A 72,089-nucleotide genomic window follows, 5' to 3' on the forward strand; every position below is an offset into this window, starting at 1 on the left:
ACTTAATTAATAGAAAACACATCAAGGACTCATATAACAACATACGAAAACCCTACATAGAAAAGCATATACTAAATCAAAACAAAAAGGTTATAATCCCGAAATTACATCATTTGATGCATTCAAAGGGTACTTAACTCAGATACTTGTCCTAATTATCAATTAGGACAATTGGCTAAAGGGTTTAGGAATTGGACTTAAGAGTTTATCTCCCCTTTCTTACCATTGAGACAGTGCGATAAGGTACGCTCATCCTGACAATTCAGGGAAGTCGATACCCGGTACCTGTAACCTGCATAAAATCCACGCATGTACAAATACAATATTCTAAGCTAAACAGAAAATGGCAGGAAGTGGTGCATCATGTAGATCTCAACTAGCAGGTGACTATGACTCCCTTCCTTAACCATATCAGAAACACCATACATAAATAAAACAACACGCACACCATACACATGTAGTATGGGGTAAGCATCCATAAGAAGCACATGGAATAATAAACCATCTAACTAATCATCATTGATATTCGAAACCATTGAATAATCATCATACATGCATGAAATATAGAGTACCAAGTAATCTCATCATATAATAAACTGAGTGTAAACATCATCTGATAATCTCTAAAATAATAATACTAATCATCAAACATAAATTGGCCTAAAAGAGTTTGGCAATGATATTAGAAATGTAGCTCAAAAATGTAGACTAGGGCAGGCACTACATCCACCCCCCTAGATTTAGGCTTACTCTTGGAAGCCTATAAACAAATAGGGGTATAAATCCCATAATCTAGATGCATCCTCCCATGTAGCTGAAGAGTCATCAGTAGGGTCCCATTGGACCCTTACCTGCTCTATGGTTTGACCCCTGAGGGTCAACTCCCGCTACTCCAGAATACGAATTGGCTCCAAAGCCAGCTGCCCGTCCTCTACCTGCAATGTATTCCAATCAAGAATATGTACAACATCAAGGATATATTGTCTAAGTATTGAAACATGGAAAACATCGTGAATGCGAGCAAGGCTAGGCGGTAAAGCCAGACGATAGGCAACTAGACCAATCCTCTCAAGAATATCGAATGGTCCCACAAAGTGAAGTGCTAGCTTTGAGCCCTTTCCATAACGGATTGGACTCTTTCGCGGATGCACTCTCAAGAAAACCTTCTCTCCTACAAAAAATTGCTTATCTGTCCTATGTGCATCAGCATACTTCTTCTACCTATCCTATGCCATTGTCAAGTGCTCTCAAATACGCACCACCTATTGCTCCATGTCACGAAGCATCTCTGGACCCAACAAGATGCGATCCTCAAGGCTATCCCAACTCAAAGGTGTACGACAAGGCCACCCATATAAGGCTTGGAAAGGTGCCATGCTAATAGAACTGTGATACCCGTTGTTGTAGGCAAACACTAGGTAGAGATAGTCCTCCCAATGAGTCTGCCTATCCATCACGTACATCCTCAACATATCTTCGAGAACCTGATTCACTCTCTCTATTTGCCCATCTGTCTCAGGGTGATATGCTGAACTAAAATTCAACTGCGCTCCAAGATCATGCTGTAGTGATGTCCAAAATGCGGAAGTGAAAACATGATCCCTATCCGAAATGATCTTTCGGGGAATACCATGTAGTCTCACAATGTCACGCATGAAGACATTAGCTACTGAAGATGCAGTGTAGGAAGACCTGATTGGTGCAAAATGTGCCACCTTGGTCAACTGGTCAACGGTGACCATGATAGCATCATGACGATGAAGAGTCATAGGTAATACTACTATGAAATCCATAGAGATGATGTCCCACTTCCATGAAGGTATAAGATTCAGTTGCAAAAGTCATGCCGAATGCTGGTGTTCTGCCTTGACTCTCTGACACTCAAGACATCTAGCCACAAAATCAGCAATGTTGCGCTTCATCCCGGACCAATAGAATAAACGTCGCAAATCTGCATGCATCTTCTTGACACCTGGATGTGCCGAGTAAGGTGCACGATGGGCCTCTGATAGGATCAATATGTGAAACTCATCCAGTAGCGGCACATAGATCCTTCCTAAATGTCTCAAAAGGCCATTTGACTCTAGGACATAGCCTGAAAACTTACCCTCCAATGGTCTCCCTGAATTGATCTCACTGCACATCTCCAGATACCATGAATCAGTGGGGAGTGCCTGAAGTATCTGACACCTCAAATCGACACTAAGAGTCATAGATGATATCACATGTTTCCTGCGACTCAAAGCATCATCTACAACATTCTCCTTCCCCTGGATATACTTTACCTCAAAGTCATACTCGCACAAAAACTCCATTCAACGCCTTTGCCTAGCATTCAGATTAGGCTACGTGAATATGTACTGAAGACTACGATGATCGCTATGTAGTTCAAATCTGTGTCCCAACGAGAAATGTCTCCATCTCACTAAGGCATGAACTACTGCGGCTAACTCAAGGTCATGTGTAGGATAATTCAACTCATGATCCTTGAGTTTGCGTGATTCATATGCAATCACTCGACCATTCTGCATTAGAACTGCTCCAATACCCTCAAGGGAAGCATCCATACACACCATGAAATCATCTTCTAGATCAGGTACTGCTAAGATCGGTGCACTAGTCAGAAGCTCCTTGAGTTTTTGAAATGCTTCTACACATTTTTCTGTCCAAAGAAACTTCTTTCTTTTCCTCTGAAGGGAGATAATAGGGTGTGCTATTCTGGAGAAGTTTTGAACAAATCTGCGATAATACCCAGCTAGACCCATGAAACTACGAATCTTTGACACAGTAGTGGGTGTAGGAAAATCTACTATTGCCTGAATCTTCGCTGGGTCTACAGAGATACCTTCACCTGAAATAACGTATCCCAAATACTATATCTCTGATTGAAAGAAATCACACTTTGCCGCATTGGCATAAAGTTGATTATCTCTCAAGCACTGCAAAACTAAACTCAAATGTTCCTCATGTTCCTTTTGGGACCTAGAATATATCAGAATATCATCGAGGAACACAAGAACAAATCTATCAAGATAGGAACGGAACACCCCATTCATTAAGCATATGAAAACTGATGGAGCGTTCATCAGTCCAAAGGGTACCACTGTGAACTCATAATGCCCATAGCGAGTTCGAAACGCAGTCTTAAATATCTGCCTCCTTGATGCAAAGTTGATGGTATCCTGACTTAAGATCAATCTTAGAGAACGTTGTAGCCCCCTTGGTCTGATCAAATAAATCATCAATCCTTGGTAAAGGATACCTGTTCTTTATTGTCATCTTATTCAACATTCTGTAATCAATGTAAAGGCACAAAGAACCATCCTTCTTCTTCACGAAGAGAACTGGAGCTCCCCATGGTGATACACTAGGTTGAATAATACCCTTGGCCAAAAGTTCCTCTAACTGCAAATGCAACTCACTTAACTCCTGAGTGGTCATACGGTAAGGAGCTCTAGAGATAGGTTCCGCTCCTGGAGTGAGCTCAATGCTAAAATCAATGTCTCTCTTCAGAGGCATGCCTGGAATCTCACTCGGAAAGACATAAGCATACTCCTGTAAAATAGGGTGATCTAGGGTCTTCCTCGTAGAGTCTTCTTCATCTAGCTCATTTACCGTAATGACAAATACCTGACATCCCTTACGAAAGCTTTGCTTTAGTTGCATAGCAGAGATCATCTGTAGGGATATAGGCCTCGGTATCCCCACAATCTTAACATCCTTCCCTTGGTCATCCTGACACATAATGGTCTTCTTTCTACAATCTATACTAGCCCTATGAGAGCCAAGCCAATCCATACCTAAGACCACATCGTAGGATCCAAGAGGAATAACTCGAAAATCAACTGAAGTCTCAAACCCTCCTATGCTAAGTCCACACTTATGAACTACAAAATCTATGGAAACTTTAGCACCTGAGGCTAGTTCCACTTGCCAACCATGATCTTGCTTAACTGACTCCAGCTTACACTTATCAACTAGAGATGGAGAAATGAAAGAATCTGTAGCACCTGAATCAAATAATACAGAGAGAGGTGTACCTCGGATAGCTCCTATAGTCTCAACTACTATCCCCTAATGGTCTACCAGATGGTGATCCACCACTGCAAATACTCTATGAGATCCACCTACATTTCCGACTGTAGGCTCAAATGCTGCTGGCCTAGGTCCTGAATACTGAGACGCTCGCTGTGGGCAGTATGCTGCAATATGACCAATCTGTCCACATGAATAACATCCTGTGCCTCTACCAGATCCTCTCCCTATATGTGGTGCATTCAACCACTGGTGGCTACCCCTGCTAGAAAAAGACTGGCTGCTCTATGCAGGCCGAGATTGCTGATTCTATTTATTACGTTGAGCATTGCGATTGATCCTAGAGTTGGATCCACTGCCACCACTCTGTGCTTGAGGGTAAAATTCCTTATGCTGCTGAGGCTGCTGTTGAGAATGCTGATTCCTCCTAGGGAATGGAGTCTTCCTGATTCCGCCGGAGTTGTGGTTGCCCTTACATCCTACTATAGTAGGTGCTCCCACAAATCCCTCTTGCCCAAAGTTGACACTCTTCTCTACCAGGATAGCTCGATGTACCGAATCCTTGAGGGTCTTACACTCAAATACCTTAACACCCCAAATATCTTAATGAAAACATTACAAATATTTTTTCAAATATAATTAACATTATAATAAATTGCTTAGTATTATAACATTTAATATTATCTATACCTAGAACTTTTTACATATCCTTTATTTTCTCATTTTTTAATCATATAAAAATAAAGACCATGTGTAACATCATTTTATTACTCATAAGAAAAAATTATTTATTTCTTTATTTCTTTAAATTATGTAAGCAAAATTTGTATGGAAAAACTTATTTCATGTTTTTAGGTGGTTGTTTTAAATTTAACTATTAAAAAATGTTGTTTCCTTCTTTCTTTTTTCTTTTTACTAAAATTGTAGCCACTTTTGTTTTCAACAATTGTCATTAAAAAAATCATTTATTTTTACTTTTATTTACAAAGAAAGTTTCCAAAATTATGTAGAGAGAAAAAATATAAAATAGAATTTTAAAATGAACAAATGGAAAGGAAAGTTTTTAGAATTTTACAATGAGAAAGGAAAGGAAAGTTTTTTAAAAAGTAGAATGAGAAAAAGGAAAGTAAAGTTTTTAGAATTTTGAAATGAGAAAAAGGAAGGAAATGTTTTTTAATTTGGAAGTTTCTATTATTTTAATTTGGAAGTTTCTATTATGCAAACAAAGAACTGTATATAAACTATGAAAGATTCATAGCAATGGCTAATAAGGTTATTTGTGTGCTCATGATTTTTATTATTGCAACAACATTTTTGCAATATTTTACCAGATTCAATTCTTAGCATACATAGTAACAAATAGAGGAAAATAGAGGAGCAAGCAAGAATGACAAATGTTGGTTCAAAAGTCATGATTTTCTGTGGTAAAGATGATTAGGCTCCCTGACTTATTCTCAAAAATAATGAAGATTATAGAAGCCATTAAGGTTTAGACACAGTCCATGACATGTTTAAAGAAGATGGGCCTATTTGGTTTACTCTAAAGATTATATTTCATGTTTTTAGGTGGTTGTTTTAAATTTAACTATTAAAAAATGTTGTTTCCTACTTTCTTTTTTCTTTTTACTAAAATTTTAGGCACTTTTGATTTCAACAATTGTCATTAAAAAACTCTTTTATTTTTACTTTTATTTACAAAGAAAGTTTCCAAAATTATGTAGAGAGGGAAAAAATAAAATAGAATTTTGAAATGAGCAAAAGGAAAGGAAAGTTTTTAGAATTTTAGAATGAGAAAGGAAAGGAAAGTCTGAAAAAAATTAGAATAAGAAAAAGGAAAGTAAAGTTTTTAGAATTTTGAAATGAGAAAAAGTACGGAAATGTTTTTTAATGTGGAAGTTTCTATTATGTAAACAAAGAACTATATATAATAAATTATGAAAGATTCATAGCAATGGCTAATAAGGTTATTTGTGTGCTCATGATTTTTATTATTGCAACAACATTTTTGTAATTACTAATTTCTGTACACCCCTGTATCAATCTTGCATACTTTGTTATTTTTTTTATTCTTAATGTTACGAGTAATGAGAATGTTATCAAATTACTTAATTAGTATTTTTAACTGGTGAATAAGAACAATTGCCTAATAAGCTAACTAACTTTTCTTGTTCTGATTTCAAAAAGTTAAAAATCTAGATGGAAATAACATTTTTCTCAAAACTCGTTGATAACTATTATACCATTTATCACAAATATGAGAAAAGCTGCTAAGTCTCAAATTATCCAATCAGAAATATGGTGTAAAGGAAAAAACATTCAAGATAAATATTTTTTTAAAATATGCATACATGGTCCAAGAAGAGATTATGTACTTGGGGATCTCTAAGCCTTGAGAAAAGCACTTAACATTAAGAGATCAAATCAAGGGACCATGACCAACTCATGCAGCAACATAGAGGAAAAATAGAAGAATTAGTTAAGATACAACAATGAGCGGAAGATTTTTTTTTTTAGAGTATATTGCAACAATCCACAACAGCTTCAAACACATATCGATTCAAACATATATGGATATATTGCAAGAATCAGCAACAACTTGAAACACATATCGATTCAAACATATACGGATATATTGCAAGAATCAGCAACAACTTGAAACACATATCGATTCAAACATATATGAATATGCCACAGAAAGAAAGACCAGTATTTACAAATGAAATATGGTTGAAGAAATTTAAATCACAACCTTACTTGACTCACGGCTTGTACAGTCAATAATTACTTTATCCTGGCTTAAATGTTGCCTTCGGATCTCCTCATGCACTATAAATGAGCAAGGTAAGAGACTTTTGTAGAATAGAAGAGAGACAGATATAATATATAAGGAATTAGAATTGTCCTTCCAGCTTCCTGCCATTACATGAGTTATATTCGAATTCTTTAATTCGATCATCTTGAAAGAAAAAAAAAGAAACGTTTGAAATGGCATATTTGCATGGCTAATACTTCAAAACACAAAAAAATATTTAAATGAATGAAATGCCCCCTGCATAGCCCACCTCAGCGGCAGTTATTGTCACTGCTTACTCTTGCTATCAGTAGCATAATTATTTAAATGAATTTATTAAATTATTTTTAATTAAATTATTGTGTAATGGCTTTCCTTTCTTTTTTATTGACAAGGAATCTGGGCATATTCCTATGCTGGGCATTTGTGTTGCCATTGTATAGAACACCTCTCGGCATAATTATTTCAAAATTTCATGTCAATTTGACAAACAATGATGTGCAAAGTTTTATTGTCACTTAAGGCCATAGTTTGGCCACACATGATCTTTCACATACCCTAAAACTATTAAATATTAAACTAAATACATGATTACAAATGAAAAAACTTGATTTTTAAATTAAACATTCTAATTATAGTTTAATCAGAGTGTTTCTTTTTATCAGAGAGATGAATAATTGACTATAGAAAACATATCATTTGACTGTAAGAAAATGAAATTTGAATTTATTTAACATAAATGTTTTAAAAGAAAAATATCACTTATGTTTTAAAATTTACCATCTTTTGCCTATATCCTTTTACTAAACCATTCTAGTAGATGGTATGAAAAGAATCTTTGACAATGTAAAGGGCACATATGTTTGTGCACCCAGAAAAAGTATAATACAATATTTATCAAGTAAAAGAGGGCACCACATTGAAATGGAAGTTTAAGTGTAGCCTACATACAAAAGCACACACTAATTTAAATATCAGTTTGTATTGTTTTAGCTTTGCCTATGTTTTAGTACATTATAAGTAACCTTAATTCATTTATTATTGTAAATTTAACTTTAGTATTTGTATACATTTGTTTGTGTGTGTGTGTGTGTGTGTGTGTGTGTGTGTGTGTGTGAGAGAGAGAGAGAGAGAGAGAGAGAGAGAGAGAGAGAGAGAGAGAGAGAGAGAGAGAGAGAGAGAGAGATTTATGCTTAATTATTTTAGCATATCAAATATTATGATTATATATATAATAATAAGTATAATTATATATTTCTTTAAATTTATATTTAATAAGTTGTCAATAATTTTATGCTATTATTATATAGATATTAACAAGATAGGACAAATACTTTTCCATCTACACACATACATATTATTTAAGCATCTTATACAAAATAATGTTTTAGTTAGCATAATAGGATTTTTCACCAGGGTGACCAGCTACCAGAATCATCTCACTTAGTTTAGAAAGTTGTGGGATCATCAACATTGGAAATTGGTTGCTCATTCATGGACAATCAACTATGCATTGGATGTTTCCATAACCTTAAACCTAACATATGAGACTAATGAAGGCGATCTAAGGTCTCAATGAGGTATTAAATCTTTTTGTTCTATCACAATGTTGCAGGTCAAAAATGGAGAAGGAAGTTAAAGCTTTGGATGATGGATCCATATTTTATATATTGAAAGAAGGATCCATTTATGCTAGCTCACCTTATCCTTACCAAGGCTACTTCACAATATATATTAGTCAAGATGGATTTCCTAAAATCTTCATAGAAATTCTTGACTAGTTGGTGTTTAGCTTGTTTTGTTAGAGTGCCAATTAGAGGACATCCACTCCTTTTCTTGTCATGTCTCTCTTAGTTGTTACTTATTATACTAGTAATAGGATTGCAAGTGTTGTTTTATCACTTTTACAATATGCACTTCCACTTTCTCCTCACATCCTTTCACACAATATTTTTTCTATTTAGGGTCCATTCATCCTATAGAATTGCAAACAACAACAATGAAAAAAAAAAAAAAGAAAGCAATTTATATAAAACTAGAAAAATATGAACATTGAATACAGGGTACTATATTATGAAGGTAGTAAAAATATTATTAATTTAGAACTTCTAAATTACTATTTCAAAAATTCATAAGGTAATGACTATAAGGAAAAATAGTTGTAAAAATTTTAACTACTAATAACATGTTTCAATCATTAACAACTACTCAACATGCATTTGAATGCATGAAGAAATAAAAGAAGACTATGCTAAACAAGTGGATAACTAGAGATTAATTTGACAAAAGAAAAAGATAACAAGTGACTATAGGATAGTTTGGTTTATTGAATGGAAATAATACAAAAAATGTTACATGAAATTCAAACTTATTATTGCTTAATTAATTGAGTATTATGACATATTATGGTGTACTTTAGCATGCAATAGTTGTTGGCTTCTGACACAACAAGCTTTTAACTATCAAAAAATTGAAACAAAATGCATCTAAGAACTACCTAAATCCTATTATCAACACATCATATTATAACATGGATCAACTTATTGATTGATCAAACTATAAACAAGATAACAAGATAATGAGCAGGTGGTGAGTAAATCAGAATCTTAAGCACTTTTTCTTTTCAACAGGGATTTTTTTAGTGGCGATTAGTCGCCAAATGGCGAATATGTCCCGATCGGGCTATAGAAACTGGCGAAAAAAAACACCATATACTAGTTGACCAGTTCGCCTAGATTTTATAAAATACTCATATAGTGGTCGAAATGTTCGCCACTATTATTATGTAATTTCAGTTTGGTAGTCGGGTTCTTCGCCCATATTTCTCTTTAATGTTTACTCTTGTTTGCCAAAAAATTAATTGAGTGTCTCTTTTGACGATCATCATTCGCCAAATTCCCATTTTCCTATGTTAAATTTTTATTTTTCCTAGGACCTAATTCGCCATGCATCACACACAATGGGGTCCCAAATTCTCACCCTATTCACCCACTCAATTACTTGAAATTATGTGGGCTTCGCCAAATATTAGTTCTTATCATATGTAACGGTTGACCCATTTGCCAAAATGAAAATGATTTATTTGTAGTTGTCTATTTAAGACATGAGTTTCATTATTGAAACATGCTAAAAGAAGGAGCCTTCTTCATAGTATTGCGATCAGTAGAGAACCAGAATGACTACAACTACGAGTCCATAGTATTTTATTGCAGCATTAATTTGATGGAGATGTCACAATCAAATTTAAATAGGAAGAGGAGTAGGATTAATGAAGGTGGAGATGTCCAAGAGAGGCCAACGAAATGCAAAAATATATCTTCATACTTTGGCGGGGGTAGATGCAACAGTGTTGGTTAAAGTAAGGAAGGTACATCATTAGAGGAGCCTGTACAATCTCAACCTACACAGGAGTCCATTCAACAAATTGGGGAACCTAATATCTCTAATGAAGATGACCTTGAAGAAGAATATCCCATAAATAACCAGTACTAGGACAAATCAATCGACTTCGGTGATGATGATGGTGCAATTAATAGTAACAGTGACACTAAAGGGAGAGGAAAATTGAAAGAAAAAACTGATCGTCAGTGGGAGATGGCCAAGAGATTTAAATTTGATTGGGTAGAAAAGTATCTATTCATTGAGCCCGTGGACAATCCAATTGTAGGTGAGGCACCAGTAGAATGCAAATGTGCAATTTTTAGTTGGAAGTATAAAAAGGAAAAGCGGTTGTAGTATAAACTAGACACCATAGAGAAACATGTTGATAAGATTTACAAAACCTCAACTATAGATGGTAAGGAAATAAAAGTGGTAAGATATAAAACAAAGGAGAAATGTCAACATAAAAGGAATGCTGAAGAATATTATATGTTTTAGAAATTTTAGATGAAGCCTGGTGAAGTTCAAGGTTCTATTAATGCTATTTTTGCAAAAGCAAGTGAAGTAGAAGAACGTGGAAAAGTTGTTCAATTAAGTAATGTTTTCTATATTTTGAGTAGAGGGGATCCAATGATAGATTGTCCAGAAATGAGTGGTTTTTTACACTTTTTTAAAGTTCCTAACTATCTTGTTTGTCATTGCTCGATAACCAGTGGATAGGAATAGACAAGTTGTATTGCGTGGGTTGAAATAGAGGATGTACAAAGAAAAATAAAAGAGTCAAGCTTTATTGCATTGTCCTTAGATGAAGTGATGGCAATAGATAATACGTCATGGGTATGCATGCATTTTTATACTGTACAGAATAATGTCTGCCAACCACATCTACTATCTATTGCTAAATTGAGAGACAATGTGATACCAAAAATTTTATTTCAGTTAGTAAAGAGCAATTTAATTGAATATGGAGCTATGGATGAATTGACAAGAGCGAAGAATTTGGTCTATGTTGGAGCGGATGGAGCTTCAGTAATGCAAGGTCAAAGGAATGGTCTTCGCACAAAGATGCAGACTTCTTGTTCACCATATGTTGTTGCCATTCACTGTATGGCCCATAAGATGAATCTTGCTTTTAGAGTTGTGAAGAAGTTTCCTTCAGTAAACAAGGTTGAAGATTTAGTAAGAGAGTTGTATGCATATTTTTATCGAAGTGCCAAGCATTTTAGGGAATTTCAACACTTTGTTGATGGAATTACCGATGGAAACAAGCTTCTAAAAGATGTTGATACCAGATGGATCTCTTTGGATGGACCAATGCATCGAGTATTTTTCGAATATCAATCTTTGATTGGACTGATGTATGAAAATCGAGACAATGTAGAAAATCAGAGATGTGGCAACCTGCTTCAAAGGTTAAGCAATATAGAGACACTTTTGATTTTGGCATCTCTTCTTCCCATGCTAGAAGAAATGAGGTTAATTATGAAAAAAGCCTAGCGAAGAGCCATGTATATTGCAGAATATGCTCAGTTGCATAAAATGTCATGTCGAGACCTCGATAGTCTCTATCGTACTGACCTAAATTTATCTGATGATAGATTTAATCATTGGCAAAAACTAACATATTTGGACGATCCTAATAATTATTTAAAGATCATTGAAAATGGAGATTTATGTGTTTGTGTAAGGGGATTTCAGATACCAACGTACTACAGTGCCCCAAAGAAGCGAGCTACAAGAGTTACAAGGGAAGAGTTTACCAAGATCATCGAGTCTATAGCATCTACTACAAGGGACATAGCCTATAGAGTTTCCTCTGAAATAATTTCATGATTCCCATATAATCAACTACTTGAGGCCATGGCAATTATGTTTCCTCAATATTGGTCCTTCAACAATAAGGAAGATTATCATAGAAGGCTGTTGATTTTGATAAAGGAATTTTGCAAATCTATAGAATTCAATGGAGTGACTATCAATAGAATATTAGATGAGGGTCTTCTTAGACAACAATCAGGCACCTTTGCAAGGACCATGAAGCATCAATATAAATTAATGTGTAACCCACATGAAGAGGGCTCGGCAACAAAGCTTTGGAAAGAACTAAAATAGAGCACATTGTTGCATGAAGATATTTCAGAGTACTTCAAGCTTGCTAATCTATGTCAAACCATGATATTGGGTTCAGTGGAGGATGAGAGAGTTTTTAGTGCTTTGGGCTTCCTAAAATCAAAGCTAAGAAACAAACTAGACAAGAATTTGGAATCATGCTTGAGGGTATACACATCTAGGTATAATGTCAATACTTTTCCTTTTCAAAAAGCAATTGAAATCTGGAAGAAAAGATGCAAAAGAAGAAGGGTGGGACTAGGCAACACCATTAACCAATCTCCTATAGTGACTCCAAGTGGGACAAGTACAGTTGGTAGTGGCATTGGCCATGGGATTAGTAGTTCGAGTCATAGAAGTGGAGGTCAGAGTGAACTTGAAGTTGAAGAAGACACAAACAAAAATGAAGAGAACAATGAAGCAACTAGACTACCAGAATTGGATGATGATGATGACATAGAGATGAATGGGAAAATTTAGGAAATTTTTGCTAAATTAGCAGTGGCAACCAATAGGTATTTTTTGAACTTATTAACTACTATATGATATCCTATCATTCAATGTTCATTTTAGAAAAGAAAGAAATTAGAATGTATTATGTTTCATTATTAAAATTTGAGAACAAAGAGTATTATTACTATAGAGTGTAGTTTATATCATGTCATCAATGATCATTCATATTTTAATTTGAAATTCCTAAATGAATTTTTGTTTTCTATTTTATTCATTTATTCAACATACATTGAATTGGAAAACATAAAAATTAGATAGAATCATAGATTCAATTCCACAATTAATAATTATTAATGGTTTTCATTTGCAATATTTAGCTAATATGGTACAATTCTTGTAAGCCAATGACCCTAAATTCCCTTTTATAGAAAAAAAGGGAGCAACAACAGCTTCAAGTCAATTTGCCTAATGTGAAGTCTCAAAATCTAAATCAGTAAGACATCTACAAGTCTAAAACATCTCTACAACTTTAGTTGTACATTTTTGCATTTGACAGGCCAATTTAGTAAATTAGCAATTTTAGCATAGGCAATAGCATCTGCAAGACTACAACATTGATCCTATTCACAAAACAAAGTTCAAACTTGTTACTTTAAACTCAATTCTAGAGTCTAGACTGTAGTATGTAGGATAATATGAAAGATATTCATATATAGTAAAGATATAGAGATGATTAAAACTAAAAGTACTTTCACATACAAACTATAAGTTTCTGTAGTATGCTCCATTCCTCTTTAGTTGGAAGGACAAAATTTTTGATGTTATGGTAAATGACCTGCATTCTCATCAGTATTCCATACTTGGAAGAACGAGTTTCAAGTAATGTTTGTTCCACTAGTGGATGCAAATTTGTGAATGTTTTGATGCACTTTGCAATGACTTCATGAGTTTGGTCCTAAGGAAGGTTGCCTAAATCAAAGGTTATTTTGTCCTCCAACTTTTGTTTGTAAACTTCTCTTCCAACAAAACCCATTGTTGAGAAATCAGGTCCAGGACTAGGTAAACCAAGAGATATCAATTTTGCTATTTCATTGTTCATCTTGACGAGCTTTGGCCCAAATAAAGCAAGAACTTCTTCTACTTCTGTTAGTTTTTGACATTTATGAAATACAGAGGTCACCTTTATTATTGAACCAATGCGGTCCTAAATTCCCTTGCTTGCCAAATGCTTGTCAGCAGTGCTGTTGATTTCTTCCATAATCCGCTTTGCAGTTTTTTGTCTCTGACCAAAACTTTTGTTCTCCTCAAGTTGCTCTTTCAGCTTCCCAAAAGCATCTGTAAGAGCTTCGTAGAGTTCGAACTAATCACACAACCTATCAGCAGAAGTCTTTATTTGCCCCCAGAAGTAATTTTTTATTTGCTTTACTGTATTATTTACATGGTCATTCAAGCCATTTTCATATTTTTTAATAGTATCATTTTCCTTCTTTAGGTCTTCTTTCATTTCTGAGTACTAGTGTTCACTATGTTTTCATATTTTCTCTGCTTTATTTTCCCGCCCTTTTGGTTTCTCTTCCCACTCTTTTTTTTTACCCTCTCATTTTCCAATTCTTTATTTAACTTATTGTTTACATTTGCAGCATTCTCCAAGTTTCTGTATAACTTTGTTGAAGATTCTTTTTCATCCTGGAGTTTTTTTCTCATTTTTTCCAAACTTTCCGTTAGAGTTTTCAGTTCTGCATCCATTTGTTCTTGCTGTTCAGTTGCTTCTTTAGAGCTAGAGGATGAATTTTTTATCATTTTCTCTAATTCTTTGCATCTTCTTACTGCTGCTTTCTCACTTGCCTTTACATTTGCCAGGTCTGCCTTTAACTTATCTATTGTGCCCTGAAGCTTTCCTTTCTCTCTCTTCAACTTCATCACTGAACTATAGACCACTTGGTTGGTCATTTTGGACACATTTATCTTGTCCACATTTTTAATTTTGGATAAATCCATTTGGAGGGTCCTAACTTGAAATTTAGATGGATCTAACTTACTCTCTAGTGGATTGTTATCTCTAGCTAGGGGCATAACAACCATGAAATCCATCATATCTTTATCTGGGTCATATGTGGGAAATATCCTGTTCATTGCAGGTTTTTCATCACGAGCTGGAGCAATTGCTTCCATCCTCATTGTCTTACTATTTTGTCTATTCTTGTTTTTTGATTTTTCATAGTTAGTTACAAATTCATTGTAATGAAAATCAGAATTTTGTGAGACAATTGAATGTTTGAATGGTGAAATAGTAGTAGCACTTGCTTTGATGTACGAGCTTCCACCAATACCATGAGGATAACCAGAACCTAGACCCATTAGTGCAGTTTGTGGAGTGTTTTGAGGGTTTTGTCCTAAAGGATGGGCAATTGTTGGACTCACAGTCACCATTGGCGTTGTTGTACTAGTAGTACTACTAATACTTGTCATAACCTTCAGCTTCTTTACACTTTCTTGATCTTCAAGACCAAATTTTTTTGCATCTATATACAATTTCCTTTTCGGACCACTAGTTGTAGTTGTACCCATGATATCTACAACTGTGGGAGTGACAGTTGATTTGGATTGAATCTGAGTGCTTGGAGGTGGAACTGTAAATGAAGCAAGAACAAATTTAATTAACTGAGATGAATCCAATGTGGATAGAATTGAGTGAGTTGATGATTGATCTCCATGCCCAAGGCCTAATTTTTGACCATGTTTCGATGCTATAGCTGGTGCTTGAGGTGGTAACCAAACCCCTTCTCCACTAGGACCCAGACCACCAGAACCTTGGTAGCCAATTTTTTCTACAATTTCTGCCCCTTTGCTATATAGAAGTTTGGTGGATGCATCAACTCCTCTCTGAATTTTTGTACTGGATGAGGGATTCAAAAAATCTTGGTCATCATAATCATCATCAGTATCACTATGATGTGCTTCAGTTGGATGCTCCTTATTCCACGATTCATCAAATATTCTATCCTCTTCAGCCTCATCATGATCTAAAGAGGTTTTTGGCTCACCGAGATTCTTCCTCATTTCCCAAAATTGAGAAATTTTTCTTTGACTCCATCTAGCATCTATACAATCATTCATTAGCTCTTTTGGAATAGGTTTTGTAGATGGTTTATCAGCTTTCTTGTAGAAATTGGACGATGTCATGCCCTGCACTTTTCCTTTCTGTTTGTGTAATGCCATTATTTGTGATGACAATTCCTGTATTGACATATTATTTTCAGCAGCATAAATCTCCATCTATTTTTTGACCTCCTCCAAGGAGTCCATGTTTTTAAACTTTTCAATCAAAGGCATAATTTCATGTTGATATTTGGTTGTGGAAGTCCCAATGCTTTTAAGCCTTGCTCCAATTATGTTCAGTGGATCATACTGCTAGTGACTATCAACATCAAATCAAAAAATTGAAAAAAAGGCTTCTACCACTTTGAATCCTCTTCTCTCAAATGCGAACCCTCCAAAGGAGAATGTCAGTGAGGGAAATATCATTTTCTTTTGCTGACCATGAAAGAGTACATCTATGCTCTCCATTTTTCGTACATATTCCAATGCAGATACCCTCTCTATTACATGTATTGGAAGTTTGCATGGTTATACCCATGAACCGTAAAACCTTAACATAGTGTACTCTTCCATTAAGTACCAGTTAGCCAATTGTAGTTCACTTTCGAGTTGAATGTAATTTCTACAAGTAACAGGAAATCTAGGCATTGGAGTGCCTGTAATTTTATGGTACATTGGTGCCAAAAAGAAGTTTACAAAATTGTTGTAGTTCCTTCTATTATCAATCATCCTTATCTGAGGTGTCCACTCATATATTGGATTTTGGCCTTTAGTCTGACTGCAAAGCTTGTTTGCCTAAAATAATGCACGATACTTTGCTAGGAGAAGATACCACAAGTAGGTTGTGAATCTTACTAGTTCTTTTTTTAAATGAATATGATAAAGCATTTCAAGAATGCTGGGATCCACTTGTTTGTTACTATCCAATCCCAAAAAAAATGCTAGCAAGGAAATATTGTCCTGTGCCCATGGCACAAAAAATTCAAAAACATAAGGAGGCATGTGATTTGGACTCAGCCTACAACTACTTTTTATTCCTCTGATATAAGAATCTCTCTGTTCTACATCTAATTTTTCATAATCATCTACCAGCTTTCCCAGGTCAATATGTACATTTGATTATTGTTGTTGAAACCCTAGGTTCAACAGACTAGAAAATTCACTCTCAGTTATGGACAAAATTTCCTCCTGAGTACTTTTATTCACAATTGCTTTTCTATTTTCATCATAATTTTTGGCACGGAGCATAACAATTTCTGAGCAAGGGAATACTTGAGGTAATGCCATGTGTGCCGACCCAGCTAGCCACAGTGCAATTTTATTTGTAGTTGCATTTACGCTAGGGTTAAATGAACAAAATTTTAAAGCCTTATTTGGATCGTTCCACTTGTTTTCAAGTGCAAATCTTATCTCCATTATACCCTTATTTCCATGAATAACAAGATCATGTATATCATGGAATAAATCACTGAAACCTGATGTTTTAAGCATATTGTGGAATTCTATTATTTTGCCCACGTTATTCTTGGTATTTGTTTTGCCCATCATGGTAAATATTTAAACACAAATACAAGCCTATAGGGGTGATTCAAAATTAAAACCTTACAGACTAAATTTTTTTATATAATATAAATAGTAAAGTTTTAAAATTTAAAATGTGGGACGTAAATTTTCAGGATTTTAGTAGTTACACTTACTCATTCACGTTCATGTTTCCCTTAGTTTTGATTTTTACAGAGAGCTGAAAGCCCAGAGATTGTAGTTTGTTGCTTTCCTTGGACCACAATCCTCGACCTAGAAATTAAGAATCTGTAACTTTGTTGTGTTGTAACTTTGTAAATTGTAATTTGTAACCCCTTTCTTATTTCTAAATCTACAGACAACGTATAACTGCAAAATTAAAGAAACTTAATGCGCCAAAATTGTACAATTTGTACTCTATAGTCTATAGTCATCACACTTGTCACACAGTACACTATCAGTATAAATGTGAGTGGAATCATGGGCCACTAATGTTACCTAGCTCGTCATAATGTATTAATGTCATTCATAACATCGTTGTTAACTGCAAGTGGAATGTGATTATGTCAATGTGTTAACTGAGTAGTGACATGTGTCATGTTTTCAGGATGCATTTGAAATGACAAGGTTTCTTTTTTCCTTTCATCCTGAAACTCAACTTCGATCATTGATCTATAAACATCCAACGACACCAGTGAATGGTGTGGTGGCCCCGTGGGTCATGGGTTCCACTCCCATTAACTAAGGTAGTCAGGTATCAGGATGACTCACATCACGAGTCAGATGTGTCAGTGTTGCGTCATCACCAAATTGAAACTACAGTGTTATTTGTTGGTCAACCGAGGAGTTTAGTGACACGTGTCATGTTTTCAGGACGTGTTTGAAATGACATGGTTTCATTTTCCTTTCATCTTGAAACTCAACTTCGGTTGTTGATCTATAAACATCCAACGGCACCGGTGAATGGTGTGGTGGCCCCGTGGGTCATGGGTCCCACTCCCATTAAATTACGAGTATAGTTAGTATATTATTGTACTTGTCGGTAGGCTAGTACTATTGCATTCAATTTGCACAATAAGTGAATTAGTTTAGAATCAACCAACCAATGAAAATGAACTATTTTTATTTTTATCAAATATTTCTAAAGTTTTTATATAAATTTATTATTCTCATATGTTATCTATACTATTTATCTGAATGATAATTGGTTCTTTTTATTTAGTGTTATAAGACCCCTTATCTCGGAGGCTACCTCCATGTTCATTTATTTTCGACTAGATTCTCGCATACTTATTGACATAAATTTTCTTTTACATAGATTTCAATATCACAATTTGTAAATTGAATAAGAAATAATTATATTATTAAAAAATTAATAATTCAAGAAAAAAGAGTTTATTGGGTTAATCCTAAGCTAGGCGATTCTGATAACATTTTGAGATGCAATAATCTATAAATGATACAATTTTAAATCTAGAGAAGGATTGGTTAGAACCTTCTTCACTAACTTCATTTTAAAAAATTAAAATTAAATAATTTAGTAAACTATTTTAAATGTATATTTGTATAATTATATATATTCTAATAAAATATTTAAATTATTTTGTACCTAATTATAATTTATTTTAATTGAAGTTAAAATTAGTAAATTCTTGTCTTTATTTTAACCAATATTAGAATTTTTATATACCCTTCATAAATGTAATGCAAATTTAGAATTTTTTTCAATTTACTATAAAGACATAATATTTTAGTAAAAGTGTTAAATTTATTATTTAAATTATAATTTTTAATTAGTATAAAAACTATAAATTAACTCCATACTAATTCTATTTTTCTAATTTTTATATAATAACTTTAAAAAAATAATTTAATCCTAATTTCTAATTAGTCTAATAACTATTAGCAAGTACATGCCATGACGTGGCACTTGGTAAATTATATAACTGCAATGATGTATATTAATTAAAATAGTAAAAGAGTATATAAATAAACATTATAGTATCATGCTAAATTAAAATTAGATGACATCCTAAAGAACATTTATCATACCAAAGATATTTATCAACTAATTATACATGAGATATAGATAAAATTGTATAATTTTTTTTAAAAAGAGTTAAATTGATTAATTTCAATTATTAAATTGTTTGATATATCTTGTTCAAGTGATAAATTTATCCAATTGCAGAAGCTAGACAATATTCTTAAGGTTAAATATAATGCATTAAAAAAAAACATAAATTAATTTTAAAATAACATTTATGCTTTAAAAAAACCAAACACACTTATAATAAATAAAGTTGATAATATACCAAGCTAAATAATTTGAACTTTATTAAAATTGATACAAAATTAATATTATGTATTTTAAAGAATAAATTAAAAATATCAATATAGTAAAAATTATATATGTTAAATAAATGTATAATCTAATAAAATTATATATATAAATAAAAAATAAAACAAAATTTACTAAAAGCATTGGTTTAGATATGCAAAAATAAAAATAATTAAATTCTAATTTAAACTAATCCACTTGTCACAAGAAAATATAACGTTGCAATTAATGCTTGCATTAATAGAGGTGTTGAAAGAAATAGTTTTATTTTTTATGAAGAAAATTGAATTTTTCATTGCCTTTTTCATCATGAACCAATAAAGTTTTTTAAAAAATTGTATTTTTCAATTTCAAAAAATGCAAATTAAGAAACCTTTTGCAAACATTGGTATATCAATGAAATTTTTAGATTATAGAACTAATATGGAACTAGGTGATTGCATTAGTTTCCTGCCAAAGGCAGGAACTAATAATATTTTATATTAACATAGGCTTTTATAAATAATTCAATAGAAAATTTAAAAATGCAAAATATTGCAATGTTACATAAGTAAGCATAAGAAGTTAAAACAATGAAATACAATTTTATATGGAACTGAAAGTCAAGAAATTTCATTAATATTTCTTGAAATTTACAAATTTAAAAAATCGAGGAAAAACCCTAGACTCTAGAACTACTATACTATTCATTGTAGAAAGCACCAGAATTGACCATGGTTGAGAATTCTTGTATCCAGTTGTTGCCATCTTCAACTTCATCTAGGAAAAACCATTTTCGAAGAAAATTCAACCCAATTCTTGCGCATTTCCTATGGTGCTGCAACTGCCCAGTAGTCAAGCCTAGTAAAAATGGTTGCAGGACCACATTCGGGCTAGGTTCCAGAAGCTTGTGGACATCACCCACCCAAGGGATCCCCACTCCTGAAACTGCATGAGTGACAATTTCAATGTCATCGCCCAAATATACTACTTTAAAAATCTTCCTCAAGAGCAGCAAAATTTTGGCCCTTACTTCTCCGAGGTCAAGCAGGGAGGCTAGAAATTGTGACATAATGTCACTATTGACATGATACCGATTCTCATTCTTCAAAAACTCATGCCCCAGAACCATTTTGACAGCAGCAATAACAAACTTCACACCAGCGCATGGAACAACCTCATTGCAAATTGACAAGAGGTTTTCCTTAGGAACGCGACCTAGAAAGGCCTTCTACACCTCTTCCAAAATGCATCTCAGGTGAATAGGGTTGTCCATCTTTACTACAAAGTTCAAACTAACACCAAAAAATTAACAAACAATTAACAAACTAGACCTATTGACTACCAAAAATGAGATGAGCAATGATGAAAGAACTAGCTCAATCGCCTATAAATAAGCTTGGCGGGCAGGGTGCGAGGGATTATTTGTTTTTTTCCATCCAACTGCCAATTCAATTACACTAAATTAGCAAATATTCTCAAATCTTGAACATAATTGCAAGTACGTGCCGAAAAGGCCAATTGTAATTAAACACTAATACTGTTCATTGTCCTGTAATGCGTGTGAAGCCACTTAACTAATGGAAAAGGCCAATTGTAATTAAGACTAATAGTAATAGTACTATCGCTAGTGGACTGTGGCATGTCTTGTAATGCATGCGAAGCCGCTTCACCAATGGAAAAGGCCAATTGTAAATTGTAATTAATAATGACAAGACATCAATATACTATGTCCTGCAACTTAAGTGATACATGCTGGATAGAAACATGTCACCATTTCGGACACTTGAACAAGGTCGAGGCTTCATTCCAGATGTTTGGTAGCGTACTAGCGAGAGAATGTCGCTATCACAAACGTGGCATTTAATTCTTTTCGGGTGCACTGTACTCCGCATACAACTTACCTTGATACGTGTCAACATTCCGGTGATTACCTCGACAATTCTTCTTCCTTCAAGAAATGTTGGCCAAAATTAAACCTCAGCCATTGATCTTGGATCATCAGACGGTTTGAGTTCTCAAATAAGACATTTAACATAATTACAGTGGTTGTGGCCAATAATTTATGTAAGTTGGTATGTTAGGTTAGGCTACTTAATTCCCATCTTTTGAAAATAGCCATACCAACTATAACTTTCTGAAAACCATTCACCATAACAAATAAATTAATTCAATTATTTGGAAAATAATTTTGCCACCTTTTTATAAAAAAGGTATCAGTTATTAAAATATTCGCCACCCAATATCCATATTTCAAAAAATAATTCACCATCAATATTAATAATTTTATTAAAAACAAAAATTATAATCGCCATTATTTTATAAAAATTGTCTAAACTTTTTAAAAAATTGCCACCAAATATCCATCCATTGACGCATAATTCGCCAACACTATTAATTTTTTTTCCACCCAAATGACATGTGATTCGCCACAATTTTATAAATTTTGGGAGGGGGGGTTCCTTAATCCCTGGTTTGAAGCAAGAGGAACTGTATCCTACAACTTAAGGATGGTAAGTGTATCAAGTAGAAGGGTTTGTTAGATAGTATCAAAGTTGCTTACAAAGCTCTAACATGTTCAATATTTGTAGAGATTATTTAGGGTGGAAAAGACTACTTTCAATTATTTTAAATTAATATTAGTGCCATAACAACTAGAAATATGAGGCTTTACAATAGAATAAGTATTTATAGAGATATTAGTATTAGAACTAAAAACTATAGACTAATCTTCGTCCCATTTAGCAGTATGAGAAATTCTAGAAGCAAACTACATAAAATAATTTGGATGAGGAAAAAATAAAGAACAATAATAAACTTTGTTTTTAGAGGATCCACACTAACAAAGTTATTTGGTTTTAAAAAGTTAAGTAATTTTTGTAGAACAAAATTTAATATAAATTGGTTAGAACAATTGATAATTTGAAAGTGTGGTATGCAAAATAAGATTACGATCATACACTAGATAACATAAATAAAATAAGCACCTTTAAATACTTGGCTTAATAGATACTCCACAATAAAATCTTCAATAAAAACATATCAACTTTAACTATCATTTTCAAAATCTGACCAAATAAATATTAACATAACCCCATTTACACATTACCAAGAAATTTACACATTAAAAAATCCCACTACAAAATCACATATTTGTTAACTTTGTCCAAAGAAACTAGCCAAACATCAAAACAAGATGATTCTTAACACATAATAATCGACTTTGAAAAAATAGACTTCTCAAATTTTAACCAAACACTTTTACTTTACATATGGACCAATTTATACACCACGTATTGACCGACTTACACTCCACGTATTGACAATATTTGACGAAACCTTGAACCCCAATTGACAAACCTTGAAAACAAAGAGGTAGATTTTTCAAAGCATATTGACAACCATTGGAAACAAACTCGGTAAGTGATGAATGAAAGTATTATCTTTTCTCTCTTTACAACATAACAAGCATCCTCGTACCGAGAACTTACGACACAAAAAGAGGACAAATTCATTAATTCAAGTTAGGTAACGCTAGCTCTTGGAGTGCTCCATACAAAGAGAAAATTCCCATTATATATTTAGTAAATACTGATTCAAGTGTTCTTCGTGTGAAAAATCAACTATTGTAGTCACTGATTATTAATCTCCTATCGTAAACGATTATTAAACTAATGAAAACAAATTTCCGACTAATATTGAAAAATAACACAACTGCAACTTCACTTAAAATACGGAAAGAAATGCACAACACAATGAACACAATATTTTCGGACAAATTGTCCCTGGAAAAACTAGTTCTACAGATGAGGAATTATATTAAACTTCAGCAAATCAAGAGATACAAAATTCCTTGCCTCTCACTAGCAGAACTCCGACAACCTCCTAATTTCTCCCGCTGATATTCCCTACTGCTATCCCCACGCTAACACTGCACCCTTGCTAACACTGCAAGACTATTTGCTAACACTGCAAACTGCTTCACAAAAGCTTCTTCTGTGCCCTTGCTAACACTGCAAGACTGTTTGCTAACACTGCAAACTGCTTCCCAAAAGCTTCTTACCCGCAAAGCTTCCTACTGTGCCCTTGCTAACACTGCAAGACTGTTTGCTAACACTGCAAATTGCTTCACCAAAGCTTCTCACTGTGCCCTTGCTAACACTACAAGACTGTTTGCTAATACTACAAACTGCTTCACCAAAGCTTCATACTGTGCCCTTGCTAACACTGGAAGACTGTTTGCTAACACTGCAAACTGCTTCACCAAAGCTTCTTCCCGTGCCCTTGCTAACACTGCAAGACTATTTGCTAACACTACAAATTGCTTCACCAAAGCTTCTCTTCTACCTCTCCAAATGTCCCCTAGACCCCTTTTTATACTACTCTCGTTGGTAAACCAACGATCAAGATTAAATCAAACCAACGGCTGAGATTAAGACAACTCAACAGCCAATAATAGAATTGGTTGCAAGGTGTCCAAAAGGGAATCTCTAAAATTAGTAAATAATAACCATTTACTAATTTTTGGCAAGTGGACAAACAGCTGTCCAAACCACCCATAAATACAACCGCTATTCATAGATAAGGACGAACAGCTATCCAAGCTACCCATAAATAGTGCTGCTATTTTTGGGTCAGAAATAACAGTTGTCCAACTAACAATAATTAACACTCCCTCTTAGCGAGGAAGCTGTTTTGCATGACACCCATCTTATCTCTGAAGAAGATAAATTTGGCCTTTCCCAAAGCCTTCGTCAGAATGTCTACTACCTACTCATCTGTAGGTATGTATTGTAGTTGAACAACTTTCTTCAATCTGTACACATGGGTCTCTTTGCTGTGTGCTACAAAGCCTTCTGGTTGTTCTATGTATACCTCCTCCTTCAACTCACCATTGAGGAATGCTGTCTTGACATCCATTTGATGGATCTGCCATCCCATCTGTGCTGCAAGTGAGATTACAGCTCATATAGAAGTATACCTGGCAACTGGAGCAAATGTCTCCTCATAGTTTATTCCCTCCTTCTGAGAGAACCCCTTTGCCACAAACCTAGCCTTGTATTTCTCGATGCTACCATCTGCACCATGCTTTATCTTATAGATTTAGCGTGATCCAACTACAGCCCTATCTGTTGGTCTAGGTACTACCTCCCGCACATCATTCTGCATTATTGAAGAATATTCCTCAACCATAGCATCTCGCCATACCTGATGTTCTGCAGCTTCCTGATAGCTAGAAGGCTCACTATCTACCAACTGACTAACTAATGCCACATAGTCATTGAACTTGGCTGGTTGTCTTTGCTGTCTAGTACTCTTCCTAGGAGCTCCCACAAACTCCTGAGTATCCCTTTGTGTATCTGGAACCACATGGTTCCTGCTGCCAACTATGGAGGATTAAATGTCAACCTCTAAGTCTTCCAGATGCATTTCCTATTGCACCTGTTGCTCCATACTCTGTGAATCTTCACTAACTGAGTCTACACTCGTACCGGTAACTGTACTTGAGCTTTGATGCCCTTGAATTGGTCTTGGAGCTTCTGTTGGCTGCTCACTCTGATCATCTGCTGGCAAATCTCTAGATCTCTTGAATGCCTTGTCCTCCATGAACTTGACATCCCATATGGCAATAACTCTTTTAGTTCCTGGAATGAAAATCATGTATGCCTTTGAGGTCTCACTGTACCCAACAAGGTACCCCCTCTCTGCAGTCTGATCTAACTTTTTTCATGTATCTCCAAGAATATGACAATTTGCCAAACTCCTAAATATCCTGAAGTGACTAACATCTAGCTTCTTCCCTGTGAAAGCCTCCTCTAGTGTCATCTTCCCTAGCACCTTGTGTGGAACTCTATTCTGAATGTAGACTGTTGTATTACATGCCTCTGCCCATAAGCAACGGGGCATGTCCTGGTCATGTAGCATAGCTCTTGCTGCCTCCGATATAGAACGGTTCTTCCTCTCAGCAACTCCATTCTGCTGTGGATTGTAAGGAACAATCCATTCTCTCTTGATTCCTTCTCTGGTGCAGAACTCTTGGAAGACATTTCCTTTGTACTCGCCTCCATTGTCTGACCGAAGAACCTTTATCTTCTTTCCTGTCAAGTTCTCCACAAGAGCCTTGAACTCTTGGAATCGATTGAAAACCTCATCTTTATTCTTCAAGAAGTATATCCAGGTCTTTCTAGAGAAGTCATCAATAAAAGTAACATAGTACTCATATCCTCTAAGATATTTTGTTGACATCGATCCACAAACATCTGAATGTACTAGATCAAGAACACCCTTAGATCTGGTGTCACTCCTTGGAAAAGATGCTTTCACAAACTTCCCCAACACACATCCCTTACATACATCCTCATGCTCTGTGCTCACCTCTGGAACACCTGTCACAGTCTCATGAAGCAATCTAAGTGCTCCATGATGAATATGGCCCAACCTCCTATGCCATAGCTCTCCAAGATCTCTAGGATTATTGTTGCTCATAAGTGCCTTAGGAGTATCAAACTGCAATCTATAAAGGTGACCACTCCTAACTCCAATAGTTATGGGTGATTTCCAATCCTTGTGCTTAATCAACACATGTGTTCCTCTAAAGAGTACATTATACCCCCTATCCTGAAGAATAGATACAGAAATAAAATTCATACCTAAGCCTGGCAAATATAACACATCATGAAGAGGAATTATCTTTCCATTCTCCCTCTGAAACTCAACAGTTCCTTTCCCAATAGGGTTGAGTTTGGACAAGTTTCCCATGGAAATCTGGATGTTGGTGTCCTCCTCCTTGTAACTGGAGAAGTACTCTCTAACTCCTATCATATGAAATGACACCCCACTATCTATATACCAAATACACTATGAGGTTGAGCTAATCATACAAGCTATGAGTGCAAACTCATCTTCCATTCTGCTGGAGAGTTCTTCTGCACTTGCTGAAGCTACCACCTGCCTCTTACCCTTTTTCCTCTCTGGGAAATCACTGACATAGTGGCCAAACTCGTGACATCCAAAGCACTTGACCTTAGAAAGGTCCTTCTTCTTCTTTTCACTTTGTGAATTTGATCCTTTGCTAGATCCCTTCTTTGCTTTCCCTTTACCCGCTAGGGCAACATTCTCTTGTTCCACCTCATTTTTCTAACTCTTGTTGGCCCCATTGACAAGACTTAGTCTAAACTCCTCCTGAGTTAAATCAGTCCATAGTCGATCCCAACTCGGTAAAGTATCTCGTCCACTGACAACTTGAACAAAGACACTCCATTGTTTAGTAAACCCATTTAGGGCTATTCTCACTAGCTCATCATCACTAGGGCTATCTCCAATAGCTGCTAACTCATCCTTGACAAGTTTGAGCCTGGTGAGGTAACTTGTGACGTCTTCTTCCTGATTCATCTAGGTATTCTTTAGCTTCTCTCTAAGAATCAACTTCCTGTTAGTGGTAGCATTCTGGTACAGATTTAGAATGGTGTCCCACATCTTCTTTGTTGTATCTAGCTCTGAGATATGTGGAACAATATGATAATTGACACCATCAAGGATAATCCTCCTCGCTTTGGCATCATCCTTCCTATATGCTGCAAGCTGTGTTGCATCCATTGGTACAGGTACACCACTGGTAGCATAATCCTTGATACCATTCTCTTCCAACAATAAAGAAATTTTGGCCTTCCAGACACCAAAATTTGAGGCACCATCCAATCTATCCTGATCTCTCAAACCAGCTGAAGCCATCTCAAGGGTTTAAATCAATAATGAATCTAAAGATATCAAAATTTCTTTCCTAGGGAAAAACTCTTCTACCCTTAACAATGCTCTGATACCATGTGAAAAATCAACTATTGTAGTCACTGATTATTAATCTCCTATCGTAAACGATTATTAAACTGCTGAAAACAAATTTCCACCTAATATCAAAAAATAACACAACTGCAACTTCACTTAAAATACGGAAAGAAATGCACAACACAATGAACATAATATTTTCTGACAAATTGTCCCTGGAAAAACCCGTAAGGGAAAACCAGTTCTACAGATGAGGAATTATATTAAACTTCAGCAAATCAAGAGATACAAAATTCCTTGCCTCTCACTGGCAGAACTCTAACAACCTTCTAATTTCTCCTGCTCATATTCCCCACTGCTATCCCCACACTAACACTGCGCCCTTGCTAACACTGCAAGACTGTTTGCTAACACTGCAAACTGCTTCATAAAAGCTTCTTCTGTACCCTTGCTAACACTGCAAGACTGTTTGCTAACACTCCAAACTTCTTTCCAAAAGCTTCTTACCCGCAAAGCTTCCTACTGTGCCCTTGATAACACTGCAAGACTGTTTGCTAACACTGCAAACTGCTTCACCAAAGCTTCTCACTGTGCCCTTGCTAACACTGCAAGACTGTTTGCTAACACTGCAAACTGCTTCACCAAAGCTTCATACTGTGTCCTTGCTAACACTGCAAGACTATTTGCTAACACTGCAAACTACTTCACCAAAGCTTCTTCTCGTGCCCTTGCTAACACTGCAAGACTGTTTGCTAACACTGCAAACTGCTTCACCAAAGCTTCTCTTCTACCTCTCCAAATGCCCCCCTAGACCCCTTTTTATACTACTCTCGTTGGTAAACCAACGACCGAGATTAAATCAAACCAACGGCTGAGATTAAGACAACTCAACAGCCAATAATAGAATTGGATGCAAGGTGTCCAAAAGGGAATCTCTAAAATTAGTAAATAATAACCATTTACTAATTTTTGGCAAGTGGACAAACAGCTATCCAAGCCACCCATAAATACAACCGCTATTCATAGATAAGGACGAACACTTGTCCAAGCTACCCATAAATAGTGTTGCTATTTCTGGGTCAGAAATAACAGCTGTCCAACTAACAATAATTAACACTTCAAACTCACTTCCAAATAAAGAATGTTGCAGACATCTGATTCTCCTAGCAAAACCTTCGTAGCTTCATTCTGCTTTTACTGAAAGTTCATGTAAGCCAACGTGGATAAGTCACGACGCGTCTCGAACTTCTATAAAATCGAACAGGTCTTATAAGATTCTAAAGAGAGGAAAATTTGTAAGTTGTGTAAAGTCGTATAATAATAGACTTCAAGTTTCATAGTACAGTAGAGATTAGCTGTTTGAAAGAAGTTCAACAAATGGCTTTGAATAACATCATCGGTAGTTCTGTAATGGCAGATGATTCCGCATATGGTGTTTCCGAAAAATGGCAGTTTTACGTGGGACTGGACAAATGTGTTGGAGATTTGAGGAGACTGTTGTTCAATCGCGAAGTGTCAGTTGTTGGGTTGCAATGCATGGGAGGCGGAGGAAAAACTACTCTGGCTTTGGCTCTCGGCAATGATCCACAAATCACAGGTAATTGTCTAAGGTATTACGGTGCTTTGATTTATATTTCATGTTTACACCTATTGGTGCGTGGTAGGGTACTTAGCCTTAAAGAAAGAATTGTATTTTCATGCATGGCAGTATATTTCCGTGACAGTGTGATTTTCATCACCGTCTTGCAGTCCCCAAACCTTATGGGGATTTTGGAGACTATGTGGGAGAAGATTGCCAGAAAGAAGAGCCCAAGATTACAAAATATCAAAGATGCACACATGAAAGTCCAGTAATTGATTTTGACTCGATCGGAACCAACTCTGGTTATTTTGTACGATGTGTGGAGCAAAGATAGTATGGAAAGTTTACTATTTGAAGGAGCATGATAGAAAACTGTTGTAGCAACCAGAGATAATTCCACTATCCCTAAAATGCCAAGTACCCAACTCTATCAGTTTCCATTGTTGAGCCGAGAGGATGCGCTGTCACTTTTCTGTTTCTGTGCATTTGGACAACCATCAATTCCTAGCACTGCTGTAAATGCAGACTTAGTGGAGGAGTTATAGTAACTTCTTTCTTTTAATTATTCTAGAGTGTCTTAAACAATTCAGATAGCTTTCTTTTCTCCGAAAATGCACTCCTTATAATTATTGTACAATATTATCGTTATTCTATCAGAATAGGTAGTGGATACAACCTTTTTCTATCTATAGTGTTAGAAGCATCAATTGAAACAGGAAAAGCATTTGAGGATTCTGAAATATCTAGAATCATAGGACACTTTCAGTTGTGGAATTCAGAATGGAAATTTAGTGGAAGAGTTGATTTTAGTGACATCTATCAAATGTTAAAGATCGAATCAGTTAATTCTGCATAATAAGTTAACTAGCTTATATATATATATATATATATATATATATATATATATATATATATATATATATATATATATATATATATATATATATATATATATATATATATATTACGCCAAGAGTAATCGTTCTCAAGGCGCTTATTTTCATTTAATCCCAAGGTTATTTTAATCATAGTTGGGATTTATGAAAATGAAAATAGGCACCTCGAGAACGATTACTCTCAACATAATATATATAGGTATATATAAGCTAGTGGTAGTCGCGGCGCAACCAGAAAAGTATTTTTTAATTTTTCTATTTTTGATAAGGTTAGTATTGATTTATTTATTTATTTTTAAATATAGTTGTATAAACTTACTATAAAATTGTAGTAGTATAAAATTATTCAACATTTTTTTTTAAATTCTTATCAGTTTAATTGAGTTTTATTTTAAGGATATTGTTAGGTAAATTGTTATATTGAAGAGTAGAGTTAGGGTTAGGGTTAGGGTTAGAAATAGGGTTAGGGTTAGGGTTATCATTAGGGTTAGGGTTACAATTAGAGGTAGAGTTAGGATTAGGATTAGAGTTACAATTAGAGTTAGGGTTAGGGTTAGGGCTAGGGCAAGGGCTATTTTAGGATTACGACTATTCTTAGGGTTAGAGTTAGGGTTAGCTTTAGAATTAGAGTGTGTTAGTGTTAGGGTTAGGGTAAGGACAATGGTAAGAATTAGGGTTTAGGTTACTATTATTTTTAGGGTTAGGGTTAGAATTAGAGTTAGGGTTGAGGTAGAGTTAGAATTAGAGTTAAAATAAGGGTTAGGTTTTTAGTGAAGATTTAAGTAAGGGTTAAGGTTTGGGTTTGAGTTTTGAATCAGGGTTAAGGTTAGAGTTAGGGTTAGGATTTGAGTGAAGATTAAAGTAAGGGTTAAGGTTAGGGTTAGAGTTTTGAGTTGGGGTTAAGCATAGAGTTAGGGTTAGGGTTTTAGTCAAGATTAAACTAAGGGATATAGTTAGGATTAGAGTCTCATTATGGGAGAGTTAGATTTATAGTTAGAGTTAGAGTTAGGGTTAGAGTTATGGGTATGGTTGGGGTAAGGTTTAGGGTTAGTGTTAGAGTTAGAATTAGAGTTAGGGTTAGGGTTAGAGATAGTTGTATAGAAAGGGTTAGAGTTAGGGTTAGCTTTAGGCTTAAAATAATTGTTAGGGTTAGAGTTAAAGTCCATTTATGGTAGAGTTAGATTTAGGCCTACAATTAGAAGTAGGGGTAGGGTTACAGTCATGGTTAGGGTTAGGGTTGGAGTTAAAATAATTGTTAGGGTTGAAGTCCAATTATGGTAGAGTTAGATTCAAGGCTATAATTAGAGGTAGGGGTAGGGTTACAATTAGGGTTAAGGTTAGGGTTAGAGATAAAGAAAGGGTTAGGCATAAGGTTATTGTTAGGGTTATGTTTATATAGAGATAGTGTTATATATAGAGGTAGCATCAGGGTCAAAGTTAGCGTAAGGGTTTGAGTTAGGGTCAAGGTTGGAGTTAGGGTTAGGATTAGGGTTAAAGTTTAGATATGGTAGAGTTAGATTTACAGTTAGAGGTAGGGGTAGGAGTAAGGTTAAGGTTAGCGATAGGATTAGAGTTACGGTTAAGGTTAGGATTAGAGTTAGGGTTTGGGTTAGGGTTATAGATATGGGTAGAGAAAGGGTTAGTATTAGGGTTAGGGTTATGGTCGAGGATAGGGCCAGGTTAAGGGTTAGAGCATGAGTTTGACTTAGGGTTAGAGTTAGGGTTATAGTTTGAGTTAGGGTTATAGTTAGAGATAGAATTACACTTAGAGTTTGGGTTAGAATTACAATTAGGGTTAGGGTTAGAGTTACAAATAGATTTAATATTACAAGTAGGGTTTGAATTAGGGTTAATGTTAGAGTTAGGGTTAAGGTTAGATTTTTAAGTCAAGTTTAAGGATAGATTTAGGGTTAGAGGTAGGGTTAATATTAAAGTAAAATTATGGTAGAGTTAGATTCATAGTTAGAGTTAGGGGTGCAATAGGGTTACAGTTATGATTATGGGTGGAGTTAGACAAAGGGGTAGAGAAAGGGTTAGATTATAAGTTATGGTTAGGGTTAGGTTTATATATTGAGTTAGCGATATATATAGAGTTACATCAGGGTTAAGGTTAAGGTATCGGTTTGAGTTAGGGTTACAATTTTAGTCAGCATAAAGTTAGGGTTAGGGTTAGGGCTATATTATAATTATGATAGAGTTATATTTAGAGTTAGAGTTAGGGGTAGGGGTAGGGTTAGGGTTAGTGTTAGTATTAGGGTTAGGGTTAGGGTTAGGGTTAAAGATAAGGTTAAGGTTAAGGTTAGGTTTTAGTTTATGGTTAGAATATGAGTTAGTGTTAGAGTCAAAATTAGAGTTAGGATTAGGTTAGGCAAAAAGTAGGACAATGGTTAAAGGTACAATTAATGTTAGTGTTAGAGGTAGGGGTAGGGGTAGGGTTAGGGTTAGAATTAAAGATATGGGTAGAGAAAGGGTTAGCTTCAGGGTAAGGGTTAGGGTGAGGGTTAAAATATGAATTAGGTTAAATTCTAAGTTGCAATTAGGCTTATAGTTTGAGTTATGGGTAGACAAAGCATTAGAATTATGGTTAGTGGAAAAGTAGGACCAGCATTAGAATTACGATTGTTGTTATGTTTAAAGTTACATTTAGGAGAGTAGCTTGTTCTCCTTACACATGCCTCTTACCATAATATAGCAATATAAGGATTACAATGTTCCTTATGTAGTTTTATAACTTTAATAGTTGCATTTATAAATAGAGAATTGATTAATGTTAATTATGCTTAGCATGAATAGTGTATAATGAAGGACTACTAAATGTTATTGAGGTAATGATTGCACTTAAAATGAGTATAAAATGAATATTTTTCTTTAGAGTGGATTAATAGTTAGAAATAAAACATCAATTTTATACATAATTTAATAATCAACATATAAATGATATATCTCATGTTAAAGCTTTAATAATACAAACACAAAGGTGAAGGAAAAAGATTTGAAATATTTGCAAGTATAGTTGAGAAGAATTTGAGCTAAGAAGTTAAATTATTTATTTATTTTTTCGATACATAGATGAAAGGAGAACAACATCTCCTAGTACAATTCTCTAGATAAAGTAATAAGTGAAATACTAAAAATTGTGAAATCATCATATGGACCATGTGTATAGTTCTCCATAATGATGTAAGTACATCACATATTCTTCAAAGATTAAAATTGTATTACGGCCTTTGTTCGTAATATGATCATCATAGACCTCTTTCATCATTTATGGAAATGCATCTACTTTTGTAGATGTGTTGCGTACATATTTCGCAACATCTTCCATCTCCATTATCTCTATCTCTTGTAAATGATCAATAGATAAAGTTGCATTCTCAAGAGCATTTACCATAGTTGTACAACACTGTTTAATTATTCGTGCACACTTTTGAAACTCTGTCTCATAAAGATGATTTGAGTCTACTGAAGAAGTTGGGGTCATGTCAACAATGCTTGATTATCTATCAGAGGCTTCCATGCCTAAAAAAAAACATGGAAAACAATTTAGAAAGCATTATCACCAATTTAAAAAAAAATAGAACAAATGTATACTTAATGAGAGGGATAAATATTTTATATCAATAATGGTCTTGAAAAAATAGAATAGGTCACTTAGTGCAATCAATTGTGGAGAAAATGAATATAAAACCAAATTGTATTAAAAATTTTAATGAAACTTTGGGTATTGAAACATGGTAATATTATGACCATTCATGGATAGTGAAGAATAGACAAACATAGATTTAAAATATTGAGTAGCAATGTATTGGTTGAAAGTAATGAAGTAAAAACATTATGATTTATTTGAATTGAAGAATGCCTTTATAATTTGAAATAATATTATAAACTTAATTTGTGGACCCAATTGATGAGCATAGTTAAATTTACGAATTAGAGAATTAGTATAATAAAATTTCAGCATAATGGTACTTGCAAGCATTAAAATGTGCAAATAAAAAGGTTATCATGTCAGATTGAGCATATCAAATTATAATTTTCATTTACTATGGAATATGAACTATCAATGTGCATAATAAGAATAACAACATAATAGTTGATGATGATGATCACATAATGTAGTAGAAAAAATAAAGCTTTATTATTAAATAATATGTTTCAAAACATCAATGATTTTCAAGACTTCTCAGTCTACATTCTTCTACTTTTCTCTTTGAAAGTTGTTTCCCACTTTTCATTTTCTCATAACGGTCATATGTAAAGGGTGGCATTATCCTCAAACCTTCCAGTGACTTAACACGAGATATCCCCACAAATGTCAATCCTGGTCTTTCTCTTGGACCTAAGTCAATTGTGGCTTTTGAAAGAGTTAGCTCTTGAGATTTGTGAATAGTCAACGCCCATGCCAACCTTAATGGTAGTTGGAAGGTCCTACCCCTTTGCAATGGTGCTATTGGTATTATGTTTGGATGGTGATCATCAAATGGTACTCTAGAGTAATTGTCAAATTCAACTGTAACATATGATGGTGGCTCAGGTGGAGCAGTACCTGGTTTGTAGACAATATTTCTAATATATCCCAATGATCCATTCACAAGACTAGCTTCTATTCATAGATTTGTAGTCAACACTACTCTTGCATTGTTACTAATCAATAACTCTGTATCAAGTTCCTCACTTGATAAATCTTCATTTCCATTACAATTCCTTGACTTGGTTGCAAGGATACGTGCAACTGGATGTCTTAAAGAATACAAAATCCTCATTTTATGGTTACGAACATTGTCATTTGTAGAGAATAAATGCACTACCCTATCAAACTCATCATTGCTTGCAACATCTAATCTTATAGGTGTTCGTGTCATAAGCAAGTTCCAGTCATCTATTTGTGGATTCGCATCTCTCACATTTGTGAGAAGCTGACGAAATCTTTGTTGTTAGATATTTTCTCCATCTTGCCTAAATACTTTATCTAGTGTAACCACTATCTTGAATGCCTACCATAATAACTTTGCTCGCCTATTGCTATCATATGCTAGTCTATCATTAATAGGAGGTAATTGCCCCAAATCACCAACTAAAATTATAGATACACTTGAAAGATAGTTGCAAATTTTTTAGTTACATATATAAAGTAAAATCAAAAGATATGTATTCTATATGACCAATCTTAATAAGAATTATAAGACATTAATAATACCATGTGATGTACAGAAAGGGATACCTCCAAAGCTTATGTCTGCTTTATGTGGGAAGGCTTGTCTAAGTCGACTATCTATATTTTCCAGCATGTTCTGGCCAATGAAGCTCATTTAATCAATCAAAATATATTTCATATTTTCCATCTCTTGTTGAAAGCTTGTATGTCTTGTCCCTTGTAGTTGGGAAAAATCTGTAATTGGAATTCACAACTTTGAATGAATGGTAGATGCTTCTATATTAAAAGCTGCAACTCTAGTTGGTGCAAGAAATAGAAGAGGAGAAGGATTTTTCATCAATGCCATTTGGAAAGATTGATTGATGGAACCAATTAGATAAGATTTTCCCATTCCCGTTGTTCCTTGAATTATCATAAACAAAGGATTTCCCACTTGATTGCTATGGTAGTGTGTCAGAATAATGTCGACTTCCTTTTTTTGCTTGTGACTAAGAGTTGTAAAGTTGATACACTATGGAATGTCATCATACATAAGAAATACATTCTTTTTCATTTCAGGTATGAAATTTATTGCTCAGATTGTCTCCTCTTCACTTTGATATCCACTACACCAATTTGTATTTCTATCAATATATCTTCTCCCCAACATGTCAATTTCAGAAACTAGCATATGTTGACCACAATGTAACGTAGATATTATTTCCCACTCATGTTCTGTAGTATTTTCCTAAATGGCTCCATTATCTTCTATCTCTAAATCACTTGAAGGTTCATTATTTTGTGCATGTTCTTGCCTTCAGACATGCCAAGGATTATAATTGAGGGAGTCCCAATTTGCTACTATAGTATCATCATCATGACCAATGTCTCTTTCAACATTACGAAAAGGTTTGTATAGTAACAACTCAAAAAAACAAAAGTTCACCCACTTATTAGAATCTCATGGAGGAATAGAAAAATACCTTGGAAAAACTCTAACAATAGCTACTTTCTTTCTTGGCCCCCATTTATTATCTCCTCTTCTTTTAGGATTATATAACCAGGACCTTGCTGCATCAATCAAACTAATACCTTCCATACAAAGTGGTCTTGTCTTATAACCATCAACAAAAGATTTTGTGAGTTCTTCCTCATTTCTATCATCATTGATTACCACAGGTTTTAAAACTTCACGTGAGACATTTAGATTGAAAATCTTTCTTCTACACTCCACCAACGGAAGTTCTAATAACATATGGCATGTTTCTTGAGCTCCAATATCTCTTTCTATAATTGTCTCTATTAAAAGGTTTCTATATTCCTGTGATACTAAATCATCAGGATTTTCAAGATTTGAAAGATGCATCAACATTTGTTGATATGTTTCAGAGGTTCTCTCTACTTTTGCTGCATACTTTGCAATATACTTGATAACTGCATGTCTTGAAAGGACAGGTTTCCAATCAACATTAGCCCTCCACAATTGCAGTATGTATCGATCGTGTGTATTAACTCTATCATCATTTCTTGCTGGTTCAAATTTTTTCTCACCCTATTCTACATCGGTATAGAACTTTGATCCCTCCAAATTTAGTTGCCAAGGAGTATTATACCTGAAACATTGGTGAATACATATGTAGTTAACCCAACTTGTTAAAAAATGTGAAATAGAAAATTTATATATAATTTTTTTTGAATTTGATTAACCTGCAAACTATTCTTCCTCTTTTTTTACGGAGGCATGCTCCCTCCTTACAAATAGTGTGTCTCTCAACACAATTGAGTATCTGTTCATAATCCTGGTCTATATCCATCTCAGCTAGTTGCATTGTATGCTTTAGGCATGGATGCTCACCAAAATTTTGGAAGACCTATAAATAATAATACATAGATTATTCTATTGGATAGAGGTGAGAAACACATTAATATTTTACTCATTTATAATATGAAACTTACATTTATGTTTCTTTGATGTGGATCATGTCTAGGATTCCAAGCATGAATAATGGAATCAAAATATCTCTCAGCACATTTTCGTTCATCCTCATTTGACTAATTAATAATGTCCATATTTGGTGCCCCTTCGAGCCATAAGAAGCCATGAAAATGAGGTGAACCATGATGTTGCCACTCATATCTACACCAAAAGTCCTTTACTTTCATACCTTTTTCAAGTATTTCTTTCTTGAACATTGTATTCCTTAAGTGCATGTAATAAGTGACAATATATGGATAGTCGATGATATTCTGCCTTCTCCATCTTTGAGCCTCTCGTGGATTAGTAGGTGCTATACTAGGCATTAGTGCATGTAAATCAGGCCATTGCATATCTGATGCACTTAATGTGAAGAAAATTGTAGGTGTGCCAAGTTGGTCAAGCACGTCAATTAATTCTACTTTACATTCTTTGCAATATGATCTTGTTCCTCTTACACTTGTTCCAAATCGCATTAGCCTATCTACGAGATTATTGCGAGGCATATTTTCCATGTGTTCACGCAATTCATTAATAGTTATTGGCATTTCCTAAAAGCTCCTTTTTGCAAAAATAGATGCTGAACTTTGTGCGCGATGTCTCATTACCATGTTCTGCACAAAATACCTAAACCTTGGATGTTTTCCAAAGTAATGATCCCTATATTTGATCAAATGCTTTACAAATTCATGCAAGTATACCCGCTTCATTCTAGGCTCTAACCAATCACATCTTCCATCTAGAAACAATGTTGGGAAAGCAATATCCAACAACCCAAATGTGACATGCATCTATCGATGGCCACTCAATGAAAGCAGATGGAATTTCATCAGGATTATTAACCCAAGCATGAATTAATTCCATTTCCCTTTGAGCATTAGGTGTCCTTGAAGCCATAGAGTTTGTGTGCTCAAATATATTACCTTCATCTGTCTCCATGAGAGGACGTAGGAATACAACTTCATTTGCATCAGAATCAAACTCCATGTGCACTGTCTTTAATCTATGAAAAATATTCTCATCCCTATTTAAAAGAAAGTCATTAAGAGCACTTTCATCTATCCTGACATCTGCATAAAATTTATCATTTTCAACTTTGTATTTCAATGCTCTATAAACACGATCCCTATTCACAATAAAGTTATATCCTGTACCACATTGATCCCTTCTTCAAACAATGATGATTGGTAAATGATCAATTGTGTGTGGCAAGACTTTTGATAATTGTTCAACATGCTCAAGAAAACTAATGGTATGTCCTTTATACTTATATTGACCTCTAGTTGCATGTGTAACTTGCAATATAGCGTTTGTACGTGCAATGAGCATTTCTTAAACTTGAGTTAAATTTGCAAGCTTTGGTGGTTGACATCCTGGATGCATATTATTTGAAGATGAAAACCTATGAATTCCTGTCTCTTGATGACACCTATTGCATTTGGACCCTCACTGTGCGATATACTTTCATTCCTGCATATGACTCCTGACAAACATAACACATCTTTGGTGTTTTCAAACTAACTATCTGATATCTAAACTACATTTGGAATCTTCTAAATTCGGATTAAAGCATACCATTTGGATTGGGAATGTTTTCTCTATCAACTTCTAATTCATCATTCACATGGATTTGACTTTCATGTTGTGGTGTTTCTGGGACATGTTTTACAGATGGAGACCCTTCATACTGAACATTTAGTTGATTGTTTGCATCTATAGGATATTCATGTATGTCAATTGCTTGCACTTCAACATGTTGGACTCCGCACCTTTGTGTATCTGGAAGGACCCTCTGAGAAGTATGCTGATGATTATTTCTTTGTACATTTTTGTTCTCTCTTTCATCATTTTCTAGTTGTGCAACTGACACTTCAGACCTTCTTCTACCATAACTTTGCCTACTTCCTTGATTTAATGTTATTCTTTGTTGTTCTGTTTCATTTTCTATTTGTTGTGGTTGTTATTGTTGACGTCTACGGTATTCTCTATGATATTCTCTTTGACATTGCCTTTGGTATTCTCTTCTTGCCTCCTCTGATTCAAAATTTAACCTAGGTCTCACCATAGCTAGTACAAACGTAATATTAGTGAATTAAGCTATATTTTTCATGACACTAAATAATTTTCCATAGAAACCATATAAATTAGTAAACTTCATCTATTAGAATGTGTATATGATTTATTTAAAGGATACTTTATTTAGTAGACATCAAAAAAATTATAGCAATGAAGATTATTATATAAGTAGTTAAATTTATATATAATGTTTGCACGAATGAAGAAAAATTATATTTTAAATGAGTAAAATCAAAGTATATGTGAATGGAGACAAACAATTTAAAGATTTAAGGATTGCTGAAAAATATATTAATTAAGAATAAATGAAGAAAGTATGAACAATAAATAAGAGAATACATTAAAAAAATTATGAAAATACATTTTGTTGAAGAAATATACAAATATGAAGATATATAATGACTTTTTATTTATGAAACATTGGATACATCATGTAAATATATTATTTTATTTATGAAAACCTTGGATACATCATTTTAAAAAACAATGGTCTAAGAGACCTTTTATTGCAAAACACATGTATACATGATGTCAAACTTTGCAATAGAAAAACAAAATTGAAAGTATAAATTTATTTTTTCTTATTTACAAACAAATAAATTGATATTTTAATGAAAATATATGGCAGCATTATCATCCACTTTTGAAACATTACAAATATTTTTAGATATAGGCAACATTATAATAGATTGCTTAGTATTATAATATTTTTAAAATGGCGGAATTGCCCTCCACTTTTCAAAGATTGATGCGTAAAAGTTACTATTTATTCTTTTAAAATTGCATATAAAAAATAAGCATAACTTAAAATAAATATATGGCTACTCTAATTTTCAATCAACTAAATTAAAAGTGTAAATTTAATTTTTTAATTTAAAAATGAATAAATTGACACTTTAATAAAATATTTGGAAAATGGCGGCATTGCCATCCAGTTTTCAAATATTAATATATGAAGATTAAATTTAATCTAAATGTAAATTACAAAACTATTATAATTGAAATAGTAATCTAATTCAAGTACTCTAAATCAATATACTAATCTTAATGAAAACATTACAAATAGTTTTTCAAATATAATTAACATTATAATAAATTGCTTAGTATTATAATATTTAATATTATCTATACTTAGAATTTTTAACATATCTTTTATTTTCTCATTTTTTAATCATATAAAAATAAAGACCATGTGTAACATCATTTTATTACTCATAAGAAAAGAATATTTATTTATTTATTTCTTTAAATTATGTAAACAAAATTTGTATGAAAAAACTTATTTCATGTTTTTAGGTGGTTGTTTTAAATTTAACTATTAAAAAAGGTTGTTTCCTTCTTTCTTTTTTCTTTTTTCTTTTTAGTGAAATTTTAGCCACTTTTGTTTTCAACAATTGTCATTAAAAAACTCATTTATTTTTACTTTTATTTACAAAGAAAGTTTCCAAAATTATATAGATAGAAAAAATATGAAATAGAATTTTAAAATGAACAAAAGGAAAGGAAAGTTTTTAGAATTTTACAATGAGAAAGGAAATGAAAGTTTAAAAAAAAATTAGAATGAGAAAAAGGAAAGTAAAGTTTTTAGAATTTTGAAATGAGAAAAAAGAAGGAAATGTTTTTTAATGTGGAAGTTTCTATTATTTTAATTTGGAAGTTTCTATTATGCAAACAAAGAACTGTATATAAACTATGAAAGATTCATAGCAATGGCTAATAAGGTTATTTGTGTGCTCATGATTTTTATTATTGCAACAACATTTTTGCAATATTTTACCAGATTCAATTCTTAGCATACATAGTAACAAATAGAGGAAAATAGAGGAGCAAGCAAGAATGACAGAGGTTGCTTCAGAAGTCATGATTTGCTGTGCTAAAGATGATTAGGCTCCCTGACTTATTCTCAAAAATAATGAAGATTATAGAAGCCATTAAGGATTAGACACAATCCATGACATGTTTAAAGAAGATGGGCCTATTTGGTTTACTCTAAAGATTATATTTCATGTTTTTAGGTGGTTTTTTTAAATTTAACTATTAAAAAATGTTGTTTCCTTCTTTCTTTCTTTTTTTTACTAAAATTTTAGCCACTTTTGATTTCAACAATTGTCATTAAAAAACTCTTTTATTTTTACTTTTATTTACAAAGAAAGTTTCCAAAATTATGTAGAGAGGAAAAAAATAAAATAGAATTTTAAAATGAGCAAAAGGAAAGGAAAGTTTTTAGAATTTTAGAATGAGAAAGGAAAGGAGAGTTTGAAAAAAATTAGAATGAGAAAAAGGAAAGTAAAGTTTTTAGAATTTTGAAATGAGAAAAAGGAAGGAAATGTTTTTTAATGTGGAAGTTTCTATTATGTAAACAAAGAACTGTATATAATAAATTATGAAAGATTCATGGCAATGGCTAATAAGGTTATTTGTGTGCTCATATTTTTATTATTGCAACAACATTTTTATAATTACTAATTTCTGTACACCCCTATATCAATCTTGCATACTTTGTTATTTTGGTGATTCTTAATGTTACGAGTAATGAGAATGTTATCAAATTACTTAATTAGTATTTTTAACTGGTGAATAGGAACAATTGCCTAATAAGCTAACTAACTTTTCTTGTTCTGATTTCAAAAAGTTAAAAATCTAGATGGATATAACATTGTTCTCAAAACTCATTGATAACTATTATACCATTTATCACAAATATGAGAAAAGTTGCTAAGTCTCAAATTATCCCATCAGCAATACAGTGTAAAGGAAAACACATTCAAGATAAATATTTTTCTAAAATATGCATACATGTTCCAAGAAGAGATTATGTATTTGGGGATCTCTAAGCCTTGAGAAAAGCACTTAACATTAAGAGATCAAATCAAGGGACCATGACCAACTCATGCAGTAACATAGAGGAAAAATAGAAGAATTAATTAAGATACAACAATGAGCGGAAGATTTTTGTTTTAGAGTATATTGCAACAATCAACAACAACTTCAAACACATATTGATTCAAACATATATGGATATATTGCAAGAATCAGCAACAACTTGAAACACATATCAATTCAAACATATATGGATATATTGCAAGAATCAGCAACAACTTGAAACACATATCGATTCAAACATATATGAATATGCCACAGAAAGAAAGACCAGTATTTACGAATGAAATATGGTTGAAGAAATTTAAATCACAACCTTACTTGACTCACGGCTTGTACAGTCAATAATTACTTTATCCTGGCTTAAATGCCTCCTTCGAATCTCCTCACGCACTGTAAATGAGCAGGGTAAGAGACTTTTGCAAAATAGAAGAGAGACAGATATAATATATAAGGAATTAGAATTGTCATTACGGCTTCCTGCCATTACATGTGTTATATTTGAATTCTTTAATTTGATCATCTTGAAAGAACAAAAAGGAAACATTTGAAATGGCATATTTGCATGGCTAATACTTCAAAACGCAAAAACAAATTTAAATGCATGAAACGCCACCCGCATAGCGCACCTCGGCGGCAATTATTGTCACTGCTTACTCTTGCTGTTAGTAGCATAATTAAAAATGCATTTATTAAATTATTTTTAATTAAATTAGTGTGTAACGGCTTTCCTTTCTTTTTTATTGACAAAGAATCTTGGCATATTCCTATGCTAGGCATTTGTGCTGCCATTGTATAGAACGCCTCTGGGCGTAACAATTTGAAATATATTTTCTTCGAATTACTAATTAATTAGATATAATTTTTATTAAAATAATAATAATAGGATCTTAGAGAGTTTTCGATCTGAATAGGCTTCCTTATAATAATGGCTTATATTGGATTCAAGAATTTAAACATCGTATCGAACAATTAATAGAATTCTAAAAAGTTCTGAATTGAAATTAGGTGTTCTCCCTTTAAATTCCCTACATGACATGAAATCATTTTCCATTTCTTTCAACTGGTTTGTTTTATAGTAAATTATCTTTAGCTTTCTTCGATTAACAGTTGCAAGCTAAATGTGGCAACCTACCACTTGCTATAAAGGTGATCGGAAGCTGTCTGTATGGGCAACCACGTTGGATTTGGGAGAGGGCAAAGAACAAGATTTCTAAAGGAGAATGCATATCAGATTATCATGAAAACGGGCTTATTCGATTGTTGGAGCTTAGTATCAATTCCTTAGATGATGTAAACAAGGAATGCTTCCCAGACTTAAGTTTATTTCATGAGGACCAAAAAAATATGTGCTGATGTATTATTGGACATATGGGTTTATGTTAGAAAGTTAGAGCGACATAATGCTTTTTCCATCTTGAAGGAACTTGCTAGCAGAAACCTGTTAAATTTAACTAGCAGTCCAAGGTATTTTTCTTTCCTTTCCCATGTTTGGTTTTTATCTTTATTCATGTTTGAATTATAAGTTAATGTAGAAGTACACTTATCAGGAGCGGAGCACCAATCTCCCACGAGAATACCTCTCAGCTGTACTTTTCTCAGCATAATGTAATGCATCAATTGGCCCTTTATTTAGAATGCCAAGATGGTCTAGGCCACAAGAAGTTTTTCATGGACACCATGAAACATAATTTGCAAGAAAAATAGGAGTTGCTTAATCATACTGCATGTAATGTTCAAGTGCTCTCCATTCACACAGGTATGTTGATCAAAGGTATCTCTTAGTTATTTATTTCGAGCCATTTTGCTAATCTTTTCAAAATATCAGGCATATTTTAAATATTTACATCATTTCTCTCGGCAACTAATTCCTCATATGTATTAAACTATTTATTTCCAACATGAAAATATAGTATTTACTGATATGGATTTATATCCTAGTGACTTTTGTATGGTGTACAGTAAACATGCTATCAATACTTTTCAAAAGATTTGGATGTATTAGTGCATTTGTCGTAATTTTTGATGTAAAGTTACGAATTCATTTACAGTTTTTTTTCTTTTATCCTATAGATTAATCTTCAAGAGTTTATGATTAGCCAACATATGCAGTGATTTAATCTGATTTATTTTATCATTTATTTATGTAGGCCCTATGGAACAAAATCAGTGGATTGAGATGAATTTTTCTAAAACAGAGGCTCTATTGTTACTATTTACTTCAAGTGAATACTCTCTTCCCCCGTTTCTAATATCCATGAAAAATCTAAAATTTTTGATGGTATTAAATTATGGCACAAAGAGGGCAACTATAAAAGGTCTGGATGTTTTATCGTCACTAACTCAACTCAGGAGTGTACGCTTTGAGAGGTTGATTTCACCTACTATTCAAGCACAAAGCAAACAACTACAAAACTTAGAGAAGCTTTCTTTAAGCTTATGTGAAGGGGTTGAACAGGCATCCTCCTTCAACATCACCAATTTGCAGGATTTTAACATTGATCACTCTAGCACCTTGGAGGAGATGCCTCTTAGTTTCTTTGATATGCCTTGCGTTAAGATGTGGTCTATTAGCAACTGCCACCTTGTTAATAATTTGCCTTATGAGCTTGGAAATATGAGCGCTATTAGAATCCTAAGGTTATCAGCTTTACCAGGCCTAAAAGAACTCTCATCATCAATCGGAAATCTTCTGCTATTAGAATGTCTTGACATCTCATTCTGTGAGGGGCTCAGAGAAATTCCGGAGGAAATAGGGAAACTAAAGAAGTTGAGTGAGATTGATATGAGAGAGTGTTCCCGTTTGAAGAGGTTGCCAAGATCTATTTGTGAACTGACTTCCCTCGGGCTAGTTACCTGTAATGAGAAAATTGGGAAGCAGTGGTTGCGTGCCAAGAACATTTCAATTCCAAAGCTTACAGTTGCAGTTACGGAAGCACAGTTTAGTCTGGATTGGCTTGCTGATTGACTTCTTTTCTTACCCCCAATCAACATGACAAATTAAGTTAAATAAAAACGCCTCTATACTTACAGATAGTGATTTCTCCTCGCCTATTAAGGATTGTGCATCCAAAAGCATTTTCGTGTTTTATATAATTTTAGTAGTAGACTGTCTGCATTGCAAACCTATGTATATTAATGTAAATAAACATTTTTAAAATTTATATGGCACAACTTTGGTATTCAGTGCAAACTTGATGAGGAACAATTAACATGGCACAAGAAAAGAACAGAATTTTCAACAATAGTACGTGTTGTTAAAAAAACTAGAAAGCACCACTTCTTCATGTATGTGAAAAAAGAAATAGATTTTAAAATGAATGTTCAAGTAACTATTCTATCTCCAATTAATAAGACCATCTATACTATTACATTGGTAATCTAAATCAAAGAGAACTATGAGTGAGTTGTAATTGAATATACAAGATTACTGAATAGAGAAAAATGTAAGATATTAAGTATCAATGTATTAACATTCTCTCTATATTTATGCAATCTTGATTGCATATTAGTTGATTTCTTGTATTATGAAGTTAAAATGTACTATCTAATAAACAATTTTAGAGAGGATGGTAAATTAAAATATTTACCTGACTTAGTAATGTGAAGTGATACAATTCTTATATTATTTATTATCTATCATCTTACTGATTATATTAATTATTGTTATAAGTTTGAGTTAAATATTTTTTCAAATATGAAGGGTCAATTTAACTTTTTGTTAATCTAGGTAAATTTAAGATGACAAAGAGAACCACAATGCTTTTGTAAAAGGCATAGGTAGTGCAGAAACCATGTAAAATTGATGCACACCAGTTCTAGAGATGGTAAAATTTAGAATAACTTTAAAACCACTAATACATTCTTAATTACTTAGACATTCTATGTGATAAAAATAAGCTTTTACTAGAAAGTATTAGTTTCTTAGATACAATACCACAAGTATGCATCAGATACAATAGTGTAAATTATATACTAGTGATATTTTCCATTATCTTTTAAGTCCACTCCAAATAGATTAGTTAACTATAGTAACTTGTTAGTAAGGATCATATTATTATATAAATTTATTTTATAACATCACACTTCTCAATCTCCTTTCTCATTCATGATAGCATTATAAATGACCCATGTAGTTCTAAGACCAACTTCATTACATGTACTCAACAAAATTAGTTGAATGCTACAATTGACTTGTTTGGACAAGATGAAATATACTTTGCTAATCCATTTTCATTTGTTTTAATAATCATTGCAATGTGTACTTGGATGTTGAAGGTCATGAGGAATAAAATATTTATTTACATGTGATTATTGAGATGAATCTAGTTATTGGTTGTAGTAACATTATTTTAATTATTTGATCTTCTACTATTGACCCAAATTTGAGATATAGAACCACCCAATGCATATTATCTCTTAATGCTTCAATATTATTATGTACTGTACATGTCAAACATTAGTATTAATAGAGTATATGATTTATGAAATTCCTATTATCCATGGGTTACAAAATTTTGTGAAATTCATGCGATATTTATTATAATTTATTAATCTTACAAGTAGTTCTTTACAACATAAATTGTTTTAACATGTTGTTTTGACCCTATTTTGACATACTATAGTGGTATTTTCATGTCCTCCATTCCTACTATACATTCCTTTCATGAGAAGTACATATAAGTTGGGTTTTAAATAAGAATAATCAATATAATTCAATCTTTTTATATTTATAAATTAACATATTGTTAATATGATTAAAAAAATTGTACATCTTGAATGAGAGAGTCATTTTAATGAAGAAAGCCACATTTCCCTTATGTGTATCTCAAAATTTTAGAATGTACTGAAATGGGACTCTAAGAATAACATCAAGATGATTGTGTCCTACTCTAGATGGGTAAAATGTAAAAAGATAGGTAATTGTCACTCTTAATGAGAAGCATTCTACTACAAAGTTTGGTAAACACTAAAGAGTTCTAGTAAGATATGGATATTATTATTTTCATTGAATTTCAATAGATCTTATACATCTTATCATAATATCATCAAAAGGGATCATCTAGATTGTTTCAAATTAGTGAGAGTAGATTATTACCAAAAATCTAACCAACATTTTCAAAACATTATTTGTTGTTTTTGTGGCTTTCCTAGGCAAGCTCATTAGTTTAGGTCCTCCTAGGATGGAACACGGTCTATGATCTTGGTAGGGGTTTGGAGTTAGGGCTAGAAAGTATTAGATGCTCTATGATTCTCATTTGAAGGATAGTTATTTTTTTGTCCTTTCTTCTTTCCCTTTGAGCTATTGAGATCATTGTGATTTTGTCAATATTTGGAATCTGTGGGTGTCCTTTTCCTAGATACATAAATGGGTTCTTCTAGGTTTCTACTAGGAGGATATTAAAAAATTTCTAGGGCCCTCTGTGGCTTAGTCTTGTTTATGTTTTCGTGGATGAGTTTTTTCCCCTAATGACACTAGTACATTTTGGCAAATATGTGACTATATGACTAAAAGTTTTAGTCACAACACTAAAAATTTGAATCGTGTGACTAAAATTGATCACATTCCACTATTTTTTTGCAATTTATAGGTATAGGTGACTAAATTAGTGACTAATTAAATAACCAAGTAAAATCATAAGATCAACCAAATAGAAATGACTAAATACACTACCAAATAAATGACTAAATAAGTGATTGGATAAATGGTCACTAATAATTAGTCACCTAAAGACAAGGGGCTAAATAAACTACAAAATACATACTAAATAAATGTCCAAATAATTAGTCATTTGTACTTTTTATCTTCACTTTGTCTAAGGTTTATTTATTAATGGATTGGGCTAATTTTAATTTTCATATCTCATCCATAGCCCTTTTTTTAGTAAGAGGCCAAAGCCAAGATTAATTATTATAATTTATTAATCATGAGTATGTTGTAGGCTCTTGCCTAACCCATTCATAGCCCTTGTATCTTTTACTTCTCATAATAATTTTGGTTTCACTTCTCTAGTTGGATTGCACATGATTCAAATCATAGAAACTATCAATAAAGAGAACTATAAAAAAATTTACCCCTGCCATCATAATTTAGAACCCTGTATTCATGAACTACTAGATGCATGATAGCTTGATACATCTCTTTACCTATTCTAGGTACACAAGTTGTGAGGACAAATCTATATATCAATTATTCTGGACAATAAAAGAAAATATGAAATTTAAAACTTCTAAAATATAAATTATTTTTTTAACCCATGATATTAGCTTTAAATTTGAAATTAATGTATTTAAAATTAAATATTGTTAAAAATTATTTTAATTTAAATGAAAATGACTAACATTTTTTTCTTAAATTTTAAAACAATTTTAAAAACTATCTACTATATTAATTAAAAAATAAATATAATATAATATAATATAATATCTATAAATTTTGTAAATGGCAAATAAATACTATTCAAATAATAAAATTTTGATCAAATATTTCAAATATATATATATATATATATATATATATATATATATATATATATATATATATATATATATATATATATATATATAATAAATTTTAAAATAAAACCAAAAGAATTTAGAGATAGTGATTAGGGGAAAAATGGAAAAATAAAAAAGTTGTGACTGTATGTCTTTCTTCCCACTCTTCTGATAAGGCATCAATTTCACGACAGTTGCGATGGTTAAGGGTTTTTGAGTCTTCTTCTGAGAGATGTTGGGAAATTGTTTTGCAACAGTATGGAAAACTCTCTCGACTTCATTGAACTTCTTAACATGATTCAAAGAGCGCATTGAGGAATTGAATTATATTGTGTCGAAGGAGGAAGTGGATGTGGTTTGAGTTACAGAAATTGGTGGAGCGGGAAAATAAAAAATTGCTACAATCCTTTTCCATCGTCCTCAAATTAAGGTGTTATACGTTTTTTCTCTACCATTTCAACTGCATATATTTCTAACCAAAAAAATCATATTTGTCACCTTGTTTCACCCCTCTTTTATCGTCACACACGTGTCTTCCATCAAGCGTTTTACCCTAGTCAATTAAATAAATACTGCTAGATTTAGGCTCCCTCCATTGTCTACCCTTGATCATTATTCTTATTACATATGTCTTGTATAATGACCAGTGTTTCTTGTCATTTCTAATGCTTATTGTCTTTGTTGCTGGTATCCGTAATTTCTGGGGTATTTGTTTCTACATATAATGTGCCTAGAAAATGTCGTGTCCAAGTATGCATGTAGAGAAATTTAATGCCAATTGGGGTCACAAATATCAAAGACATTCTTACAGAGCTGTCGCACACCGAACATGCATATGTACATATAGAAGCACAACCAAGCAACATCACATACCCAACATTGCAGAGAATATAAAATAGAAATGTATATGTTCATCGTTTGAATTCAGGTTGGTTGATATATGCGTGTTCATAGATGAGCTTTAGATAGTCAAGCATTGGCCTATTTATAGATAAGACCTGGAGTAGATGAAAGATTTATTGTCAGGCATCATATAGGAGATAATTATGTAGATTACTTCAAATAGAGGATCATCATTAAATAGGAGATGTGAAGACCTCATTTAATTACCTGAATCCTGAAGGTATCAATCAAGAAACATCAGTCCATAATCTGGACACACATATTTCACATATATAAATCAGGGAAACATCATAAAAAGAGCTTTTTAACTATATAAATTTCAATCAGGAATATCCATTAGAAGAAGATCTATAGCTCAGTTTGTGCATAATTTAGGAGCAGTAATGAGATCTTGGTACAATAGAGCACTATCTTCTTTAGTTGTTAAATATATTGCACTTTAGTGGATATATTTTTTCTGGTTCCTAACCGGGGACATTACAGCATGAGTAATTATTCTTTTTTGAGATAATTGGTGATGTTCTTCATATAGCAGGATAATAAGTTTCATTTTAGGAGGTTGTGTATGATATGTTTTTCCTTGAGGTGGCAAATAGGCACATCTCAGTCATCTAGAGCTCAAATTGTTTCCATTCACACAAGTAACTATTGTAGTTGGTCTTGTTTGGTCCAAAATGTAATTCTCTCTAGTTGAATCTTTTCTTTTATATTTCTCAACAAGTGAATTGTATTCAATTTTTTTTTTATAGAATAAGAAATCACAAGCTTTTTATAATCTATAATGACAATTCAAAATCCAAAAATATTAGTGGACTGCCTAGTTTCCAATTACTATTCTCAGCTTAAAGTTTAACGTCTCAAAGAGGCTAATTATTCTCCTCTAGATGAGAACTATAAAGGCTTGAAGAAGGAAGGAGAGAAAACCACCATATCCCTAGAGTTTCCTTTTGGGTTTTGATGATTACATAGTGGAATTGAAGAAGTTTGTGTTGGAGTAGTGAATTTAGGTTTTGATGATCACAACTTACAACTGACCCACATAGTGGCATCTATAAGTTCATAAATTGGAAAGCATTTTACTTTTGATGCCATTAGTGATATTTTATTTCAATAATGATGTGAAAGAAATTTAAAGACTCTACAAGGGTTGAAGTTGTATGGAGAAAACGTGGCATTGGTTTGTTTCTTTGTGCCTAGTACAATTAGTTGTTGAGCATGATGTAATAGAATATAGATAATCAATTGTCATGGATTCTTGGTAGAATGTGAGGAGGAGAATTCATTTTAATTATAAATGTAGGGGCTAGATCAACGGGTATATACCGTTGGAAGGAACAAAGTGATTCCTCCTTGAATTAAGTTTAATCCTCGGATCATCAAGACTACTTTCTTTTGCCTATCATCTTAAGCTTGGTACTCTAGAATATCTATACAACTAAGGTGCAAATTTAAAACTCCAATTATTGCATTTTACCAATTTGAAGATCGAGGCTTCATAGAATCAAATGATTTTTAAAATAAATTTAATTATCTTAATTAAGTTATTTTCCATCAATTGAAAATAATATTGGGACAAATGGAAATGGGATTACATTCTCAAAATCTACTAGATATATCTGTCTTTTTTAGTTGAAGTGAGGCACCTAGTCATCCTTAGAGCTAGTGCATTGACAAATAAGACCTCTAGATTCAAACCCAATAACATGGTGAACTAATCACAACCGTAAGCCTCCTCTATTGATCATCTAGACTTTTTGTGTTTCAGCCTAGTGAAATGTGCCTCCTATTCTTGTCAAATATATTTGTTGTAGATTTTCTTTTTCTTTTTCTTTTCCCTTAAAAGTTGGAGTAGGAAAATAATTTGATCCGACCAACCTTCACTCCATCATGGTAATGGTAATGATGGAATTCTTGGGTCTAGTCCTGTACATACTTTTTGATGCATCTTTCATAGCGGGTTTTAGGTTCACAAAGTGCCCAACTTATGAAAGTATGGGTATGGTGTTAATGACCTCCAACATGTTTGGAGGATTTTTTCTTGTTCTCCAAATCTCTTTTAGAAAATGCAAGAATCTTGCATGTCAAATTTTTTTGGGTTCTTCCTCTCTCTGATTGACTTTTTTCTTCAAATATATCTCAAACCCTTTGATAGCTTCTAGAATTCATTTCAAATACATTTGTCACTATCTATACTTGCAAATTTTCCCTAGTATCAATATCTATAAGATGTCTTAGTCTCATGGCATTAATTCTTGTAGATTTGCATATCACTATTGATATAGATTTCCTTCACAATTAGACATATGTTTGACTTCATATTGTCTAATAATAATGGCCTTACTCTTTGATTTTCCTTTCCTCTTTTCTATAAATTAAGGTTATGCATATTATAATGCTATGTTTTTTAGCAAAGTGACCAGTTGATCAGTTAGGCATATGCACCATGGTTAGGGTTCTCTGCTTTGACAATATCCTAGCACATGAATCTTGTTTCTCATCATACCTAAACTATCTCGTAATATGTTGTTTTTTTATAATCTCATCCTATTGAGGTGTGTACTCCTCTATTGTATACTTTCATACAACACGGATTAATCATGGCCTGATTATGACCAAGGATGTAGCCCCAACTCAACATCATTATTGTGATGCTCCTATCTTTAAAGGAAGAAAAAGAAATGGATAAGGTTAGGAATAAAAATTAATTCTCAGCACTTATTTCTTGATATTGAGCTCACGTGATTGTCTCTAACTTTGATTTATGTTTTGGAGTTATTCTTTGGCTATATTTCGTTCAAATGTTGTTGTGGTGCCAATCGTTGAAGACTCTACTTTCCATATTGGCGGAAAACCCTCACATCTCCAACTTGGGCTCTCTTTGTGATCATACTCCCTTGAATTTATTTTTTCTAACAATATATCATACTTTTTATACATATCACTATGGCTTCAAATATTTATAAGTTAATTTAATATTATGAGTTATCATATCATGATTACAACATTACTTTGTTTTTTTAACAATATATCATATTGCTTATACATATCACTATGGCTTCAAATATTTAGAAGTCAATTAAATATTGTGAGTTATCATATTGTGATTATAACATTACTTTGATAGGCCTGTGATGCATACTACTTCATTTAATTCCTTATTGTTGTTTTGTAATCAATAAGGTAGAGCAAATATGTCTTTCGATCTCCTTGACTTGTGTGCTTAACTCAAATATGTTTTATAAGATTTGGCTCAACACTTATGATGTCTTTGGTATGATAAGGATAGTCATTTATACTCAAACACTGATACTACTTAGAATAGTCTCAACCTCTACATGCTCATTGCATCTAGAGCTTTATTACTTGTTTGAAATTTAGATTGTGTGTGCATATATGCTGCTAATTCATATTCCCTTTTATAATTCATCTAGCCTTTTCCAATGCAAATTATGATTCAATATACTTCAAGTATGAATTTGTCTTTACACCTGCAAACTCCCACTACTTATGACAAACATATTATTTGTGGAAATAGAATCGATTCATACATTGAATGGTTATCCTAGTCTCTATAATACAATGTGTATACAAGTTTCTATATAAATTTGTAAGTCACTTATGCAAGTGTGGGAAGTCATATTCCATGTTGCTTCTGATATGGAGAATGTATTGTTTCCATATATTGTTATTTATTTAGTGCATAATGCTTTATATAATTACACCAACTAGAATTCATTTCCTCTTATTATATACTCTCCATATGTGACAAAGTTTCATGAAAATTGCACTAGTTTTATGCAAATATTATAGATTCCTATTAATGTTGGGTATATTTTTGGATGTTCACATGAATGAAAGGTATTACCAATAGGTTTTCAATCACCAATAGGTTTTCAATCAAAACAATGTAACTTCTCAATCATTCTTCAGTAGTAGTTATTTTTCAACCATACAAATTCCTTGGAAAAAGGATTAAATATGATTAATCACTCATTACGATCCTTGATATGGAGGTATTAACTATTCTTCATCAGCTTTTGTAAGAACACAACTGATTTGTCAAGTTTACATATTCTTGTAACATTGCAACTTTTGATTTTTTGCACAATTGATAATTTTTGACAACATTTGGCTTCTTTGCCACAAATGGATACAAAATTAGTGCCTTATGGTATTTTAGGACTTATCATATCCTAATCCAATAATCTCACTCCTTGGAACCTTTTTTGGGTTGTTTGACTAGGTTTGATTGGCTTTTGACTAGTTAGGAAGCTCTTCCAATTATTTGGAGTTTTAGCAAGAAATTAACTACAAGATGTAACACAAACCATTAGTCAAAGAAAAAACATACACTTGGGTTTCTACTGAACCCTTATTATATCTCCATGACCCTATACACATGATGTTTGTACTTTAGGGTGAGTGGCATCATTTTGGAGAGAACAAGTTGCAGCTAAGTTTTAATGACTGATTTGGGGTAGCAGCTGATTGGTATGAGAGCATGATGTCTTTGTATCTTGGATTGCCATGTTCAAGGCTTTACTTTTGTTGGATCTTGAAGAATTTCTTTACAAATCAAGGCATGTTGATGTTTGTATCAGAGTAGAACAACAAAAAATTGATGGAAATTTCCACAATATTTGAGGACTCATTCAACCTACTTCTAGGAGAGTTAAATAGGTAGTACTTGCAGTAATGGTGCAACATAGAGTCAACAAAAAATATTCATTCTGATATGCAAGTTTGGTTTGGAATCTTGAAACTTTTCAAAGGACAATTAGTTTGATCACACCTTTCTTAAGGTCAAGCAATTTTTGGGCTAGAGAGCTGTAATGCTCCTTTTATTTAAGGGAAATATTAATTTGGTCATGTTCCTTATACTTGACCTATTTGTTACAACTTGTAGTGCCATTGGCCACATTCTTGATTTAAATATAGGGAATACTTTCTTGTTCAAGGAGCTGTGAACCTAATACATTTATTACTTTCTTGGATCCTCAATTATCAATGAACATCTCATTTTTTTTTCTACTTGCAATTCCAACTTGGAATTGGTTCTCTATACATTATTGTTTTGGAGGTGCACGACCCTGGTCTATTGAATCAATTTGGTAAAGTTTCAACTGGAGATAAAATTGCAACTCTCATAATAAAGCTTTTTGAGCAACTAATGACCTTAGAAAACCCATAGGATAATACAATGTTGGTCTTTTATACTTGCAAGGTACATATGGGGTTTTCTCTAATTAAATACCCGAGTTTCATCCTTGGATAATTTTGGATTATATGTAAATATTAAAGCTTGATCAAGTGTGATATTCAATGTCAAAACATCATAGCTATCATTAATGTCAAAGAATTCCCTCAACATAAACTTGTGGTAATAATATGGATTTTGTTTTCTTGAAGCAATTTATGTGTCAAAACATTTTTGTTAGCTGAAATCTTTGATTAATAATGCATTAAAGGTTCTATTTGATTGCACAAGATAAACGTGGCTTTAGATAGTTCAAAAGACATCTAAATTAACAAAGTCCCCAACCTAGCTCATCTCCAAACATAAGAAACATAACTTTGAGGTACATAATGTCCCACCCAAATAGAGGGAGTATGGCCATAACCATATGTAGTGCCACTTAATTAGTATCAATCACAATAGAATTATTTATTAGTAACTTATATTTAGCCCTTAATTTTTTATAGTGAACTTAAATGGGATTAATATTCTTTTTGAAATATGCCTACTTCCTTCTCAAATTAATTAACTTGTATTTAATATTATCTTAAAGTGCTTTTAATATGTTAGGAATTCTTTTCTACTCCCAAAAAGTATTTGCAGGATGCATGGATTGGATGTAATCATCTACATTTCTATCCTTTATATTGATTCTTATACCCTTGTGTGTATGCCAACTATTTTGATCAATGTGAAGGGATCTTGTAGATCAATTTGGTAATATGTCAAAGATTCAACACTCTTTATGCAATATTTAATAATCTTCTTGATTTTCATCGCTGCTATGAATAGTATTGTTCTAGCTATGGTTGATAGAATGTCTCCTTTAGTTGGTGATTGCTTGATCTCCAATAGTGAATATTCCTTTGAATATAATTGCTAGATATATTTGAATCTTTATAATCTAATGCTATACAAGTTTTGTGCCTTTTCTTCTTCTTTGTCCCTATCAATAGTTGACTTTGATTGCTATTGATTTATTTTCTTTTAATTTTGTCATGATTTCTCCTCTTGTTTGAACATATCTTGGAATCTCTAACCTTTTTCTATACTTCTTCCTTGTGTAAATATGCAAGAGTTAAAGTCAAATGGCTAATTGTTCAAATATGCAAATCTAAGAATAGAAAGGCACTGAGGTCTAATCTCATATCCTCACCAAAATGAGATTGAGAATATTTATATCTAGTCAAGATGGAACGATGATTCATGTTCCATATTGATAAGTAGGAGATATTTTCGACAACAAGTAAAATTCTGATATTTTTATCTGGATTTAACTCATGAAACACCGGTCAATGAGTTTGGCTCACAAAGTATTACATAGTTAAATTCTGACAGTGATATGACAATGTCCCATATTATTAATTACATGGTTACTTAGATTCTTAACAAATATTACCTAAGGCTAATCATATTAGTTCATACTATTTGATTATTGTGTGTATATGGTGCGCACTTGTAGTAGTAATATTACTAGTTAGCAATTTGCATGATGCCCATTGGTAAAATTATCATGTGGCAATGATTACTCAAAGGAATATTTGTTATATTATTAATTATGTGTCTCACCAGGAAATTGATAAGGATACGTCCAATGTAGATGACTTGTTCAACATTGGTATATTGCATCCAGCGAAAGTCACGTCAGCAATACAATGCTAAACCCTTAATTCAATGTTCGTATCCCATTATCTCAGAATCATTTCTGTCCGTATTTTCACTTTATGCGATGTTCCTAGCCAATTCCTATTATGCTTGTTTTATGGAAATCTTACCCTTATTGGAATATTCATGTGTAGGTCTGTGAAGCCTTCCACAAATTATATGAGAGAGCAAAATAAAAGTTTGCCAAGGCTGAAAAAAGTGGTCAACCAGAGCCACTTTTTATTCGTCCTACACAGTGGTATGCATGTGAGGAGAAGCTTGAAGGCATAGGTTCCGATTTGATTCCTGTACCAGTTATCTCCAGAAGGCAAACGAAATCAGTCCTAAAAGAAGCAAAAGGAGACTAGTTTGGTGTTTGGGATGTTTGTTTTGCTATCCACTCATCTAAACAGGAACTTGAGGAAGCATTGACGATTCTGAATCCCAAAGAAGTCATTTCAACCACTTCCAACTGCAAAGCGAGTGAACTGCAATGTGTTATTAAGAAAATTGGAAATACTCGAAAATGGTCTCAAAATGATTCAAATTTGTAGTCCAGAACTACAAATACATCTTGTCAAGCTGGTTCAATATCAGGAATCTAACAAGATTGGGTTAATGATGCAACTACATTTCATATTCCAAATCAAGTGAACTTTATTCCGGAACGAGAGAAACTCAGATTTGAGAGTAGCTTTAGAAAAGAAGCATTCTCAAACACACGTGCACTTTATCACTTAAGCCATTCCTCTTTTTGGGATAACAAGATACAGTCTTCCGCCATCTCCACCTATGTCTTTTAGTGATGAGGAGGATACTTTATCTCTTTAGAGTGCAAGACTTCAATAAATGATGCAAGACGTCTGTCACCTTCTCATTTGCCACAAGATATTAAGAATTTTATGTCTGATGGAAAGAAAACATCTCAATTTACAGATTAAGGGCTCGAAAGCTTGATGATGAATCCAGAAGCTCCACATATCATGTAGAGGACCGCACACAATCATCTGGAAGGATAGATTTTCATATCAATGAGGAAATGAAGAAGCCACATGTATTAAGTGGCCATTCAGAAAACAGTGAGCATCCACTTGACTATACTGACCATCCAAGTCCTAAAAAATATGGCGCAAGTTATAGTAAACAAGTAGGCTGCATGCAAAGTTACATGATGGAAGAGAGCTCCTTGAGTTTTGATAGCCATTGCAAGCATCTCAGGTCAGTTCATGAAAATGTTTGAAAAATGTACAGATCATTACATATACCAATTCCTCAGCCCTTTCCATCATATTGGACCTTGCAAATATCACTAAGCGACCTAAAATCCGAAACTCTCAAATTTAATCAGATGAAAAGAAATCACCGTGGCTTCTCATTCAAACTCCTTTCCTGTTCATTTGCTAGATAAAACTTGGAGTCTAGATTAAGATAGTAGCATTTCATTCTATTATTCATTATTATAATGATTATGTAAATTACCTCATTCTATGTACTATGATAATTATATTTTCTTATCAAGAGTGTATTCGTGACACTCAATTGCTTCAGCTCAATGGTGCTAGCTATTAATTATTGTTAGTTGGACAACTATTATATCTGACCCGAAAATAGCAGTAGTATTTATGGGTAGCTTGGACAACTATTCATCCTAATCTATGTATAGCAGCATTAGTTATGGGTAGTTTGGACAGCTATTTGTCCGCTTGCCGAGAATTAGTAAATGGTTATTGTAAGGATAATTATCTACTAATTTTAGTGATTCCCTTTTGGATACCTTGCAACCAATTCTATTATTGGCTATCAAGTTGTCTTAATCTCAATTGTTGGTTTGATTTAATCTCCGTCGTTGGTTTTTCCAATAGGGTAGTATAAAAAGGGGTCATTGGGTCATTTCGAGAGACAAGTTTTGGAGAAACAATTTGCAGTGATAGCAAATTGTCTTGCAGTGTTAGCAAGGGTGCACTGTTAGCGTGGGGATAGCAGCGGGGAATATCAACAGGAGAAATTAGGAGGTTGTCGGAGTTCTGCCAGTGAACAGCGAGGAATTTTGTATCTCTTGATTTGCTAAAGTTTAATATACTTCCTCATCTGTAGAACTAGTTTTCCCTTAGGGGTTTTTCCAGGGACAATTTGTCCAAAAATATTGTGTTCATTGTGTTGCGCATTTCTTTCCGAATTTTATAAGCGAAGTTGTAGTTGTGTTATTTTTCAATATTAGCTGAAAAATTATTTTTAGTAGTTTAATAATCATTTATGATAGGAGATTAATAATCAGTGACTGCAATAGTTGATTTTTCACATGGTATCAGAGCATTGTTAAGGGTAGAAGAGTTTTGCCCTAGGAAAGAAATTTTGATCTCTTTAAATTTATTATTGCTTTAAACCCTTGAGATGGCTTCAGCTGGTTTGAGAGATCAAAATAGATTGGATGGTGCCTCAAATTTTGGTGTCTGAAAAGCCAAAATTTCTTTATTGTTGGAAGAGAATGGTATCAAGGATTATGCTACCAGTGTTGTACCTGTACCAATGGATGCAACACAGCTTGCAGCATTTAGAAAGGATGATGCCAAGATGAGGAGGATAATCCTTGATGGTGTCAAGGATCATATTGTTCCACATATCTCGGAGCTAGATACAGTGAAGAAGATGTGGGACGTCATTTTGAATCTGTACCAGAATGCTACCACCATCAGGAAGTTGATTCTCAGAGAGAAGCTAAAGAATACCCAGATGAATCAGGGAGAAGACGTCACAAGTTACCTCGCTAGGCTCAAACTTGTCAAGGATGAGTTAGCAGCTATCAGAGATAGCCCTAGTGATGACGAGCTAGTGAGAAAAGCCCTAAATGGGTTTACTAAACAATGGAGTGTCTTTGTTCAAGTTGTCAGTGGATGAGATACTTTATCGAGTTGGGATCAACTATGGACTGATTTCACTCACGAGGAGTTTAGACTAAGTCTTGTCAATGGGGCCAACAAGAGTCAAAAAAATGAGGTGGAACAAGAGAACGTTGCCCTAGCGGGTAAAGGGAAAGCAAAGAAGGGATCTAGCAAAGGATCAAATTCACAAACTGAGAAGAAGAAGAAGGAACCTTCTAAGGTCAAGTGCTTTGGATGTCACGAGTTTGGCCACTATGTCAGTAATTGCCCAGAGAGGAAGAAGGGTAAGAAGCAAGTGGCAGCTTCAGCAAGTGCAAAAGAACTCTCTAGTAGAATGGAAGATGAGTTTGCACTCATAGCTTGTATGGTTAGCTCAACCTCACAATGTGTTTAGTATATAGATAGCGGGGCATCATTTCATATGACAGGAGTTAGAGAGTACTTCTCCAATTACAAGGAGGAGGACACCAACATCTAGATTTCTATGGGAAACTTGTCCAAACTCTAACCTTGTTGGGAAAGGGACTGTTCAATTTCAGAGGGAGAATGGAAAGATAATACCTCTTCATGATGTGTTATATGTGCCATGCTTAGGTATGAATTTGATTTTTGTATCTGTTCTTTAGGATAGGGGGTATAATGTACTCTTTAGAGGGACAAATGTGTTGATTAAGCACAAGGATTGGAAATCACCCATAACTATTGGAGTTAGGAGTTGTCGCCTTTATAGGTTGCAACTTGATACTCCTAAGGCACTCATGAGCAACAGTAATCCTAGAGATCTTGGAGAGCTATGGCATAGGAGGATGGACCATATTCATTATGGAGCACTTTGATTGCTTCATGAGACGGTGATAGGTGTTCCAAAGGTAAGCACAGAGCATGACGATGTATGTAAGGGATGTGTGTTGGGGAATTTTGCAAAAGCATCTTTTCTAAGGAGTGACACTAGATCTAAGGGTGTTCTTGATCTAGTACATTCAGATGTTTGTGGACCGATGTCGATGAAATCTCTTAGAGGATATGAGTACTATGTTACGTTTATTGATGATTTCTCTAGAAAGACCTGGAATTACTTCTTGAAGACTAAGGATGAGGTTTTTAGTTGATTCCAAGAGTTCAAGGCTCTTGTGGAGAACTCGACAGGAAAGAAGATAAAGGTTCTTCAGTCAGACGATGGAGGCGAGTACAAAGGAAATGTCTTCTAGGAGTTCTATACCAGAGAAGGAATCAAGAGAGAATGGACTGTTCCTTACAATCCACAGTAGAATGGAGTTGCTAAGAGGAAGAACTGTTCTATATCAGAGGCAGGAAGAGCTATGCTACATGACCAGGACATGCCCCGTTACTTATGGGTAGAGGCGTGTAATACAATAGTCTACATTCATAATAGAGTTCCACACAAGGTGCTAGGGAAGATGACACTAGAGGAGGCTTTCATAGGGAAGAAGCCAGATGTTAGTCACTTTAGGATATTCGAGAGTTTGACATATTGCCATATTCCTAAAAATACATGTACAAAGTTAGATCAGACTGCAGAGATGGGGTACTTTTTTGGGTACAATGAGACCTCAAAGGCATATAGGATTTTTATTCTGGGGACTAAAAGAATTATTGTCAGATGGAATGTCAAGTTGATGGAGGACAAGGCATTCAGGAGATCCAGAGATTTGCTAGCAAATGATCAGAGTGAGTAGCCAATAGAAGCTCCAAGACCAAGTCAAGGGCAACAAAGCTCAAGTACAATTACCAGTACGAGTGTAGACTCAGTTAGTGAAGATTCACAAAGTATGGAGCAACAGGTGCAATAGGAAATGAATCTAGAAGACTTAGAGGTTGAAATTTCATCCTCTACAGTTGGCAACGGGAACCATGTGGTTCCAGATATACAAAGGGATACTCAGGAGTTTGTGGGAGCTCCTAGAAGGAGTACTAGACAACGAAGACAACCAACCAAGTTCAATGACTATGTGGCATTAGTTAGTCAGTTGGTAGATAGTGAGCCTTCTAGCTATCAGGAAGCTACAAAACATCAGGTATGGTGAGATGCTATGGTTGAGGAATATTCTTCAATATTGAAGAATGATGTGTGGGAGGTAGTACCTAGACCAACAGATAGGGCTATAGTTGGATCACACTGGATTTATAAGATAAAGCATGGTGCAGATGGTAGCATCGAGAAATACAAGGTCAAGGTTTGTGGCAAAGGGGTTCTCTCAAAAGGACGGAATAGACTATGAGGAGACATTTGCTCCTATTTCTAGGTATACTTCTATACGAGCTGTAATCTCACTTGCAACATAGATGGGATGGAAAATCTATCAAATGGATGTCAAGACAGCATTCGTTAATGGTGAGTTGAAGGAGGAGGTATACATAGAACAACTAGAAGGCTTTGTAGCACACAACAAAGAGACCCATGTGTGCAGATTGAAGAAAGCATTGTACAGACTCACGCAGGCTCCTAGAGCATGGTATGAGTGCATTGATACATACTTGCAGAAAATGGGCTTTGTGAAGAGTGAAGCAGATGCTAACCTCTACTACTTGATGGTTGGGGGCAAGATTCTCATTTTTGTTCTTTATGTGGACGATCTATTCTTACAGGTTCACTAGGGCTCATAGTGGATTGCAAGAGGAACCTTGCAGAAGAGTTTGAGATGAAGGATTTAGGACTTATGCACTACTTTCTAGCTATGGAAGTGTGGCAAACATATGTGGAGATTTTCCTTGGTCAAGGAAAATATTGCATTGAAATCTTGAAGAAATTTGGGATGGAGGATTGGAAAGCCATGTCTACACCCAAGATCACGAATTGGAGGAAGGTAGATACAACTAAGGAGAAAGATGTAGATCCCACTTTATATAGATAGTTGATTGGTTCGCTTATGTATTTGGTCAACACTAGACTAGATATAGCATTTGTAGTAAACTCTCTTAGTCAGTTCATGGTTAAACCAAAGAGAATGCATTGGATAGCAGCTAAGCATGTACTATGTTACTTGCATGGTATAGTCGAGTATGGGATCAGATATGTTCGAGGTGAAGGTATCAGGTTGATAGGCTATACTGATGCAGATTGGGTAGGAAGTACAACAAACAAAAGGAGCACTTCAAGGTGTTGTTTCAGCTTGGGATCAGGAGCTGTATCTTGGTTTAGTAGGAAGAAGAGGTCTGTAGCTCTAAGTTCAGCAGAAGCAGAATACATAGCAGCTAGCATGGCAACATGTGAAGCTATATGGCTTCAAAAGTTGTTAGTAGCCTTGTTTGGTCAAAAGGTTGAGACTACTGTGATACATTGTGACAATCAGAGTTGCATCAAGTTGTCTGAGAATCCATTGTTTCATGATAGGTCTAAACATATAGATATCAGATATCACTTCATTAGAGATTGTGTACAAAGGGGAGTTGTTCAGCTACAGTATATACCTACAGAGGAGCAGGTAGTAGACATTCTGACTAAGGCATTGGTGAAGGCAAAATTTATTTTCTTCAGAGATAGGTTAGGTGTCTTGCAGAATAGCTTCCTCACTAAGAGGGAGTGTTAATTATTGTTAGTTGGACAACTGTTATTTCTGACCCAAAAATAGTAGTAGTATTTATGGGTAGCTTGGATAGCTATTCATCCTAATCTATTAATAGCAGCATTAGTTATGGGTGGTTTGGACATCTATTTGTCCACTTTCCGAGAATTAGCAAATGGTTATTGCCAGGATAATTATCTACTAATTTTAGTGATTCCCTTTTGCACACCTTGCAACCAATTCTATTATTGGCTGTCGAGTTTTCTTAATCTCAGCCGTTGGTTTGATTTAATCTTGGTCATTGGTTTTTCCAATAGGTTAGTATAAAAAGGGGTCATTGGGTCATTTGGAGAGACAATTTTTGGAGAAACAATTCGCAATGATAGCAAATTGTCTTGCAGTGTTAGCAAGGGTGCAGTGTTAGTGTGGGGATAGCAGCGGGGAATATCAGCAAGAGAAATTAGGAGGTTGTCAGAGTTCTGCCAATGAGAGGCAAGGAATTTTGTATCTCTTGATTTGCTAAAGTTTAATATAATTCCTCATCTGTAGAACTGGTTTTCCCTTAGGGGGTTTTCCAGGGACAATTTGTCCAAAAATATTGTGTTCATTATGTTGCGCATTTCTTTCCGAATTTTATAAGTGAAGTTGTAGTTGTATTATTTTTCAATATTAGCTAGAAATTTGTTGTCAGTAGTTTAATAATTTTTTATGATAGGAGATTAATAATCAGTGACTGCAATAGTTGATTTTTCACACTAGCTATATACTAGGTGAAACAGTAAGTTGTGCTCCAGTGTAGTCCAGTCTAGAATTTAGTCAAATATTTATTGTTCAATCTAGTCTGGAATTTAGTGAAATATTCATTGTTCAAAAGCTATGATTATTCTATGTAATATCATTTTTAAAAAAAAATTAGTGCATTTAATATTGACTCAATCTTCATGCTTATTAGCCATAAATAATATTAGAAAGAAATTGTGTAAAATCTGGCAACATGGAGTTCCTGAAATTTCTACAATGAATGTTTAAAAAAGACCAATTCTTATGCAGTAATGGTTATATCTTCCAGATCAACAAGAGCTTAACATTAGTAAGGCATTGAAGCGCCATACTTGAAAATGGTTGTTCATTTGTCTTAGCAAAAGAAGTTCCTTGAATCTAAGAAAAGGATTTCTTACTATATCAGTTGAATCTTTTGAACTGATATAAATTAGATGCTTTTCTTTGGGGATTTAACAATTTATCAAATTTCAAAAATCATATATTCTAATTAATAATTATTATGGAAATCTGGACACAATCTAGATTAGACAATAAATGGGTGCTACTCAAATTACTGCCCAAATTAATGGTAGTGGTAAAATATCTAAAACTAAATACTCTAATGTAAAGGAATTCATTAAAATTTTGTTATTATTTTGAGTGCATTCTTTATTTAAGTTAATTCTTTAGACATAAATAACTAATGCTTTAGACTTAACATATTCTTAATGAAAAGTCTTTCTACCATGAAGATAGAGCATGACCAAAGAGTTGGGAGCATTATCAAAGAGTTGGGATCATGTTGGTGCTCCAAATTATCACGTCTTGAGTTTGTATGATGCAGAAGAGTGTAAAGTGTGGGGGGAAATGTGAAGGATGTCAAGGATGGAAATGTGATGATACCCATGTTCATCCCACATTACACCAAGTATGTGGATTGCAAGTCAATCAAAAGCAATATATGTTCTAGATTAGAGTGTAAAGTTGTGGGAACCATGTGGTAGGATAAACCACGGATAGAAATAAAAACTACATGCAAATATAACCATTAACAGAAAATAATAGATCACACAGAAATGAACACAAGGCACCAAGATTTAACGTGGTTCACCCAATCCCTGGGCTACGTCCACCAAACAACAAATTCGATCTATTACAATCTAGTGATTACAATCCATAATCCCTTACAACTCAATACCGCCGCAAGAACCAATTTTGCATCACAACATAATGAAAAATACCCAACCCTAAACCCTTTTATACAAGTATTAAGCCACTTTAGGGTTATAACATGTCGACCATAATTAGCCATAACTTTAGTGGCAAATCTACGAATGGTGAATAGTACCAAAATGATTGGCGAAGAGTATGTATAGTACTTTCCTGATCAGTCACCACAATCTAACAATCTCCCACTTGGGAACTAATTAGGCTCCACACTAAACAACAATCTCAAACTTGGAGACTGATCCTGTAGCAATACCACTACCACATGGGGCTCCCACTGGATCAAACCACCCTAGACTCTGCTGTTCTTTTATTCATGTTCATTCTAAAAGACCAATTAAAGCTAAAGAGGATCTCAGATTCTCCCTTGTTACAACCTTTGTCAGCATATCTGTTGGATTGTCATTGGTATGTATCTTCTCTAGCTTTAACTGTCCATCCTCCAAAACTAACCAAATGAAATGGTATCGTAACTGTATGGGTTTGGTCTTAGAATGTAGAGCTGAATTCTTAGCAAGATGAATGGCACTCTAACTATCTGTGAACAAATAATTATCCTTCTAAGGATGTCCCAATTCTTCCAAGAAGAACTGAAGCCATATCATCTCTTTGGCTGCTTCTGTAGCAGCAACATACTCTGCCTCTGTAGTGGATAGAGCATTAATCTTTTGTAACCTAGAAACCTAGCTCACAGCTACCCCACCAATAGTAAAGACATAACCTATAGTACTCCACCTAGTATCAATATCCCCTGCCAAATTTGAGTCAACATAGCCCTATCAATCAGTAGTAGAGCCCCCAAAGTGTAAACACTTATTGGATGTTCCTCTCAAATATCAGAGAATCCACTTGACAGCATTCCAATGCTCAAATCCTGGATGACTCATATACCTGTTAACAACTCCCACTGCATGTGCAATGTTTGGCCTAGTGCATACCATAGCATACATCAAGCTTCCTACAGCTGAAGCATAAGGTACCTTGGACATCTTATCCTCCTCTTCATGTGTCTTGGGACACATCTCCTTAGCCAATTTCAAATGACCAGGTAAAGGTGTGCTGATAGCTTTAGCATTCTCCATAGAGAAACGTTGCAACACCTTCTCAACATAATCGGCTTGAGATAGCATCGATGTTTTGTTCTTCCTATCTCTGCAAATCTTCACACCAAGGATTTGTTTCGCTGCCCCCAAATCCTTCATAGCAAATGCATATGCTAACTAGTGTTTCGGCCCCTTAATATGATCCATGTTAGACCCAGATACAAGCATATCATCAACATATAGACATAAAATATTGTAGCTATCATCATCCAACCTCTTAAAATAAACACAATAATCTGAATGACACATGTTATAGCCATGCTCATGCATAAACCTGTCAAATTTCAGATACCATTGCCGAGGTGCTTGCTTCAAGCCATATAAACTTTTCTTCAATTTGCACACTAAGTTCTTGTTACCTTTGACCTCAAATCCCCTTGGCTGGGCCAGATATATTTCTTCATCCAAATCACCATGAAGAAAGGTTTTTTTAACATCCAACTTCTCTAAATGAAAATCTTTAGTAGCCACAAGACTTAAAACAGTACGGATAGAAGTCATTTTAACAACAGGAGAAACTATCTCATCAAAATCAATTCCCTTTTTTTGTGCAAATCCTTTTACAACTAACCTGGCCTTAAATCTTTTCTTACCTCTTTCCTCTTCTTTCAACATGTGAACCCACTTATTCTATAAAGCCTTTTTACCTATAGGCAACTTGCATAGATCCCATGTCTTATTCTGTAGCAAAGAGTCCATTTCATCTTTCATTGCAAACTCCCATTGAATCTTAGTATCTACCTGCACAACTTCATCATAACTTTCAGGTTCACTAGCATCAGTAAATAAAATAGAATACAAAGAGGGAGAAAATCTTTGTGGAGGTATAATTTGCCTCGTTGACCGTCTAACATTCACTACTGTGTGTGGTATTTGTTGTTGTAGTTGTTGCACATCATGAGGAATGGTTGGAACATTAGCTTTTGGAGTATCAATCAGCACTACATAATCATCTTCTTTCTTCTCATGTCGCTACAACAGATCTTTGTACAACACTTTCTCATTGAATATGATATCCCGACTTCTAACAATTTTAAGATTTTCCAAATCCCAAAGCTTATAACCAAATTCATTAATGCCATATCCAAGAAAGACACATTTCTTTGATTTTGCTTCTAGCTTGGTTCAATTTTTAGAGTCTATATGAGCAAAAGCTTCACAACCGAAGGTCTTGAGAAAAGAATAACTCGCCTTCTTACCAGTCCATGATTCCTCTAGAATACCACAACCCAAAGGAGTAGAGGGACCTCTATTAATCAAATATATTGCAGTATTGATAGCCTCTGCCCACATGTGTAAGGGCAACCCAGCATGCAACCTCATGCTCCTTGCGCGCTCCAATATAGTCTTGTTCATGCATTTAGCCACTCCATTTTCCTGTGGAGTCCTTGGAATAGTTTTCTATCTACGAATACCATTAGTGAAGCAATAATCTTCAAATTCATGACTACAATACTCACCACCATTATCAAATCTGAGACATTTTAATTTCTTACCAGTCTTATTTTCAACCAAGCATTTCCATTTCTTAAAAGTTTGAAATACATCAGATTTCTATCTAAGGAAATAAACCCATACTTTTCTAGTTGCGTCATCAATAAATGTAACATAATAATGAGAGCCACCAAGGGAAGATACCTAAGCTGGTCCCCATACATCTATATGCACAAGCTCTAATTTCTCCTTTTTGTTTTCCTTCCTAGTCTTTACAAAACTCATTCTCTTTTGTTTTCCATACACACAACTTTCATAGAAATCCATATTAACACATTTTAGACCTGGTAAAAATTTCTTTGAATGAAGTACTTTCATAGCTTTCTCACTCATGTGCCCGAGTATGTTGTGCCACAGTGCTGTATCAGAATCTACAACAACTATTTGTTCTCCTTGCTCAACTGCAGCAATTGTTCTTAAACATTCATTTTTCTCTGAAACAATCAAAGTAGTAGGAACAATATGACCTGTACAAAGATATAAGGTGCCTACTTTCACACCTTTTGCTACTACAAGGGAACCTTTTGAAACCTTCAAATTTTTATCATTAAAAGTAACTACACAACCCTCATCACCAAGTTGTTTGGCTGAAATTAAATTTCTACTCAGCCTTAGAACATGTCTTACATCATGTAGTAGCCAATGATTCCCATTCTACAACTTAATCTTAATTTTTCCCTTTCCAACAATCTGATAGGGTTCATTATCCCCCAAATAAACAAGCCCAAAATCCCCTTGGACATAATCAATGAAATAATCTCTATGAGGTGTAGCATGAAATGAAGCACCAAAATCTAAAACCCATGAATCATCAACACGCTCTAAAGATAGAAGCAAAGCATCCTCTTTAGATTTGTTACTTACCACATTTGCCTCCTTGTCTCCATCTGATTTATCTCCTTCATTTTTCTTTCAATTCTAGCAATCTTTCTTTTTGTGCCCTGGTTTCCCATAGTACCAGCAATCATTTGGTCCTCTCGATTGAGACCTCCTTCTCTTTGACTTTCCTCTTGATTTCACATGATTTCCAGAGTTACTTCCTCTTTCAGTCATTCTGCCCCTGCTTTGTGCATTCAAAGCACTTCCTGGTGTACATCCACCTGAGGATTTCCTACGAGTTTTCTCACTCAAAACAACATGGATCACATCATCATATTTTAGGGCACTAGATCCAAGAATAGAATTACTCAACGCCATTACCAAGCCATTCCAGCTTTTAGGCAAAGAACACAAAATCAATAGAGTCCTAATTTCTTCATCAAAATTGATACCCACAGAAGATAACTGACTAGAAATAGTATTAAACTCATTTAAATGATTTGCAACAGATCCACCTTCTACCATTACCATATTAAATAAACGCTTCATGAGAAATACCTTGTTTGAAGTGGAGGGCTTTTCATACATTGTCACTAGGGTTTTCATCAAATCTTCTGTCGTCTTTACTTTTGTAATATTAAATGCCACCGATGGTGCCAAGCATAACTGAATGCTTCCAAGTGTCTTTCTGTCCAAAAGATCCCATTCAGCCTCTGACATAGTTCCTTGATTCTTATCTTTGCCTTCCAATGGCTTCCATAAATTATTCTGATATAGATAGTCTTCCATTTGCATCTTCCATAATAGGAAGTTCTGCCAACTAAACCTGTCAACCCTCAGGTTACCCTCATCTACCATTGCTCCCACTCAACCGTGAGACTCCCACTTAATCGTGAGACTTTCCTATAGAGGATAACTGAAAGACAACCTCGCTATGATACCACTTGTTAGGATAAACCATAGACAAAAATAAAAACTACATGCAAATATAAACAATAACAGAAAATAATAGATCACACAAAAATGAACACAAGGCACCAAGATTTAATGTGGTTCACCCAATCCCTGGGCTACATCCACCAAATAGCAAGTCTGATCTTATTACAATCTAGTGATTACAACTTGATTACAATCCGTAATCCCTTATAGCTCAATACTGCCAAAAGAACCAATTTGGCATCACAACATAATGAAAATACCCAACCTTAAACCCTTTTATACAATTATTAAACCACTTTAGGGTTATAACATGTTGGCCATAATTAGCCATAACTTTAGTGGTGAATCTATGAATGGCAAATAGTACCAAAATGATTGGCAAATAGTATGTACAGTACTTTCTTGATCAGTCACCACAATCTAACACCATGGTAAATGAGAATGGTACAAGATTCAACATCAATGGGAATCCTATATAGCATTTTTCAGGTCTTTTCAGCTTCACCAAATACATTGTTTTGGAAGTTGATGCTTTTGTCAATATAGATCTAATCGATGACCCTGATAAAGTTTGTCTTCTTAGCTGTGGGCTCATAATGGGTAAAAATACTACATTTTCTATTTAGTGGATATTTTGTTTCAATTGGAGGACAACTACAATCTTCAAGACAATTATAATTGTCAAATGTCATAGAATAAGTCCTTACCAGTAGTATTTGACTAAAGAATTGGAACATCCCCATTTCTATACAAGTATAGTGTCTTATGAAAATTGAAATTTAATAATTTATTTGAAGATATGATTACTTTTTTGGTTTTTTTTTTTAAGGGTTAGGTGGGGTTTTGATGGTGGGAAATGTAGAAAAGGGCTCCACTAGGGGTTTTTTTGGTCTAGGAAGTGTTGCCATGGCTATAATTCACTTACTCTTCTTACAGTTGATTCTAACATCTTCATCCGATGAAAAATATAAAGGATTCAATTTACATATTTTATAGATATTTCATATGTTTTATTTCTAACTTGTATAATTGCAGGTTGTAGAAGGTGCACAAATCATAAGTGCATCTAGAATCATCGGTGTTGATTTGAAGCCTACAAAATTTGGCATTGGTATAGTGATGGATTTGAAAATATTTCATGTTAGTTTTCATAAAAATAGATCATTTTTGTTACATCAATGGATAACCAATCTATGGGCTAACTTACAGTCAAATTCATTGAAAATTCTATAGCCTAAGTGTCATTTACTCCCAAGTTATACCCTCTACCATATAGTTGAGATCATAGTTTTAGTACCTAATATTTACGTGTCAATTATCAATATTAAAACTGTTCATTTTGAATTGTGGGCTTCTTTCTATTGGAGGTCTATTATTTTATGTTTATAAGAAAGAAAATTTCTCTTCATTCTTTAATCTAATTCCTTTAGGAAGGTATTTAGTTGCAAACATTACCTAGTGTTATAGGCTTTTCCCAGCCATCAAATCTAGACAAGCCTCTAACTATTACAACTGATAGTATGTGTCTAAGATTATTGAAGTATAGAATTGGTGATTTTAATTTTCACTTCTAGTACTTCAATCAGTAATACTTCTTCAATTGTCTCATGTTTTCTAATATGTTTTACTACTAATATTTCCTATGTATTTCTTAACAAGAGGAATATGTGGTTATAGGATGTGTTGTGTGGAAATAAATACAATGTTAATTGTAGCATGTGTCTAATGGCTATTCTTATAACATTTTTTGAAATTTAAGTAAATCATGCCTAAAAGAATAAGAAGGTTTATCCTTCATCTATATGCCTTGAAATCCCAACATTCTCTTAGCTTTCTCATCCTTTTTTATTACTCAATTCAATTTGTTTTTTATTAGTACTTATTGTGTTTGGTTTATTTATCATATTTCATATATTTGATCCAAAATCAAGATTTGTTTCTTAAATGTGACAAACTCAACATTATAATTTATCTAGATTCTATTTCTAGTTGGCAATAAGGAAATTTGGTGTTACAAAGAGGTGTCATTCTAAGCTGGTGATATTAAAAGATATACCTTTCTACATATAGGACAAAGATCATGTGCCGAAACATGATTGTGCATATCCTTGATTCTTTAGAATTTATACTGTCATTGTTGTCCTAGTTAACACTATGTGACACACTTATTGTGGTATCTAATATAATTTACATTTTGAATTAGTCCACCTTTCTTGAAATTAAATTTTTATTTCTAGCATCTACCTTATAAGTATGGTCTTCTCTTTGTTCCTTATTATTGAATAATTTTTTCATTTACTAATAATTTTATGGTCACTATTCTAATTAGGTAGGTGGTTGTTTATGATAACTTCTTCACGCGATCAAAAGATAATCTTCAAAAATGGATAAGACACATAAAGTTTGAACTCATTTGTCATTGTATGTTTTTAGTTTTTTGATTAGATTGAAATCGATTCTTAAACATCTAGTTTATATTTTGAATGCACTTGATATTTATATGTTTCATCTTTGAAGTTATCTTTTTAAATTAGTACTTTGTATAAAATGTCAAAAAAGAATGAATTTAATGAGCTAGGCACCCTATGTTACCAACCTTCCTTACACCATTAACTTGCCTGTTCATGTCTTATCTCATCCTAGGATCATTTATAATACACTATAGTCTTTTTTCACATTACAATCTTTCCATAATCTCACTCACAAACTCCCACTCAATTAAACAAAACAAATTTTGTTTTTTGTTGTCATAGTCTCATCTTTGTCATAACTTTTTTACCTCAACTTTGACTCTTCCTTGGTTGTTCCAATCATCTTGAATGATAAGATTCCTATCTAGCCAAACAGATAATTTTCTTTTTATTGTTTCATCATCTTTAAGAAAACTCAATGCTCACTATCAACTTTCTAACCTTGTAAAAAGTGACATGTGTGCTTGTCCATATTCACTATTCCAATAATGCCTTTACTCAAATCTTTGTCTCATTTCAGCCTTTACACATTATACCTCTAATTTCTAATACTTAT

General features: G+C 33.8%; 1 pseudogene; it reads left to right on the forward strand.

Moving 5' to 3' along the window:
* The first annotated feature begins 28,868 nt into the window (after positions 1-28,868).
* LOC149560705 (putative disease resistance protein At4g33300) lies at positions 28,869-45,002 on the forward strand (annotated as a pseudogene).
* The last annotated feature ends 27,087 nt before the right edge of the window (positions 45,003-72,089 follow it).

This window comes from Cupressus sempervirens, chromosome 4 (genome assembly GCF_028749045.1).
Source record: "Cupressus sempervirens isolate cs-2001-9-10 chromosome 4, ASM2874904v1, whole genome shotgun sequence".
Taxonomy (NCBI): domain Eukaryota; kingdom Viridiplantae; phylum Streptophyta; class Pinopsida; order Cupressales; family Cupressaceae; genus Cupressus; species Cupressus sempervirens.